General features: G+C 41.9%; 3 protein-coding genes across 4 annotated transcripts; 1 reads left to right on the forward strand and 2 right to left on the reverse strand.

Annotated features, from left to right (window-relative positions):
• Nucleotides 1–337: 337 nt before the first annotated feature.
• ndufb5 (NADH:ubiquinone oxidoreductase subunit B5) lies at nucleotides 338–13137 on the reverse strand. The gene is given in 7 exon segments (XM_078207983.1): nucleotides 338–584; nucleotides 1391–1497; nucleotides 2643–2704; nucleotides 5044–5110; nucleotides 7562–7647; nucleotides 12961–13111; nucleotides 13114–13137. Coding segments are annotated over 7 exon segments (618 nt in total). The 3' UTR covers nucleotides 338–463.
• Nucleotides 13138–13445: 308 nt separating this feature from the next.
• On the forward strand, nucleotides 13446–23272 carry mrpl47 (mitochondrial ribosomal protein L47). Its single transcript, XM_078207972.1, has 7 exons — nucleotides 13446–13559; nucleotides 15320–15465; nucleotides 16503–16563; nucleotides 16819–16915; nucleotides 17205–17335; nucleotides 18261–18356; nucleotides 23095–23272. The coding sequence occupies exons 1-7, from the start codon at nucleotides 13495–13497 to the stop codon at nucleotides 23207–23209; spliced, it is 711 nt and encodes a 236-aa protein (XP_078064098.1). The 5' UTR covers nucleotides 13446–13494; the 3' UTR covers nucleotides 23210–23272.
• actl6a (actin-like 6A) lies at nucleotides 23259–50880 on the reverse strand. Of its 2 annotated transcripts, none has more exons than XM_078207952.1 (14): nucleotides 50712–50880; nucleotides 45761–45837; nucleotides 44344–44518; nucleotides 41362–41462; nucleotides 39920–40017; nucleotides 37206–37300; nucleotides 36745–36851; nucleotides 31896–31985; nucleotides 31326–31387; nucleotides 31115–31229; nucleotides 29438–29518; nucleotides 28067–28162; nucleotides 25440–25526; nucleotides 23259–23887 (listed from the first exon to the last, which is right to left on the reverse strand). In XM_078207952.1, the coding sequence occupies exons 1-14, from the start codon at nucleotides 50734–50736 to the stop codon at nucleotides 23807–23809; spliced, it is 1290 nt and encodes a 429-aa protein (XP_078064078.1). In that variant the 5' UTR covers nucleotides 50737–50880; the 3' UTR covers nucleotides 23259–23806. The 2 variants fall into 2 exon arrangements, with proteins under 2 accessions (XP_078064078.1, XP_078064087.1); XM_078207961.1 differs by lacking the exon at nucleotides 23259–23887 and adding an exon at nucleotides 24762–24889.
• Nucleotides 50881–72089: the final 21209 nt, after the last annotated feature.

Consider the following 72089-nt stretch of genomic DNA (forward strand, 5'->3'; position numbering starts at 1 on the left):
CTTTTTGCATCTTCTCCAGTGCCTCTATATTCTTTTTATACTGTGGAGACCAGTATTCTATGTGTATTGTGACCACACTTCTTGCCCAGAAAGACGGCAGGAAACTCTTAGCTCACCACTAAGAGGACCATCAAATGGATGTGGATTTGTAAGGCATTAGATTCTTCCTCACATCACTCCACAGAAACGTTTTCATCACTAAATTTATCACCTGGATGTCCTAGCTAAAATCAGGAACTCACTATATGGACATCTGTAGGAGGGAACATCAATAAATAAATGGTCTACAATTGTACAACTTGTACTAGGTTAAAACTTATTTTAAAAAAAGGCATACTTCAAATAGAATGAGTCTTTATTTGTCAAAAGAATATTGATGCAAACATTGACATGATATAATTTAAACAACTTTTTCACACATCCTTCGAATGGCAATTAGCATTTGCCAGCAATCTTTGTCCACCTAATAATCTGGGTTTGCCTTCTGTGAGTTATCAATCAAATTTTTATCCAGCGTTTCGTATTGATACCAAGCTCCATCACCCCTCTCTCTCATCAGACGGCGAACCTCAAGTTGTTTCAGCCTATAATTAAAGAAAGCAAAACACAAATTAATCCAAACAGTTTAGTTCCAAAACTGTTTTAAAATGTATTTTAAAAGGTAACCAACTTCCAATCTGTTGAACAGCTTTGTTCCGATCTCCAGAATCATGCATTAACCAAGACATACGAGCAGAAAGCTTGTTCCGGGGCCTCTCCAAACATTTATCTTAATAAACTGGTAACTGATGCGCAGGCATAGTTCTGGTAAAAGGCAAAGTCGCCATTGTTCCAGATGACCATAGGCTGCTCTCCCCTGTGAGGGGGAGGGCTAACTGGTGGTGATTTAACCTGAGGATCACGAACCAGCCATCCAGCCAACTGAGCTAAACCGACTCCCCTTCTGCTACAATTCCTACCAATTACCTTAGGTTTCAAAACACCAACTTCTGACAAGTTTCTGATTTCATATTCCTAATGTAAATCTGCCTCTCGATAAGAGCACTTCTTTGCACTCAATCCTCCTTCACCAAAATTAGTGGATGGAATATGCAGATTGAGAGGCAATGAGCTACGTCAAAGAATTGACAAACATAGATGTAAATGAGGCACTTTAGCTGCGTCAGTTGCTTTAAATTCTGTAAACCATCAGCATTAATTTTTTTTTGAAAGTTACATTTGTCTCGTCTTTAAATGACCTGTTACATGAATGTGGATGCTTGGCAAACTAATACCACCAGTTTTTTTATACCTGACAATTGCAGTTGTAGTATACATTTTAAAATATTCAGCTTTAAAAGTAATCAGGGCAATGCTGTTTTCATAAATACATAAATTTGCTCTAACTTACCTCATATCTGCCTTCTCTGTTTCAATAGAAATGAGGGCCATCATTTTCTCATAACCCTTCTCAGGTGGATCATAGACATTTTTTGAAATCCACCTGGTTATGGGATGCTGCAAATAGAGAATGGTGTAACAAGACATAGAATTATTTATAAAGTGGTACCTCAACACCTTATTTGAAATATTAAGTTCAATCCTTCACCAGAATTCACAGCAGGAGGAGAAAACAATTATTCTCAATTTTCTCCATAGCTGCATCTTTGCTTCTCCTTGGTCAATCCCAACATACAAGCCTTAGTCACATTTAGAGACGGCTCAATAGCAGCACTCACACCTCTTAAGTTAGGATTCAAGACCCACTCCAGAGACTTCAGGACATAATCTGGACAAACATCAGTGCAATACTGAGGGATCTCAGTTTAATGTCCCATCTAAAAGATGGCACTTCCAACATTGCAGCACTCCCTCAACACTGCTCCATCTGGGATATTCACACACACACACAAGTCCTTGATGGGGTTTGAGCTCTTAAACCTTGACATAGGAGACAGAAGTGTGACCAAAAACATACTACAGCTTAAACCAAAACATCCCTCAGCATGACTCCCTCCATAGCTATTGTTTCTAATTGTCCAATTTTATTTTCAAATCACGGATATGCCACTCAATTGTGATTATTTATGAAAATGTTCCTCTCATTTAACTTTCTAATACCTTTTGTCCTTTCCACATCAGTGTTTTTGGCTCTCACTACCTCAAGGTCTATTTATTTGCCTTGTCTTTTGGTAATATTTTCTCAAGACCATTTTTCCCTACCCCAACAGCTTTATCAATTCTATTCTCCTTCAATAAGCTGTAAGCTGCAGAGCTATGGCCCAGGTTTAGGAAGGTGGGACTAGAACCTAGGTATCCTCGGGCTGGTATGGATGAAATGGGCCTAATGGCCTCCTTCTGTGCTGTAACCTTTCTATGGTGCTTTGGTACCAAGTCCAGCCTTCCCACACCCTCATCATACAGGTTTAAACAGTCTCCCACCACTCTAACCCCTCACATAGGTATTTTATTTTAGATGCAATTAGTCTCTTGCCCTCCATAGATGTGTCAACCAAAAGTGGGATGAAATACCTCCAAAGCCGAAGTTTAACTGCTAATTAATGTGTATCCAAAATGGTGCTGAGCTCAGTTAAGAAATATTGCAATTCATGGTTGACAGCAAGTGCATTAGCTTTCATGTATTAATAAGAAATATATTGTACCTTGTAGTACTCCCAGTGCTCTGGAACATAATCTTCAGGAATCTCTGCAAGTTCGGCCTCACCTGTGAAATGCAACACCATAGACACGTTCCTTTTAAAAAGCCATTTATTCTCTTCCCAAGAAGAATTGACCGTTGTCATGGCACTTAAGAATTTAATTTGTATTTGCTAGTGAAATAAATCTGATTTTACACAGCTATGCATTGTATGCCCTGCATTATTAAACAGTGTTATATCTTGCTGGTTCAAACCATTTATACTTTAATTGAATGTAATTTTTCAGTAGCCAACTTCAGTAAAAATAAATTCAATTTATCGAATGATCATAACTACAAACTTGAAAACTGAGTTATATCTTACACACCATGTTTCTTTATTTGTTCATGGGATTTATCATCCATCCCTAATTCTCCTCAAAGTTGGTGGTGATTCACCTTCTTGAATCACATCTTGTGTGGTTTAGGAGCATCCACAAGGAGTTCCAGGATTTTGACCTAGCAGCAGTGAAGAAGTGGCGACAGTGTGACTTCGGGAGGAACTTGAAAGTTGTAATGTTCCCATTGCTCTGCTACCCCTGTTCCTTCTATATGGTAGAAATCATGGGTTGGGAGGTGCTGTTGAAATTTTAGCAAGTTGCTGCGTGCATCTTATAGACACGTCAGCCATGAAGCATAGTGGTAAAATGTTTCAAGTGGTGGATGGGGTGCTGATGAAGCAAACTGCTTTGTCCTGGATATCCTAAGCTTTTTCAGCTTTGTTGCAGCTGCACTTATTCAGACAAGTACAGGGCACTCCATCACAGTCCCTATCTTGTGCCTAGAAATGTAGCAAAATCTTTGGACAATCAGGGGCTGAGTTACTTGCCATGGAAGACTGAGCTTTTGACCTGCTACAACAGTTCTGTGGCTGGTTTAGTGAAGTTTGTGGGGACCCCCAGGATGTTGATACTGGGAGAATGCAAACATTGAATATCAAGGGGAGGCAATTAGATTCTATCTTGTTGGAGATGGTCAATGATATAATCAAGTCTGAATGCTGTCCAGTTCTTGATGTATGTAGGTGTGGAGTGCTTCATTATGGAATGGAACTAGACACTAAGCAATCATCAGCAAATATTCCCTCCAGAAGCTCTGAAGTGGGCAAGTCATGAATGTAACAGTTGAAGATGATTAGGCCTAGAACACTGCACTGAGGAAATTCTGCAGCGAGACCCTAGAGCTGACATAATTGCCCTCTAACAGTCACAACCTTTTTTTGCGCTAGATGTGACTCCAACCAGTGGGTTGCTTTCCTCCTGATTCCCATTGACTATATTCCCAAAGTATGTAGGTACAGAAAGTGATGAGGAAAGCAAGTGAAATGTTGGTGTTTATTGAAAGGGCAACAGGATATAAAAGTAGACAGCTTTTACGGCAGCTGTAGTGGTTTGGTGAGAGCACATCCTGTGTACAGTTTTGGTCTCTTTATTTGAAAAATATATAATTGCATTGGAAACAGTTCAGAGAAGCTTCACTTAGCTCATTCCCAGGATGAAGAGTTTACCTTATAAAGAAAGGTTAAACAGGTTGTGCCTATACTCAATGGAATTTAGATGAATGAGAAGTGATCTTTTTGAAACATACAAGATCCTGGACTTGACACGTTAGATATCAGGGGGGATGTTTCCCCCTGTGGAGGAGACAAGAAGCAGACTATTAATGAGTAGGTACCACTTGAAAGCACTGTGCTACCATGTGATTACTGTTAGGAGCCACTCCCACAAATGACTCCATACCTTTATCATTTCTCATCCCTACCCAGACCGCTTCTGTATCGTGATTTCATGAAATTAGGTCATCCCTCTCTATTGTGCTAATTAACAGAATCACCCTCTACCCATTCCTACCTTCCTAAAAGTACAATATGGGAAAATGGGAGGTTGGCTATTGAGGAGGGTGAATAAAAAAAATTTACCCAAATAGTGTGAAATTGCTGAGTTCTGAGATGCAGAGGAATCTGGGTGTCATGAAATCGAAGAAAGTAATTAGTAAAGCTAATAGAATGTTATTGTTTATTGCAAGGGGAATTGAGTACAAGAGTAGGGAGGTTATGCTTCAGTTATACAGGACATTGGTGAGACCACATCTGGAATATGGTATGCAGTATTAGTCTCCTTATTTAAGGAAAGATGTAAATGTGTAGGAAAAAATTCAGAGGTTTACTCGGTTAAGTGTATTTAAACTCCTCAGCTACCAGACTAGAATTTGTATTCATGCCTCCGGAACATTGGTCCAGGACTCTGGATTATTAGTTCAGTAACCGTACTACTGTTCCATTTCAATTTGTTTTCAATGTCAATGTGCTTATTCCATGCATTTATAAATAATCTTCACCTCATTTATAATTATTATAAAATACTTACCAATAAAAATATTTGTAAAAGTGATTAATGCAGCCATTGGTAATCCAGTCAATAAAATATAGAATCTCTGCAGAAAGATAAATTGAGAATTTGTAATCAAATTTATGAATGCAACTTTCACTTGTTTAAAGCTGTATGCAATAATTTAATGTAACAGGTTAGAATAATAAATATTTCCATTACTACTAATAAGCTGCCAAATAACTACTTATGTTCAGTTGAGCTTGCAACATGGCTTACTTATGCAGTGACCTCCTCTCCAAGCAAATGAACATGCCCAGCTATTGCACCTTTTTTGAATTAAACAAAAGCATAGGGGGGAACAATAGCTCCCTGGTTCATTCGCCATAGCAACACCTCAACCAGAGCCGACAACACACTTTTCTCAAATTGTTGCTCCCTTTGAAAATTTGGTATTCTTGGGTCTGGCCTGATGAGTACAAGATGAAAAGTTTCAACAGCATGTCTCTTTTTTTTCAAACAATACTCTCAAGTTCTATACTACCAAGTGACTAAATAACATCATAACTTGCAGTGAAGTGGGACTCCTACAAGGAGCACTGTTACTGTAAAAATACAGTAAGAAGTCTAACAACACCAGGTTAAAGTCCAACAGGTTTATTTGGTAGCAAAAGCCACTAGCTTTCGGAACAGGCTGTCCCTTCGTCAGGTGGGTGGGAGTTCTTCGTCAGGTGGGTGGGAACTCCCACCCACCTGACGAAGGGATAGCCTGTTCCGAAAGCTAGTGGCTTTTGCTACCAAATAAATCTGTTGGACTTTAACCTGGTGTTGTTAGACTTCTTACTGTGTTTACCCCAGTCCAACGCCGGCATCTTCACATTGTAAAAATAGACAGGATAAGTACCAAGACACCTATATAGTTTGCCTCAATCACCAGATATTATATCACAAGTCATTAACACAAACAACTTGCACTTTATATAGAGTCTTTAATGTAACAAAACATTACGAGACACTTCACAGAAGAATTATCAAACAAAATTTGACACCAGGCCCACAAAGAAAGAATTAGGTGTCCAAAAATTTGATCATAGTAAGTTAAAAGGAATGTCTCAAAAAGAGTGTTAGAAAAGTGGGGCAGGTTAAGAGGAGAATTCCAGAACTCAGGACCAACATAAGGCAACGGAAATTTACAAGGCCAGAAATGGAGTAGACAGATCTTGGTGGGTTCCACAACACTAATTTCATTAGTATTTGCATAATTCAGAATTCCAATCCATGAAGTAAAGAAATTATTAAAAATATGAATGTTTGTTGTACCAAGGAACGGAATGCAAATCATGTGAATTTAATACACTTAAGCTTAGATCTTTACATGGAAAGTCTTAAAAGAAGTCTGTGGGAGACTAAGACCTCACTTTTTTTTATATACTTGATGCTACTTCAGTTAATCTGTGACCCCAGAACAAAAGAAGCCCCATTGCAGTTTCAGAAAAAGCCCTTCCAACCTTCTTCTCAACTCACAATGACTGAGACATTTAGCAGTCTTTGAGACCCAGTTGAATTTCAGACAATGGATACATATTTGTGTTGAAGACCTGATGGAGAGGTGGGGATCATATGGTATAGGCCTCTGGCTTGTTGAACAAATAATATTGTCTTGCTGAGCTGAAGAGCTCAGTCTGCTCTTTAATATCTGACAAGTGGCCACAGAAAAGAGTTCTGCCCAAGTTGAATACCTGGCCTCATCTACACTGCTTCTGTTGAAAGTTCTGTGCCATCACATTCAAGACTGATTCAACTTTGCGTGCCTAAGTCACCTTGTGAAGTCAATGTCACTGGAAAAGTAAATTATATAACATCAGTTTTCAGCCCGCCGATCTCCATGAAGGAATACCTCATTGGACTTTGATTCTGGACTCTGGAACTCACGTGAACCAATATTCATTTTCACTCTAATCTCTGTACTGTAAAAACTTCTTCTCTCTATCCCTCTTTGTACTATGAGTGTGGAGGTGATGTTGTGACTGTCCTTTCCTGTTCGGAATGCGTACAAATAAACTAACCCTTTTCAGTTCATCATGTGCAATTATTAATGGAAAACCACATCACACAAAAACACAGGGTTTGGGAAATACGCCACTGTTTGTATAGAGGGAAACAAGTTGAAACACCTTTCTGTTTAGGGACAGCTGGTGAAAGGAGAAATTAGTGCTGTTTAAATTAACCCCCTTCCTGTCCGTAACAAGTCCATAATGCTTTTTTGATAAATGTTTCAAAAGCTTTATAGCAAAGACAAAAAGATCTTCAAGATGTTCTAATTTATACAAGAATACTTGAACCTATAGTATTTTTGCAGCAATCCAATTATTTTTGTACCCATAGAAAGTAGATTGATAGACAATTAACATTTAGAATTTTTTTAATCAAGCTTGATTGTTATCCCATGGCTCCATAACCAAATTATATACTTCAACATATTCAATATCAGACAGAATAGCTTTTCCATGCTTATGGAACAATTGACACTAATTTCAGGTGCAACTTTGATACGTACCAAGAGACGCAGAAAGCGACGGTCATAATATTGACTGGACTTGATTACAAACATCTGTTTTCCGTGACTGCCATGACGAACTGCAACTAGAATATAACAGAAGCAACACAGTTTCAAGCAATAGAAAAATAATAAATGCACCTTTGATACAGCGTTAGTTTTCACCTGTACACTGATGACTCTACAGCTCTACTTCCACCTCTTGACTCCTCCACTGTTGCTAAATAATCAAACTGCTTACCTGATATCCAGTACTGGATGAAGAGAAATTTTCTCCAATTAAATATTGGGAAGAATAAAGCCTTCCCACTCCAAACACCATTCCCTGGCTATTGACTCCATCTCTCTCCCTGGCAATAGTCTGAGATTAAGCCGGTCTGCTCACACCTTGGTGTGCATTTGATTCCCAGATGAGCTTCTCACATTCATGCTATCACTTAATCACTTGTTCACACTTCCATAACATCGCCTACCTATGCCCTGTCTTAGCTCATCTGCTACTGAAACTCTCATTCATGCTTTTGTTACTTCTAGACCCAATTATACCAATGCATCCTGGTTGGTCTCCATTCTATCCTCCATAAACTTGAGGTTATTCAAAATTCTGCCGTCTGTGTTAACTTGCAGGAGGTCCCATTCCCCCATCTCCCCTGTCCTGTTTGTCCTACGTTGGTTCCTAGTCAGTGAACATCTCTAATTTAAAATTTTTAATCTTTGTTTTCAAATCTCTCCATGATCTCTTCCTTTCAAATCTCTGTAATCTAATCCAGCCCCACAACCCTTTTGAGATTTCTGCACTTCTCGAATTCTGGCTTCTTAAGAACCCAAAATTTTAATCCTGGAAAACTTGTAGGAGTTCCTCAGGGTATTGTCCTAGGCCCAGTGATATTCAGCTGCTTCATTATTGACCTTCCCTCCATCATAGGATCAGAGTTGGGAGATGTTGACTGCACAATGTCCAGCACCATTTCAACTCCTCAGATACTGAAGCAATCGGTGTGCATATGCAGCAAGATCTGGACCATACTCAGGTTTAGGCCGATAGGTGGCAGGTAACATTTCCAACACACAAGCGCCAGGCAATGTCCATCTTCAAAAGGACAGAATCTAACCATCTCCCCTTGACATTCAATGGCATTACCATCACTGAATCCCCAACTATCAACATTCTGAGGGTTATCATTGACCAGAAACTGAACTAGACCCACCATATACATAGTGTGGCTACAGGAGGTCAGAGGTTGGGAATTTAGAAGAGAGTGACTGACCCCCTGACTCCCCAAAGCCTGTCTATCATCTATAAGACACAAGCCAAAAGTGTGACGGAATATTCTAAGATGCTCTTTGAGAGTCGGTATAGACTCAATGGGCCGGACGGCCTCCCATTGTACAGTAGGGATTTTATGGTTCTATGCTAATTTACACTCAATTTTCCACTGTTAACCTATCATAATTATGCATATTTTCAATTTATATGCTGTACTGAGTGTAAACTGGTGAGGAATAAAAACAACCCACAGGGCCACATCAGGCAAACTGGATTTTGAACCAGCATAAAAGAATGTAGAAAACACAAACATGTTGTTTTGGACATAACTCATGTTTGAAATTCTCCAATCTATGTTGGTTGGGCCAATTCCGCCAAGATACTTCTAACATAAGCAAACAGAAACTCAATATTTTACATAACATGCATATAGTTCACTTGCTGTTAAACGCCATCCTCTGAGCTGTACTACATAGCAAACTTTATTCCTTACACTGACACATTGGTAATTACTGTTTTCATGCAATACTTAAAATACTTCTGCTAAATTCCTGAACTATATTAAACATGGGTTAAGCATTCACACACGAGTAACGCCAAACAAATTTCTACCCAATAGTTGTATTTTTCCTTTCAAGTGGCCCAGCAGGAACTATATAGCTGATAATCTCGTGGCAATTTTTCACAATTAATTTTAAACAGATGTGATTTAAAGTTTTCCATTAACTTTTTTCATTTTGCTTTTTTCCCACTTTTTTTCCCCATCTTAAATAGGCTTAAATTTTTTGCTATTCCAGGGTTTTTGTTCAATGCTCTCCCAGTAAATGAATCAGATTTCTGATACAAGTCTGCAGAGCTATTTCATATAAACCAGTCACCATTTCCAGAACTCTCATTTTACAGGCATGTAAATCCCAGTATTTTAATATGTTGAATACAAAGGCAGATTTCTTCCAGGCCTTTCTTCTCCTAAACCAATTTCCCTTTCCTCTCCTCTCCAAAGTCCTTGAATATGTTGTTGCTTCCAAAATCCATGTCCATTTTTCCCAACGACCAGGTTTCCACCACATCCACAGTAGGGGCAGAACAGTAGCACAGTGGTTAGTACTGCTGCTTCACAACGCCAAGGACCCAGGTTCGATTCCCAGCTTGGGTCACTGGCTGTGTGGAGTTTGTACGTTCTCCCTGTCTGCATGGGTTTCCTTTGGATGCTCCAGCTTCCTCCCACAATCCAAAGATGTGCAGTTTCAGTGAATTGGCCATGCTAAATTCTCCCTCAGTGTACCTGAACAGGCGCCGGAGTGCAGCGACTAGGGGATTTTCACAGTGACTTCACTGCAGTGTGAATGTAAGCCTACCTGTGAATAATAAATAAACTTTTCTTTACCAAACTGTCTTTTATTAAAGTCACAAATTATATCCTATGTGACGGGGTTAAAAGTAAGCTATCCCTCTCTGTCATTCTTGATCTGTCCGTTGCCTTTGATGTAATTGATCACACCATCCTCTTCCAACACCTCTCCACCAGAAACCAGCTAGGTGGGACTATTATAGCCCATTTCCATTCTTATCTATCTAATCATATCCAGAGATTGACCTCTTCCCACTCGTAAGAACTAGGAAGAGGAGTGGGTAATTTAGCACCTCGAGTTTGGTCTGCCATTTAACACAATCTTGGCTGATCTCATCTCGGCCTCAACCCTACTTTCTGTCCCATTCACCATAGCCCTTAAAACCCTCACTAACTAAAAATCTGCCCATCTCTTCCTTAAATTTACTCAAAGTCCTGGCATCCACCATCTGAATTCCACAGACTCATGACCCTTTGAGAGAAGTAATTTCTCATCTGTTTTAAATTTGCCACCCTTATCCTAAAATTATGACCTCTTGTTCTAGATTGCCCTGCAACAGGAGACATCCCCTCCATGTCTACTTTGTCAATTTCCCTCATCACCTTGTACACCTCAATTAGATCTCTCATTCTTATAAACGCCACGGAGTATAGACCTGAAATGCCCAATTTCTCTTCCAAGACAGATCCCTCATCTCTGAAATCAATCTAGTGAACCTCCTCTGAACCACCTCCAATGCAACTGCATGCCTCTTCAATCAAGCAAGGGGACCAAACTGTGCACAATATTCAAAGTGCGGTCTCACTAATGCTTTGTACAGTAGCAGCAACACTTCACTACTTTTATATTCTATTCCTTTAGCTACAAATGCCAAGATTCCATTTGCCTTTCTTATTACCTGCTGTACCTGCAAAGAAGCTTTTTGCAATTCATGCACAAGGTCACTCAGATCCCTCTGCTCCAAAGTTTCTCTCAATTTAGATAAGAATTTGCCTTTATTTTTCCTACCAAAATGGATAACCTCACACTTATCCATGTTAAACGCCATCTGCTAAATTTTGCCCCATTCACATAACCTATCCACTCACTATCGCAACCGCAACTTACTCTCCCACCTTTTCTATTTTTAAAATCTTGCACATTCACCTCTGGTCTCCTCCAAGAATCTATCATTGGCCAGCTCTTATTTCTCATCTACATACTGCCCCTCAGTGACATCATTCAAAAGTAATGTCAGTTTCCACATGTTTGCTCTCTTGACACCTCCACGATCTTTCTCAGACTGTAAGTCCAATGGGCAGCACGGGGCACTGTGGTTAACACTGCTGTCTCACAATGCCAGGGACCCAGGTTCAATTCTGGCCTCGGGTCACTGTGTGTGGAGTTCGCACATTTCCCCGTGTCTCCCCGGTTTTCTCCCACAGTCCAAAGATGTGCACGTTAGGTTGACTGGCCATGGTAAATTGACTCTTAGTGTCAAGGGGATTAGCAAGGTAAATACGTGGGATTACAGGGATAGGGCCTGGGTGGGATTGTTATCGGTGCAGGCCCAATGGGCCAAACGGCCTCCTCCTGCACTGTAGAGATTCTACAATTCTATGATTTAGAATCCTTACAGTGCAGGGGGCCATTCGGCCCATCAAGTCTGAACTCACTCTGCGAAAGAACATGTTACCCAAGCCCACCCCTCCACCCTATCCCCATAATCCTCCCATCTTGCACATCTTTGGACACTCAGGGGCAATTTAGCATGACTAATCTACTTAACCTGCACATCGTTGGACTGTGGGAGGAAACTCACACAGACACGGGGAAGATATGCAAACTCCACACAGTCGCCCAATGCCAGAATCTAACCCAGGTCCCTGGTGCTGTGAGGCAGCAGTGTTCACCACTGTGCCACTGACCATTGGGAAATCTTTCATTCCTAACCACAGACTCCATCCTTCTGCACTGTCTTGAGGTTGAACCAGACTGTTTGTAGCCTTAGTGTGACCCTGAGATATACTTCCAACCACATACTGGTGCCATCATTAAAACTGTCTAATACATTTCTGTTACATCACCAGACTCCTGCCCTGCCTCCGAAACCCTCATCCAAACTACTATTACAAAACACACTAGCCAGCCTCCCACATCCTACCCTCTCTGGATTTGAGGTAATTTCAATGCCTACCACCTATGCGTTAACTCACTCCAAGTCTTGTTCGCCCATCACTCTTGCATTTGCTGACTTAGTCCCCAATTAAGCAGCAACTCAATTTCAAATCAATCCATGGCATCTAACTCTGCAATTTCTTTCATCCCCATAATTTTCTGAGACCTGTGCTCCCCTGATTCCAGTCTAACTCCATTTCGAGCATCCCAAATTCTAATCATTCCACCATTTAAGGCAATGCCTTCAGCTTCCTAGGTCCTAAGCTCTGAAATATCCTAATTAAATCTTTCCACTTCCCTCCTTTAAAACACTCATTTAAAAGCTGACCCTCTTTGACCGAGCCTTGGGTCACCTGCCCCAATACAATATCACCTGATATTGTATCAGTGTCAAATTATACATAGAACCAGCACAGGAACAGACCCTTCGGGCCCACGATGTTGTGCCGAACATAACGCCTTATAACTCTCCTGTGAAGCAATTTATGACACAAAGCCGCCATGTAAAGAGAGGTTGTTGTTGTAGCAGCTTTGTTGCTCGCACTTTGACAAGGTCAATCGGTTCCCCCGGAGCAGTCAGGCAAACTGAACAAAGGGTGAGTCGGTAAAAGGGTAGCCCATACCTTTAGCAGCTGGTGGCAGGGCCCGGAGCAGGTGGTTTCCAGCCAGCTGCTGGAGTTTGTGAACAGGGCGCCGGGCCACCAGAGAAGCAGCGGCCCGCAGCACACTCAGCACCGCCATCTTTGTTACTCCCAGGTCATCGGGACGGTCACAGCGGGGCGGAAAACAGCCGGCGCCATCTTTGATGCGGGCAGGAGGATCAGCCACCACAAGCCGTTTAGTAAATACTCAGGAAACCTCGAGATCCGTATCCTTCCTCACTTTGTGAAAGGGTGAACGAAGTGAGTTGAGCGCGGACAAAAAAAAAGAGCATTTTCTGTTTTTTAAATTTAAGATTATCGCAGTATTTTATTTCGATATTTGACACATAGACCGGGCAGTCCTGGCTGTCTTAAACGGGGGTGTAATGATGAGATATTTATTTTAAGGTCTGTAAATAACTTCTGGCCTGCTTTTGGGGGTTGACTTGACCAATGAGCAGCTCGGGAGGACGGTTGCCAGGTAACCGGTGTGGCGCTGTGCATTGTGGGTCCAAGATGGCGGCGCGCGTCGCGAGCTGGTGCCGGCTGTTTAACGGAATCTTCAGAAGCGGGGTCAGCGCGTGAGTACAGGGGGGTCACACCTGACACAAAGGAAGGTGGATGTGGTGCTTGGAGGTCAATGAGCTCAGCTCCAGGACATCGCTGCAGGGGATCCTCAGAGTGGCGTCCAAGGCCACAACCATCTTCAGCTGCTTCATCAATGACCTTCCTTCCATCATAAAGTGGGGATGTTCTCTGACGACTGCACAATGTTCAGCACCGTTCCCGACTCCTCAGACACTGAAGCAGTTCCAGCTCAGATTCAGCAAGACCGAGACAAGTGCCCAGACAATGACCATCTCAGATAAGTGGCCCCAGTGGTTAGCACTGCAGCCTCACAGTGCCAGGGACCCGGGTTCAATTCACGTCCTGGGTCACTGCCTGTGCAGCGTCTGCACGTTCTCCCCGTGTCTGCGTGGGTTTCCTCTGGGTGCTCCGGTTTCCTCCCACAGTCTGAAAGTCGTGCTGGTTAGGTCCATTGACCATTCTAAATTCTCCCTCCGTGTACCCGAACAGACGGCGGAGTGTGGTGACTTGGTGATTTTCACAGTAACTTCATTGTGGTATTAATGTCACCTGACTTGTGACACTAATAAAAATAAATAAATATTCAGCACTATTCACAACACCTCAGATACTGAAGGAGTCTATGCTTGGCTTCAGCAAGGCCTGGTCAAGTGCCAGACAATGGCCACCTCCAACATGAGAGAATCTAATCATTGCCCCATGACATTCAATGGCATTACCGTCACTGATTCCCCTCCCTCCCCCCACCTCTACTATCAACATCCTGAGAGTTACCATTGACCACAAACTGAACTGGACTAGCCATAAAAATACAATAGCCATCAAGTCAGAGGCTAGGAATGCTGTGGTGAGTAACTCAACACCATCCGGGATCCCCACTTGATTGGCACCTCAGCAACAAACATTCTTTTCCTCCGCCACCAATGCACAGTGACAGCAGTGTGTACCATCTACAAGATCCATTGCAGGAACTCATTAAGATTCCTTAGAAAGAATCTTTCAAACCCACTGCTGCTACCACCTAGAAAGACAAGGGCAGCAGACACATAGAAAGTTCCCCTCCAGGCCACACACCATCTTAGTTTGGAAATATATTACCGTTCCTTCACTGTTGCTGGATCAAAATTCTGGAACTTCGTAACAGTGCTGTGGGTGTACCTACACCACCTGGACTGCAGCAGTTCCAAAGGCAGCTCACCATCACCATCTCAAGGGTAATGAGGGATGGGCAATAAATGTTGCCAGCGACGTTCACATCCCATGAACAAATATTTTAAAAATTGTAGAATTATGCTTTAATGTACACACATCCCAGGACTTGACTCAGCTGTAAATTCTAGATGGGAGCAGACGGCAGCCTATGTTCTTTAAGCTCTTAAGAGGAGTTTAAATAATTACATAGGCAGTGATACCTAACCCGTGAGACCGGGAAAAAGGAAAATGAAGATGTACTCAAAGAAGCAGTGTGACAGAAGTTAATAACCTCCAAAATTTAATAAGGAACATTTTTTGTTAACTGATCACACAAATAACAGCATCCAATATGCTTTATTAAGCAAAGTAAGCATTTATGATTTATAATGGAAAGGAATGAAAATGTTTATAAAGGAACATGTCCATTGAGAACTGCTGCATGCTGGAATGATGGGTATTGAAGCAAAGTGGAACATTTCAATAAATTACTGTTTATAAAGTTGAGTTGTAAAGTGAAGGTGGCATTCCATAACTTGTCAACATGTTCCTATTATTAAAGGGACAACTTGATCAAGTTTCAGAAAATTGAGCAGGGATCAAACCTGACTCTACAGTGTAGATCTCTGCATACTTCTAATTTCTGTCAAGGGCTGGAGCAATTCTTTGATGTCCCTAAGAACTGGGGAGAACAAACTGTAAAATCTGGTAAGTTGCTTTTTGCAAAATCTTAAATTGATACTTTCTAAACATGTTGTAATGAAATAATTTTGAACTATTTATCTAATGTAGATCATCTTTATCTAAACTTTTAATTTGAAATAAATTAGCTCTATGCACTTCCAAAGTACAATATGTCTTTTTTTCTCAAATCAGTTGTCATAATTGATAAATGTGGCCCATCTCTTCTTGATATCAATATTGTCAGTTACCTATAATTTATTGGCATCAGCCACGTTGTCAGTCTAAATTCATCTACTTTTTAAACTGTATTCTCTCACATCACAGTGCAATAGTTGAGTCATTAGAGCTGTTCTCCATGCCCTTTGAGACAGTAAACATATTATTTGAATTGTGCAGTTTCTCCATGTCTCTCAGTAATCTAATTAACAGCTATCACTGTTAAGGCCTTAGTTTTCATGTCAGTATTTTTGGCCTTTCTATCTTCTCTGTCCGTGCATGGAGTTCCATCACAGCTATTTCTAAAGCTGCTTTCTTTATTATATCAAAACAATTGTTTTCCACACAATTCTTTACTTATAAAGACCAAATCTGTGCGACTTCAATAATGATCCCATTTATAGGTACATTTTTTCCAAAAGTTCAAACAAAATATTGGATATTTAGATATCTGGTTGACGGATTGTTAGATAATCCGTCAATTCAGACCTGCAACCTTCTATGTTCCAGCACTGTTGTTTCTATTCTAATAGTGCTATATTCATTCCACATTCCTGGTTGTTCCTAATCTGTAAACATACCACCCACCCTATTTGCTCTACTTCCTCTTTATGTTGAATTAGAAATTTGTTAATTTCCTCAGTTTTTCTAGGACCGAAGTTGTAAAACTCGCTACACACTTTTCCTTCCTACAGTTGTCAGGATATTACAACCCAAGCTGGACATATTTAATCACTATCTAATATAACTCTTTTTTTTCAACCCTTTTAATTTGTACTTGTATAGGTATTCATCTTTCATCTTAATTGTGGTATCTAAATCGTGCCTTTGGATTTGCTTTCTAGGTGCACCTTGGACAGCAAAACAACTGCGAATAAAAAGCAATGAAGATTTACACAAGCTCTGGTACATTTTGTGGTATTTTAGTTATAAACTCTAGTCTCTGATGTTCAAAATGATTTCTCATTGTGGAAAATGTTCTTTAGTGACAATTTTCATTTGGCATTGACTTGATGGGCCAAATAGCCTCCTATGTTGTAATCATTCTAGGCTGCTGATGTTGTGCTGTATGTTTGTTAGGAAAAGTCAATATTCTTGACCGTGAGCTTTCATTCACTTTATTTGTATTTCATGGTAACATTAACTCTATTCTTGCTGCAGGTATGTCCTTCTCAAAGAAAAGAATATGCTTTTGACTTTAGAGCAAGAAGCAAAGCGACAACGATTACAAATGCCAAGTCCAGAGCGCTTAAAGAAAGTAAGGAATAAACTGCCACTGTTCTGGACCTAATACTTATTGATTTTAATTTATATTGTAAAAATACAATACTTTCCAAAGAAAACTTACAAAAGATTTGGCACAATTTATTTTAGCTGTGGTTCTGTGTGACTTAGGTTTGACTCAGCAGCTCATCTTAAACTATGACTAATGGCATTTTCAATAAGGATCCTAGTTCACCAATATTGCACACTAATTGTAACACTGAGGTGTATTCTCTGGTTTCCATATTTAAAAGATATACTCAGCAATGTCCTATTATTAATAGGTAGAACGGTCTATGGTTAGAATTGACTCAATTGTTCGAGAACGTGAAGAAGCTCTGAGATTGCTGCAGACTGGGCAGGAAAAAGGCCGTCCTGGTGCTTGGAGGAGGGACATTTTTGGGCAAAACCGCTGGTGAGAAACAAGTTTGTTTATTACAGTGAAATGTATTTTGATAAATGCATACATCTTTCATAAAAGACACTCGTATTACAACTTTGGTTTTGAGTTCTCATTGTTTCAATCTGTGTTAGAATTGAATTATTTTTATCTGTAGTGCTAACATTTCACTCTATCCAGTGTGTCTCAAATTATCAATATGAAAATGTCGATTCTCTAAATAGTTTAGAGGTAAAAGCTTTAGAAGCTCTGGTGCATGTGCAACAGTATGTAAATATAAAAATGCGGTATGGCAAATCTACACATAAAGACAATTATAAACACCTGATAGATTTACTATGGCATTGTCCATGTGGGGTGAAAACCCACAACTTTCTGGTCCAGAGTATTTCCAATCAGCAAGAAGATGAATAGCATAGTATTAAAGTACTATTGCTTTCAGTCAAAGTTACATAAATGTCAAAGGTGCAATCTCAAATAGTATAATACAGGACATTGGGCCAGAACTTTCAAGAAGTGGCAATCAGTTTGATTTTCTTTTACTGGAATGGAGATGCTCTCAGTCTGCATGTGCTTTTAATGGCTGATAGAAGTGGAAGAATCAACATTTAAAGTTAGAGAATCAATGCAAACAGGAATATTATGGAGCTTAATTTGAAATTTTGATGGTTATTATGAACTTGATGTGATGCAACTTCTCAATCCAAAACTAGAGCCAAGAAACTAATATTCTGCCACGCAAACTTTCCAGTAAAGTTATTGAAGTGTAAGGGAATCCACCAGTGCAATTCCTAGGTTTATCTAATTCAATGCGAGTATTAGTTTATTCAAGGTAATTTGTATTCTAATACTGTCTGCTGTTATACTAAATTTCCATATATGTTACTGTTGATAATGTACATGACCACTGCTTTCTATTTCACCAATTTCTTCTTTCTAGGTACAAATTTAGGGAATGGCCCATTCCTTGGTACCTAAACAAGATATACAGAAGAAAACGATTTTACACACCACCTTTCGTGGATATTTTTGTGAGGTAATAAATCAGATTTTTATCTATATAGCATCCAGCTGAATTTACAGCAATGTTGCCCATTAATTTTTTTAAACCATACATTTAATTTTTCAGAGCAATAGCATATGAATGTACAAAATAGGAGCAGTAGGCTATTCAGTCCCTTGATCCTACCATTCATTAAGTTCATGGCTTATCTGTTTGTTTCCCATTCCCATCTAGCCCTGAAAACCTTTGATTCCTTGCCTAACAAAAATCTATCTACCTCCACCTTAAAATATTGAATGATGCTGCCTTCACCACCTTCTGTGGCAGAGAGTTCCAAAGTCACAATTCTCAGGAAAAAACATTTTTTCACCCCTCTCCTAAAACTGCAATCCCTAATTTTAGGGCCCCTACTTCTTGAATTACCCACAAGAGGAAAGATCTTTTCCATGGCCATGTAATAAAAAAAAAGCTTTCCATTGGCCTCCTTAGTTATTTGTTGTACTTACATACTAACTTTGTGACTCATGCACAAGAACACCCAAATCGCTTTGCACCTCGGAATTCTGCAGTCATTCTGTTTAATACTTTTTTCATTCTTCCTGCCAAAGTGAACGTCACATTTTTTCATATATTCCATCTGCTAGATTTTTGCCCACTCAATCTATCTATATCCATCTGCAACCTCCTTATGTTCTCTTCACATCTTTTCCTACCAATCCTTATGTCATCTGCAGATTTAGCTGCTGTGCTCCCTCGTCTAAGTCATTAATGTAAATTGCAGGATGTTGAAGCCCCAGCAGACCTCTACGGGACTCCATTTGTGACATCCTGATAATCCATATCCCATTTCCTGCCAGCCAATCTACTAGGCATGCTAATATGGATACACTATGAGCTTTTATTTTCCATCACTCTCGATGTGGCACCTTATCTAATGCCGCCTTGAAATCCAAGTACAACATGTCTACAGGCTCCTCTTTATCCACAGCTCATGTTACTCCTTCAAAGAGCACTGATAAATTGGTGAAACATTATTTCCTTTTCACAAAACCATGCTCTCTTCTCCATTACCGTGTGTTTTTCTAAATGCAGTAAGAAGTCTCACAACACCAGGTTAAAGTCCAACAGGTTTATTTGGTAGCAAAAGCCACTAGCTTTCAGAGCGCTGCTCCTTCGTCAGGTAAGTGAGAGTTCTGTTCACAAACAGGGCATATAAAGACACAAACTCAATTTACAAAATAATGGTTGGAATGCGAGTCTTTACAGGTAATCAAGTATTAAAGGTACAGACAATGTGAGTGGAGAGAGGGTTAAGCACAGGTTAAAGAGATGTGTATTGTCTCCAGCCAGGAGAGTTAGTGAGATTTTGCAAGCCCAGGCAAGTCGTGGGGGTTATAGATAGTGTGACATGAACCCAAGATCCCGGTTGAGGCCGTCCTCGTGTGCGAAACACGGCTATCAGTCTCTGCTCAGTGACTCTGCGTTGTCGTGTGTCGTGAAGGCTGCCTTGGAGAACGCTTATCCGAAGATCAGAGGCCGAATGCCTGTGACCGCTGAAGTGTTCCCCAACAGGAAGAGGACACTGTTGCCTGGTGATTGTCGAGCGGTGTTCATTTATCTGTTGTCGTAGTGTCAGCATGGTCTCTCCAATGTACCATGCCTCGGGACATCCTTTCCTGCAGCGTATCAGGTAGACAACGTTGGCTGAGTTGCAAGAGTATGTACCGTGTACCTGGTGGATGGTTTTCTCACGTGAGATGATGGCATCCATTTCGATGACCCGGCACGTCTTGGAGGTTGCTGTGGCAGGGTTGTGTGGTGTTGTGTTCACTGTTCTCCTGAAGGCTGGGTAGTTTGCTGTGGACAATGGTCTGTTTGAGGTTGTGCGGTTGTTTGAAGGCAAGAAGTGGTGGTGTGGGGATGGCCTTGGCGAGATGTTCGTCTTCATCAATGACATGTTGAAGGCTCCGGAGATGTCGTAGCTTCTTCGCTCCAGGAAAGTACTGGACGACAAAGGGTACTCTGTCCGCCGTGTTTGTCTTCTGAGGAGGTCGGTGTGGTTTTTCGCTGTGGTGCGTCGGAACTGTCGATCGATGAGTCGAGCGCCATATCCTGTTCTTATGAGGGCATCTTTCAGCATCTGGAGGTGTCTGTTGCGATCCTCCTCATCTGAGCAGATCCTGTGTATATGGAGGGCTTGTCCACAGGGGATGGCTTCTTTAACGTGTTTAGGGTGGAAGCTGGAGAAGTGGAGCATCGTGAGGTTATCCGTGGGCTTGCGGTACAGTGAAGTGCTGAGCTAACCGTCCTTGCTGGAGATGCGCGTGTCCAAGAATGCAACCGATTCCGGAGAGTAGTCCATGGCGAGTCTGATGGTAGGATGGAACTTGTTGATGTCATCATATAGTTGTTTCAGTGATTGTTCACCATGAGTGTAAAAGACTCACCATGGACTACTCTCCGGAATCGGTTGCATTCTTGGACACACGCATCTCGTCAAAGATGGTCACCTCAGCACTTCACTGTACCGCAAGCCCACAGATAACCTCGTGATGCTCCACTTCTCCAGCTTCCACCCTAAAGAAGCCATCCCCTACGGACAAGCCCTCCATATACACAGGATCTGCTCAGATGAGGAGGATCACAACAGACACCTCCAGACGCTGAAAGATGCCATCATAAGAACAGGATATGGCGCTCGACTCATCGATTGACAGTTCCGACGTGCCACAGCGAAAAACCGCACCGACCTCCTCAGAAGACAAACACGGGACACGGCGGACAGAGGACCCTTCATCATCCAGTACTTCCCCGGAGCGGAGAAGCTACGACATCATCTCCAGAGCCTTCAACATGTCATTGAAGATGACGAACATCTCGCCAAGGCCATCCCTACACCACCACTTCTTGCCTTCAAACAACCTCAAACAGACCATTGTCCGCAGCAAACTACCCAGCCTTCAGGAGAACAGTGAACACACCACACAACCCTGCCACAGCAACCTCTGCAAGACGTGTCGGATCTTCGACATGGATGCCATCATCTCATGTGAGAACATCATCTACCAGGTACACGGTATATACTCTTGCAACTCAGCCAACGCTGCAGGAAAGGATGTCCCGAGGCATGGTACATTGGGGAGACCATGCAGACGCTACGACAATGGATGAATGAACACCGCTTGACAATCACCAGGCAAGAGTGTTCTCTTCCTGTTGGGGAACACTTCAGCGGTCACGGGCATTCGGCCTCTAATCTTCGGGTAAGCATTCTCCAAGGCAGCCTTCACGACACACAGCGCAGAGACTGATAGCCAAGTTCCGCACACATGAGGACAGCCTCAATCAGGATCTTGGGTTCATGTCACACTATCTATAACCCCCACGACTTGCCTGGGCTTGCAAAATCTCTAACTCTCCTGGCTGGAGACAATACACATCTCTTTAACCTGTGCTTAACCCTCTCTCCACTCACATTGTCTGTACCTTTAATACTTGATTACCTGTAAAGACTCGCATTCCAACCATTATTTTGTAAATTGAGTTTGTGTCTTTATATGCCCTGTTTGTGAACAGAACTCCCACTTACCTGACGAAGGAGCAGCGCTCTGAAAGCTAGTGGCTTTTGCTACCAAATAAACCTGTTGGACTTTAACCTGGTGTTGTGAGACTTCTTACTGTGTTTACCCCAGTCCAACGCCAGCATCTCCACATCGTTTTTCTAAGTGCCCAGCTATAACATCAGTGATTGATTCTAACACCTTCCCCACGACAGACATCAGGCTAACTGGCCTAGAACAAAGAAAATTACAGCACAGGAACAGGTCCTTCGGCCCTCCAAACCTGCACCAACCATGCTGCCGACTTCAATATAACCTCCTATCCTTCTGAGTTCTATATCCCTCCATTCCCATCCTATTCATGTGTTTGTCCAGATACCCCTTAAAAGTCACTATCGTATCTGCTTCCACTACGTCCCCCAACAGCGAGTTCCAGGCACCCACCACCCTCTGTGTAAAAAAAACTTGCCCCTCGCACCTTAAACCTATGCTCCCTAGTAATTGACTCTTCCACCCTGGGAAGAAGTATCTGACTATCCACTCTGTCCATGCCCCTCATAATCTTGTAGACTTCTATTAGATCGCCCCGCAACCTCCAGTGAGAACAAACCAAGTTTCTCCAACCTCTTCTCATAGCTAATGCCCTCCATACCAGGCAATATCCTGGTAAATCTTCTGTACCCTTTCCAAAGCCTCCATTTTTCTGACAGTGCGGTGACCAGAATTGAACACTATATTCCAAGTGCCACTCCACAAACATGGCTGATCAGGAGTCTCTCCTGCTTTTAACACGAGTCATTGGTATGCTGGAAGGATTTGCAGGTTGACCACATTATGAACACATCTTCCTTGCCCATCAAGTCCTGGGGTGGGGACACAAACCCGAGCTTCTGGCGCCAAGGCGGGGACACTACCCACTGAACCATAAGACTTTGCTAGTTTCTTGAATAGAGGAGTTATATTTGCTACTTTCCAGTCTGAAGGAACCTTTCCATAATCTAGCAAAATTTGAAAAATTAACACCAGCACATCTACTATCTCATTTAAGAGCCTAGGATTAAGTCCACCAGGACCCAGAGGCCTATCAGCCTGCAGCTCCATCAGTTTGCTCAATAGCACTTCCCTATTGATTGTAATTTCACCCACCTCCCGATTTACAGCTATTACTAGCAAAATGTTATGCAAAAAACTAACTATTTTATTTGTACTAGGCGACGTATTGAGAAACACCTACGTAAAAAGAACAAAGCAGAGAAAGCAAAAAAGGAGGAAGAAAAAGTACTGCGTGAAAAATTCCCTCAGCGATCTGTATCAGCACAAAGTTAATATTACAATGTAAAGAAATTACACAAATGTGAAAATAAACTTGTAAATAAAAAGGGTAAAAGATGTTTTATTGTCTGTTTAGAACGGAGTTGCATAATTTTAAACAGTCCATGCAAGTTTGTTCTGAAATGCATAGTACAAATTGTAAATTTAAAACAGTAGTTGCAGGTGAGTTTAGCCCACTGTTCCTTCTGGATTAACCCTTCAGCTGACATGTAAACAACTGATTCAATAAAAGGCACAAGATAAACTGTTAATCTATACAGTGTACAAAACATAACCAGCGTTTACAAAAATATCACTAGTGTGACATATTTGGTGTTATCTGAACATGGCATGATTTATATCTAATACAAATAGTAAATTGAAACAGTTTGCAAATGTATTATGTCTTTGGGGATCCAGTTGATCAATAAAATTGGCTGAACAGTTTTTAAAAAAACCTTTATAAAATATACATTAGTATCTAACCACTATACAAAGAAGCCCATGGGAAAAAAGTGTACACAAGAGGTTGAGCACTGTTCCTGAGAACCCTACTTGGGACAAAAGAAAATGAGACCAGTTATAAAACCTTTAAAGGTAATATAACCGTAACTAAGGGCATTTTCTTTCAACACATTGCTTTCCTCCTTCTTCATATTCCTGCTTGGAGATCCACATCTGCTGGAATGTGCCCTTTAAAATACAAAAACTTAGCTGAGCATTGGTAGAATATTGATGCCACTCATTCACTTTTTTTTTAAACACATTGCAGCAAAATAAATGACCAGGTTACAGGCAGCAGACAGGAGTGCAAAATACATTGCTTTCACATCCAACAGCACTGGAACCTCTTATTTTTCATTTATACAAATGACCCAGACATGGAGACAAGTTAAATAATAGAAGTTTGTTACAAACAAGAGCATTGTTTAGGTTATGAACAAGTTATGAATAGCAGACAAATACAGATCATATTCTGACCCCTATGCACTGAATTAAGGGGTTTTGATCTTTCCCCCTGAAAATCGGCAAATTCTGAAATCCAGCAGACTTATGCCCTCCCCCAGAGTTGACGTACTCAATCTGTAGAGGTATTCCAAAAGGCAAGCTATGAAACGGGAGACCTGGGACCAAATGATAGCACTGAATTTTATGCTCACAGCAAAAAGTCTGGAAAGCCAAGGCAACCCTGTCTCTTCTTTGCGGGACCCCTAGCTGTATTTTATTGCGGTGGGGAGGGGGTTGGGGATCAGGTATCTTAATTATCATGAGAACTATTGTCCTTTTAAAGGAAAACAGCCCATCCCAGGTAGCTGCCACTGCTTGAACAGCACCTGAAAGTCAACCCATGGAAGGATGATACCCTCCTGACCATCTAAGTGGGCTGAATGGGGCCAGTCAAGCATCATATGCTGTACTTCTTGAAATTTGGACTCCCACTTTCTACTTCTATGTAATTACAAATGCAATCATGGACAAGTTATAGTGCGTTCAAAAAGGAGACTTATTTTGGGCCTGAACTTGTCAGTGCCGATCAGCGTCAGAATGCAAATCCAATTCTAATTACCTGAAATTCTGTCTCATTTTGACTCATTTTGGGCAAAATCCAGGTAGTGCAGCACATCGCAGGGGGCCCAGCATCGAGTGCAACTCCATCGAAAGGAAGGAAGCCACACCCCATTTTTATGGCACTAGCTGGTATAAAGCAGGTAAGTTTAAGGATCCAATGAAGTTTAAAGGTCCCTGACAGGCCAGGGAGAAGATAAGCATGTAAGGTTAGTAAGTAGGGGAGGAAAATAAAAATTGGGTTGTGGGGAGAGGTGAATATCAGGCCTGGTAGGTAGATGCAGGAAAGAGGCCCTGGAGAAGTGTCCCCTGGGACTTCGTGGGTGTAGGGACAGTCCTTTGGGAAGGGGGAAGATTGGCGTGGATTTGTGCAATAGTTACGCAGAGGTTAGAAGAGATTTTAATTATTCTAACTTTCTGGACAACTATTGGTGTAAGTAATCCAGTTGGAACCATTTAAAATTTGTGATTTAACTTGCATTTTTCAAAGCTTATGTAGGAACTTCCAAAGGAGATTCCCTAGCGCATATTTGGGATACCCAACCAATACCTATGTCGTGGAGCTTGCAAGTTATGGCCCATTACTTAATTTTAATAATATTGCACAATAAAATAATAGACACTAAAATGACTTACATAAAATACTTTAAAAAATAAAAAGCTCAAAATTACTACTCACCAAAGAAGCTAGAATAGAGCCACCAATCCAGGAGCTAAATCTCCGTTCCACTGTGGTGTTATTGGCCATTAACTTCAATCGCATGCTCTGAAAACAATATTACCAACTTTTTTAGTGTATTTTTTGTACATGCCTTACTATTGAAGTTTAGTAAACAACATAGCTTACTTTTTTGGTCTGCAAGGGGAAAAAGTGACTAAATTTGTCAAATTTTCAAAATCTGATTTGATGTACAAGGGTATAAAATTACAAAATCAGACCCTAGTACTAGAATTAGTTATCATACAACTGCAAGAGGTTGTGCACTTAATAAGGAAAATAGCACCTTATAAGGAAAATAACCCATGAGAGCCTGAGGGTTAGTTGAAAATTGAACTATTGGAATAGAATTGATGACTCCAATTCCCCCCCCCCCCCCAATCCCCCCCACAAACTATCAATCCCCAAACACCCCAGCTTCCCCCCAGAGTGGCTGTAATTCTTGATGAACCAAGATGGAGGTAATGAGTATATTTGAGCATGAGATTATGGGGATAGGGAGGGAAAGTAGACAGGAATTGGACAATCAGTCACGATCTCACTTAATGGCTGAGCTGGCTTGAGGGGTCATTCGGCTCCTAATCCTCATGTTCCTGCCCCTTGAATTTGGTGAGTATATCAGCATTTTCTGTCACATGTCACAGAATCCCATCCAATGCACAATAAGTACACCTCAGTTGACTGAAATGGTTCTCTTCAAAATCTTTCAACCTTCTTCAAATTCAATTATTCACTGCTCATAAGGTTAATACACATTTTAAAAAATAAATGCATGTTCTGCTTCTTAAAAACGTTTTAGTGCATTTATTTTATCTGGGTCTTGCCCCACAATATTAATGTCAACCAGTGAGTGCTCAACTACAACTGTTTCTACAATTATTCTATAGCAGAATCTGAGCATGTACAATGCCAAGATCAGTAGACATGCTGGTCTTAACAATTAGGTCCAAACCTCAAGGCAATCAGAAAAGGAAAATTAATGGCCCAAATTTAGGATAAAAATGACCATTTTATACATAGAATCCCTACAGTGCAGAAGGCGGCCATCCGGCCCATCGAGCCTACACTGACAACAATCCCACGCAGACCCTATCCTCATAACCCCACATATTTATCTGCTAATCTCCCTGACACTAACGGGCAATTTAGCATAGCCAATGCACCTAACCCACACATGGAGTGGAGGAAACCCACGCACACATGGAGAACATGCAAACCCATACAAGGGGCCCTATTTTACCATTGCATCGGGCGCGAAAACGTGGTAAAGTCGGGCGCAGATAGCCACTTTCCAAAACCCGGGAATGGCGGCGATCCGATTCCTGCCCAAGATGGGCGCAACGGCGATTTAAATGCATTTGCATGCATTTCAATTGAATTAATGAACTGCCCGTCCAAATTTATCAGCATTTCCCCCGTGTTCGCCGATCCGGAATCGCGCCAAAATGAACCTGCTGAATAAAAGTCTGAATCGGGCGCTCCAGCAGCTGACGAGCAAGTTCAGAGCTTCCAACGGCTCTCTGACTCAGATCGGTGGTGGGGGGAAGAGGAGGGAGGCGGGTCAAATCATTCTCTGGTTGTGGGGGGGGGGGGGGGGGAAGGGGGTGAAGAAGCCAGATCATTGTCTGGTTGGGGGGGTGGGGGGAGGAGGATGATCAGATGTATCTCTGGTGGGAAGCGGGGGGGAGGGATGCCCGATCGTTGTCTGGTGGTGGGGACGGGAGGGCTGATCATTGTCTGGTGGGGAGGGAGGAGGAGACGGGTCAGATGTTCCTTTGGGGGGGGGGGGGGGGAGAGAAAGAGTGTGGTGAGGCCAGACCATTCTTGGGGGGGGGGGGGGGGGAATGTGAGGTCACATCGTTGTTTGAATAGGGGGAGGGAGGGAGGCCTCATCGTTTTTGGGGGGGGAGGAGAAGGGAGGCGGGTAAGATGTATCCCTGGTGTGGGGGGTGAAGCCTGATCGCTCACTGGTGGGGGTGGGGGGGCAGATGGATCTCTGGTAAATTAAATTAATTTTTTTTGATGGTGTTGTTTAAATCTTAGTTACTACCAAATAATTTCTCTGTCACTGAAAATTGTCCAAGTGTGGAGTTCATTCTCTCAGATGTAACCATTGTTGGAATTTTTTAACAAATTTAAAAACATTTTTCTCTTAATCCCATCCTTCATTGCCTATTTCACTTTCTGCAGATGATTTGACATTGAATTTACTTTCCCAACACTTCCTAGTTCAAGCTGCAAAGATAAAAATACGCTTGCCTTGTTCACACAATATCAGGTGTTGAGGGTGCTGCTTTGAAATAGTTTTCTAATCACAGCGAGTTCCAGTACAAAAAGCCCACAGAAAGTCTGTGGGAAAGTGCAAGTGTAATGAATGATCAGCATCTTTGCTTATTGCTGACCACCAAATTCAGGTCAAATCTGCAAAGTGGAATACAACTAGTTTGTACCCCACAGTGCAGAATCTCTCTCCTTAGGAGTTTCTTCAGCAAGCAAAACATATGCTAGATCAAAATAAAAATTATTCATTCATTAAGTGATAAACTAATGGGTTCACTTCAGAGGAATTATATGTAACTGATACTCACAGGTGGAGTTTTCTGGGAAAGCTCCCTGTTCAAACGGTCTGTAAAGCTCTGTATCAATGTGTTTCCGCCTGCTGCAATCACACTGCCATATAAACCCTGAGAAAAGTACCCAAACCAGCAGTTAATAATAGTCATTTGTTAGGCATAAATTCATCATAAATCGTTCGTTGCTGAAGAGAGTTCTACCACCCTTTCATTTAGAATCGTTTCTCAATTTCAACCTTGGGTCTTTTTTGATCCATAATCTCCTAGTCCTCTTAACCAGTGGAAATAGGTTCTCTCTCTGTCCATACCATCTGTTTCTTGAAAACTTCAATAAAATTTCCCCTTAACCTTCTAAATTCCGGAGAATACCATCCCAGTTTAAGCAATCTTCCAATATAACCTTTGGAATCCAGGTATCATGTGGGTAAATCTACACCGCGCACTCGCCAAGGCCAATACATGTTTGGCTTCCTTACCCAGGCTATGTATGACTTTCATCTGTTGAATTTTATTAGTCCTCTAGATATAAAAATAAACATTTCATTTGTCTTTCTGGATTATTTTCTGTACCTATTCACAACAATTTAATGATCTCCGTACCCAAGTCTCTTTAAGACTTCTGCTGTTTCTTTTAATTGAAAGAGATATTCACTATTGTCATTGCTTTAATAGTGATTTTTTTTTCTTTATTCCTTCATGGGATATGGGCATCACTGGCAAGGTCAGCATTCATTGCCCATCTCTAATTGTCCTTGAACTGAGTGGTTTGCTAGGCCATTTCAGAGAGCAGTTAAGAGTCAATCACATCGCTGTGGATCTGGAGTCACATATAAAAACCAGACCGGTAAGGTTGGCACATTTCCTTCCCTAAAGTACACTGAGAAGCATAAATGTTTTCTAAAGATTTTTTGTTAAGAGCCTTGGGTTTAAATCCAAAGATGTGCAGGTTAGGTGGATTGGCCATGTTAAATTGCCCCTTAGTATCAGGCCGTCTAGCAAGGTAGATATGTGAGGTTATGGGAATAGGGCATGGGTGGGACTGTGGTCGGTACAGACCTTTTGGGCTGACTGGCCTCCTTCTGCACTGTAAGGATTTCTATGATTATTCAAACTCAATTGATCTACAATCAGTGTATTAGTCTGATAACTATAATTAATGATAAATATAAGTAAGCATCCCTGAAAATCAGGGATCAGAGAGACAAGTTTATGTTTGGGTGAAAACTTAAACGTCTTCCTTTTTCTTTCCAAATGGCAGTAGACTTCTTGTATTTTTCCAGATTGGTGTATGTTACATATTTCAAGCATTCAGATTAAAAACTTCCTTATAAAGCAATTGCATTTAGATAGGTTTTACTGTATTGTCACTGCAGGTACAACACTCACCGGTCTAATATCAATGTCACACATTCCAACACTCGTGGTCACAACGTGGCTGACACCCAGCATTGTGTTTCCAGATAAACCCTGAATGTACAGAAGTAAAATCTGAGTATTGAAATGAAGAAAAACAGCTGCTCATAATTCAGCTGGACAGTTACAAACAATGCATTTTACATGATCCAAAAAAGTATTTAGCGAAAACTTGGAAGTTATATTTTGTAGTTCAACAAGTATACAGGAGAGAAATTAAAAAAGAGACTGCATAGAAAAGTACTAGCAATGAACTCCATCAATAGCTCAAAATGTATTTTGATTAATTACCTAGCACCTAGACATTCTGGGAGTAAGTTTAACCTAACTGGTCCAAAATAAAAAAAAATGGGGGTTACATGGACGACCAGATCTGATCATTTTCCAACTAGGTAGATTAGGTTAAAATTACTCCAACAGAATTATCAACCAGAATAAAGGTGAAGCAAATGTTGTCCAATAAACATGCAAGTGAATTTTCTAATAGGATTATCAACAGCAACTGGGACCGATAAACCTTGATCATTCTTTATCTAGCCCCAGGCGTGGGGATAATGTAGCAACTGTTATGAATGCTAGACTTTATATGTTTATAAACTGCCTCATTTAATTCAAGGTAAAACGGAGAAGTTTGTCGAGGTGGGAGGAGGCATGTAAACTACTAAATCTGGGTCATATTAAATCTGGTGGAGACAAACCCATGTAACTTGCTTTGCTATGGAGAAAGAAACTCAAGTCAAACAAAGAACAAAAGGAGGAGGCAGCTGGCCTTGCTGCTTGTAAACTCAGACTCACAGACAGAATTTTGAGGGAGACAGCCCACAACAGCTGCTACTATTCCAAGCAGGAAAAAAAGGACAACCACCGGGCAGAGGGCTGGTGAGGACAGATCCCCTATTCAAAGAAACAAAGCTTGTGGAGAGTACAAGACTAATCAGTTGCCAGAGGGTGTTTTGCTACTGGAAGTCCATTCAATTATGTTCAGAAGATTGAATGAATGGAAATTTTGTTTAAAAGTACACGAGAAGATTCACTCTAGTGGAGCAGAGAAGAAATCCTGTTAAAGCCAGGAGGAGTTGAGGACCTTGAGCGCAAGACTATATTCCTACTGAGAGTTCAGTGTAATGCTTAAATGTGACAAGCAGTTTTTAGGTTATGCCAAGAAGTTAGTAGGAAATATCTTTTCAGTAGTTATAGGTGCCTACCAAGTAATATTTAGTTAATGTGGATTTTAGTTTGTTACAGTAAAATTCTTAAAACTTAAAATCCTATCATCCGATTCCTTCACGGTCACTGGGAAATTTGTATCTCAAAGTTATTGATCTGTATGACAATTGTAATATAATGCAGTACAGGTCAGAGATTTAACATGGTGTATGATTCAGTTCCCTACGAACAGCACATTTAAAATTGATAAGAGAGTTTTTATACTGGAGTTTTTTTTTTCCATCAATAATTATTGGCTAAAGCCAGCTCCTGGCTGATTTTTTAAAAGACTAATACTAGAACGAATCCAATCCAATGTGCCAGTAGGTGGCTTTTCTGTTAATTGTTCATTTCTATTAATTCTTTTGGTTGTGTGTGATTACATTGAATCCACTGTGAAGTTCTTTACAAATGTTGCCACTCCTTCCACTCTCAGTCCATTACCTTGACATTGGATGGATCAAACAAGCCTTCTGGAATTCTCAGTCGTTCAGCCCCAAAATCACAGTTATAGCCATTAGGAAATTCATAATGAACGCTGGGCATCTGTGCCGCCACTCTGCAGAGATATAGGGAGGAGAGAGAGCCATACTTTCAATTCGCACAAATAAAAACAGCCCCACCTTTACTAAATGTTAAGATTTCTGTCACTTACTGTTCATCATATGAAGAATCAGACACCTGGAGTACTGACGCTTGGAAATCCTGAATCACTTCCTGTAAATTTATAGGTCCCATAAATCAATACGCAATTACTGACACTTAATTCCTGTAACACTTTACAATCACACATTTACTGTCATGATAAAACTTAAATTAGTCTTATCTGATTCCACTACTTAACTGTAGATGATACAATTGGTCACTGACCTCAGGTCCCCCAACTCATCTCCAAGATTGGAGAATAACACCTCAGCTCCACCCTAGAAGCAGCTAAAAATTGGGCATCTGGACCACTGCAGACTGCTTCTTCCATTATCACAGCTGCCATTACCTGCTATATTGTATATTGACCCAATGCAGCCTGCAGAAGCAACAACCACCACAGCAATACTCCAATCCCATTCCCAAAAGCCTTATAATGCAGCTCTGGGAGGATGCATTGAAACGGTTTTTCTAGCCTGGGCCAAATGGCCTCATTCTGCACTGTAGAGATTCTATGGTAAACCAATCACTAAAAATGTTTCTTATTTGCTACATCTCATCAACAAACAAAATTACTTACATTACACATGTAATTGTGCCAGGACCGTGTGACCGGAGGTAGTTTCTCTTTCTTCTTCCAATTAGGTGGCAATCCCTCACGCACCGATTCCTGCGAGAACAGCAGTAGGAATGAAACATTACTTATTTTTATTTTACATTACAGCTTCATTTCTAGAGGTGGGATTAAAAACATAAGCAAATTTTAATCCATGAGGAGATTACTTCAATGACATTACTTCCACAAATCACACTGTATACATTCTTCCCTCATTGGTCACTGAAGCATCACTCATTGCAGAATTGAAAACACCAAGCAGTAGATCTCCTAATGGAGTTGGGAAAAGCACTTGCTGGTTTAATAGTAGGATGTATGAATGAGGAAACCCAGCATTTGATTTCCAACCTGTACTGAGTTATCTAATTTCAATTGTAAAGTACTACTTATTATCCTTTTTCATCAGCCTTGCTATTTCAGGCTCATCGGTAATGATAGGTCATTGAGCTCAGTCAATTTATCAACAGGCAGCATACCATTATAAAGTAGGAATTTGTGTTATCCAAATAGTACCAGGGCAGCATGGTGGCACAGCGCTGCCTCACAGCGCTAGGGATCCAGCTTCAATTCCCGGCTTGGGTGACTGTCTGTGTGGAGTTTGCACATTCTCCTCGTGTCTGCGTGGGTTTCTTCCAGGTGCTCAGGTTTCCTCCCACAGTCCAAAGATGTGCGGGTTAGGTGGATTGGTCATGCTAAAATTGTCCCTTAATGTCAGGGGGACTAGCTAGAGTAAATGCATGGGGTTTAGTGCCCATGGCTTGGGTGGGATTGTGGTCAGTGCAGACTCGATGGGCCTCCTTCTGCACTGTAGGATTCTAGGAGTACTCTGTTTTGTGAAGCAGTGAATGAAGGTTCTAATGTTTCAAAAAGTGGATTAGATTTTATAAATGCATGCTTCGGATATGGAGCTTCTTGAGCTAGGAATGAGCACTGGAGTGGAGATAGTCCAGTCTTTGGGACTTTGTGTTTTAATGCACAAAAAATCCTATTGGTCATAAATTCCCAAAATTTACCCTTTCAGTATTCTATTTTCTACCATCTTACAGGAATCTAGTGTACTGAAAAATGTAATTTCCATGAAATAACAAATTTATTTTTTATTTCATGAAGGTGTGGGTTTTGTCCATATGCTCTAATTTGCTTATTGTGGGACTGCTATCTTTAAAGTACTTAAACATGAACCATACTAAAGTTGAATAATTACAGCGCAAAGATGATAATTTACCTCATGAATTCAGTTGGATACACCATAAATAGCCAAATAATTTAATTCTATGTTGTACGTTTCCATAGTTTGAGAACTAGTGATAATTCTTGGAAGGCAGGAGGAGACCTCATTTTACATGTGCCAAGTAAAGCAAATCACCAATGACATGTCTATTTTGAGAAGATGATCAAGTGAGTAATACCTAGCATTGGTATGTGTAGTATTCCACATTGCTGTTATGGACTGCAAAATTCTGTGTACTGTAGTGGAATATCAGTTTTGTTTTCAAAAGGGGACACATAGCTAGTAGATCCAAGACACTTTTAAAATCCTGTTACCTAAGGCTAGGCCCCTTATGTAAAACCTGCCCTCAAATTTCTGAACTGCTAGCTTAAAGAAATAAAGAAATGTCACATGGAGTAAAGAACAATCAAGGAAGCAAGGAAGACTATCCAAGAGAGATTGCACACAAGTGCAATGATTGCCCATGGACAGACACTGTGACCTCAAGATATCACTGATTAGAATAGATGGAAGCTTTTAAAGGGTTACTTTGCAGAAAAATAAAAGTTTCAAGGAAGTCCCTTCAGGCATGTGAAATGCAGAATTCGGTGCATTAAATATCAGCAAGTCAGGAGACTTGCTGATAATTACCACACAAGGCTGGAGATACGTTATGAAGTCACAGGTCACATCTGTAACATACCAAACTTCTCGAGGCCATGGATGTAAACAACAGCTTTGATGTTGCCCGTTACATCACATAGTGCTTGTAGTTTGTGGGATCAGCTGAATATGTGGATAAGCAGCCACAAGAAAAGCTCTTGATAAAGCTTTAAAAGCTGTACAAAGTCTTCCATCTATTCAAGTCAGTGGTATCTTATGGTCACAAGTGTGATTTTATGGACAATTATTGTGAGTAAAGAAATTAGTGTCTTGGTAGGTCACTATAGATCAATAAACTAATTAACAAGTCCTCAATTAGTTCAGTTTGCATAAAAAATTCTCAATTGCAAAGCTGCTGGGATCTAACCTCAAGCAACTAAATGAAAAAGACAGTTTTTAATAAAAGTGACAGAAGCAACTTGGACGAGGTAATGAGGTGAGATATTATTGTAGTTAGCTAAACTGTACTGAGCCACTTCCCTCAGAAGAATTTAAGTAAATTTAAGCTTGGGCCATTTTTGAAAGGCAAAGGAAGAGTTCTTGATCTTATGTTCAACAGAGGTCTCATATTCAATTTGCAGAAGCAGCTCCCCAAGGTAGTAAATGGTAAAGCAATCGGGCGGCTCATTGGTGGAGCTAACTAATTCACCCATTTAAGACAAAGATGAGGATGAATTTCTTCTCTGAGGATAATGTATCTGTGGAGTTCTTTACCTCAGAGGGCTGTTGAGGCTGGGTATTAAGTACATTCAAAGCTGAGATGGACAGAGTTTTAATCAATAACGGAATCAAGGGTCATGGGGAGGAGGTGAGAAAGTGGAGTTATCATATCAGATCGATCATGATCTCATTGAATGGCACAGCATACTCAATGGGCCGAATGAGGCTCTTACATCTTATGGTCTTACAAGCCAAATAAGTAACTGTAGCACCTAAAACCACCAATACTGAATGTCGTCCATGGGAAAGGATTTATTTGGCTTCTTTCCCCGTTGTTGAGAAACTGAGCTGAAAAGACAGATCCACGGTCTTGTAGATCAAAATGATCAGGAAAATACAAGATAAATAAACAATTATAGTTAGATGATCTCAAGATAGTGTTTTAATATTCCATAGGAAGGGAAGACAAGAAATACTACTATTGATCAAAGTTGTTACTTAAGCCAAGAGGAAGAATATGACATAGAAAAATGATGGAGATATCATTCCAGCCATCTAATCCAAATGTGTGCATCCCAAAGCAGCCAAAACTAAGTGCCAGCAGCAGACCCAGTTATGCAACTTTTGAAGGCAGTAATTCTGCTAAAAGCACAAAATACCTCAAGTGAGACAATAATGCCTTCTTACTGACTGATAGGTTTATCTTTTTACTCCATGAATGCCTACCGAACAGTAGGGTTTGCCTTTACAGTCCTTATTGGCATTAAAATCTGTTCAGGTAAGGTATGCATCTCAATGGGCTTCGAAGCAGCTGTTTGGTAGCTTTGACCTGAAGATTATAGAGAATGAAGCAGCAACTACCACTAAACTTAATGATTGGTGTTTCTTGCCTCACATCTGGCATTGGTCTGTCTTGCACTGACATGTTTGGCGCATACCAGATGTTACACATTCAATTAGGAACTGGAGTAGAGCATTTAGCCCCTCAAGACTGTTACACCGTTCAATGAGACCATAGAGTAATAGAAATGCCCCTTCAACCCATCAAGTCTGCACCGACAATAACTACCACTAAAGTCGCACTAATCCCATTTTCCAGCACTTGTCCCATATCCTTGAATGTTAAGATGCTTCAAGTTTTCGATTTTGCTTTGATTTATCATTGTCACATGTATTTGTATACAGTGAAAAGTATTGTTTCTTGCACACTATGTAGACAAAGCGTACCTTTCAGAGTACATAGGTTGGTGCGTGCTCTCAGACTGCTCATCCAAATACTTTTAAAGGTTGTAAAGTTTCCAGCCTCTACAGCCTTCCCAGGCACCACATTCCGGATTCCACCACCGAGTGAATTTTCTTTTTCTCAAATGTCCTCTGAACCTCCTGCCCTTATCCTAAATCTATTCCCCCTCGTGACTGACCCCTCAACCAAGGGGAACAGCTGCTTCCTATTCACTCTGTCCATACCCCTCGTATCCTATCGCTAACTTGTGACACAACTCCATATACCTACCTTTGCCTCATATCCCTTAATACTTTTGGCTAATAGAAGATATTTCCTTCTGCTCAGCCCATTTCCTAATCAGGCCAATAATCTTTATTGTGTGAAAAAAATAAGTGCCCTCTAATGGTTATTATCTATTTATAAGTACTTACAATTAAAAAGGTATAGACCATATTAGCAACAACAAATCATAAACCTGCTTCAGATCCATAAATAAGCATGAGCAATACCACAGGAGATCAGCAAATATTAAAAAACATTCCATATTGATTATACGCTCTCAACACAAAAATCCATAAATCTCACTTGTTTCAGAAAGTTTCATGCAATGCTTCAACATCCATGAAAGAAAATCTAAGTTGGTCTCTGTTACTCACATTCACCTGGTGCTAAAAAAGTTGCTATGGGCTCAAAAATCACATCAGTTAACTTTGCATAAGGTTGTTGCATGTAGGGAGAAGTATTAAACTCAGGTGCATGTACTAGCTGTGGACGGCAGCAGGAACTTGGACAAGTCAAGTCAAGGGCATAAACAGTGCAATTCCCCGTCAGGATGTTTATGCTAAAATGTAATTTTAAAATGGATGCACAAGATTTTCATAAACAGGAAAGTGAAGCACATGCATGTCCAAAGATAATTATTTATCTGGTGCTTCAAATATACAATGCATAATCTTTCCAAACATCTTTGTGTTCCAACTACAAGCTCCATTGGTTACAGTATAAATAATTGCCATTTACCATTTATGGAATTATAAGCTTTGGTTTTCCCTCACCTTTGAAGCAATCAAGTATGGTGGGATTATTTCCACATTCAGTTCCTGAAACAGCTCCCTGCATTGCATGGAAATAAAGTCTCCTGCAAGCGGAGATTTAACAATGCCTGAAATGTCAGAAAAAGGAAATATTTTGATTATATTACACAGGTGAAAGTCAGCATTTGGTTTCTGAAGGATTGTGCTCACGTAGAAAAATGAGCATGCATTTAAAGGGGTATTTGCATTAAGGTTTCTGATAAAGCAGCATGGGGAACAAAAATTAAGGAATACGTGATCTGATATGACAACTCAAGAGAATACAAAAGAACACATGGGAGCAAGAGAGAACAACTTGGGAGGGGAAAGACTGGGATGGGTGGAGAATTTTTTTTAAAAAGTTACTTATAAACTTGTGAGCTGTAGTAAAGTGAATTAACAATAGTTCAATTGCACATGTCAAAGTTTACATTTATTCTTACTTTGCTGAAGAACATATCCATCATGTACTGGAATAGCTGTGGTGTGTGTGGCTCCGCTATCTAACACTAAGCCTGTAGAGCGACCATTTGCAAATCTGACACAAAAAGTGAAGGAAAAGCAAACTGTTTAAAGTGGACCCATTCCACAATGCAAATTTATACCAGCTTGCATTTTCTTTAATAATCTGTGCTATACGTCCACATGAGCACTAAGTAGGCACGCTGCTTTCCTCATTGATTAATTACACAAGGGTGTGATACTGACTCGTTCAACCCCAAGAAACCTCATGTTCGATCACAGATAGAGTATAAATCAACCTATCACAATTAAAGCAATAGTGAACTTCTACAACTGGTTTGGGTTTCCTGAGGAGGAGGCAGGGAACATCCACCATTGACCAGGTTCAACTGTAATTTGCCACCACTCTTCAATCATCAAATTGCTTGCTGAAGTTTCCTTCTGTGCTCAACAAAATATAGACATTTGCATGAGACGTCAGGCAAGTCACTTGAGAAATGGTACGCCAGCAGAACAAGATGTGTGGGAGAAGAGGTGTACTGAGTGATGTTCACTTTTTACAATGTTTAATTCCAGGATAATATATCTATTTTAACAGTTTGAAAGGATATTAACAGGAAATAAAATAACCAGTCCCCTCTGTCATATAACCTATTATACATAAAAATGCATTCCTCCAAAGAAAGAACAAAGAAAAGTACAGCACAGGAACAGGCCCTTCGGCCCTCCAAGCCTGTGCCGATCATGATGCCCTAACTAAACTAAAAAAAACTTTCAGCCCTTCCTCGGTCCGTATCCCCCTATTCATGTGCCCATCCAGATTCCTCTTAAATGTGCCTGCTTCTACCACCTGGCAGCACATTCCAGGCACCCACCACTCTCTGCGTGAAGAACGTCCCCCGCACATCTTCCTTAAACTTTCCCCCTCACCTTCAACCTGTGCCCCCTTCTAATTGACACATCCACCCTTGGAAAAAGCCTCTGAATATCCACCCTGTTTATGCCTCTCAGGTCTCCTTTCAGCTTCTGTCTTTCCATTGAAAACAATTCCAGTTTATTCAACCTCTCCTCATAGCCAACACCCGAGACCAGACAACATCCTGGTGAACCATCTTTGCACTCTCTCCAAAGCTTCCGCGTCCTTCTAGTAGTGTGGTGACCAGAATTGCATGCAATATTCCAAATTTGCCCTAACCAAGATTTTATATAGCTGCAATAGGATTTCCCAACTCTTGTACTCAATGCCCCAGCTGATGAAGGCAAGCAAGCCATATATCTTCTTTTTCACCTTGACCACTTGTATTGCCACTTTTAGGGATCTGTGGACCTGCACGCCCAGATTCCTCTGTATGTTAATGTCCCCAAGGGTTCTGCCATTTACAGTATAATTCACACCTAAATTTGATCCTACAAAATGCATCATCTTGCACCTGTCCGGATTAAACTCCATCTGCCATTTCTGTGCCCAAATCTCCAATCTATCTATATCCTGTTGTATCCTCTGACAATCCCCAGCACTATCAGCAACTCCACCAATCTTCGTGACATAAGCAAACTTACTAATCAGATCACCCACATTTTCCTCCAGATCATTTATATATACTACAAACAGCAGAGGACCCAGCACTGATACCTGTGGAACACCACTAGCTACAGATCTCCATTCTGAAAATATCTTTCCACTGCTACTCGGTATCTTCTATAACCAAGCCAGTTCTGTATCCACCTAGCCAGTCCACCCTGAATCCCATGTGATTTTAATTTTTATACCAGTCTGCTATGTGGGACCTTGTCAAATGCCTTACGAAAGTCCATATAAACTATATCTACAGCCCTTACCTCATCAATTATCTTTGTCACCTTCTCAGAAAACTCAAATCAAGTTGGTGAGACATGAACTTCCCCATTCAAAACCATGCTGCCTGTCACTAACTAGTCCATTTTCTTCTAAATGTGCATATATCCTGTCCCTCAGTATCTTCTCCAAAAGCCTCCCCACCACTGACATCAGGCTCACTGGCCTATAATTTCCTGGATTATCCCTGCTTCCTTTCTTAAACAAGGGAACAACATTGGTTATTCTCCAGTCCTCTGGAACCTCGCCTGTGGTCAAAGAGGATTCTTTGCAGGTTTTAAGTTTGGGCGATTTGCTTTCTCCAAGACTGTAGGACTCTATAGTTTTTGCTTCACGTATATTTAATAACATTAATTTGGTTGCTCCATTAACTGGCCTAGAAAAGAAAGGGACTAACTAATTCAGCATTAAACTGTATGGAGCAAAACGACACAAGGTAGAGTCCTTGCAATACAAGGAAAATGATCCTAATAGTCCCAAATGAAAGAAAATCTAATTTCACACTGGTATGCAGATACAAAGACATACCGAAGAAGAAAATGCCAATGTGGCCATCACAACTCTCAACAATCAACTCCAGGAGTTCTGTTGTAAAGACTAGCTTTCTTTCAATGATCCATTAGAGGAAAAACAAAATTGGGATGTACCCTCAAGTGTGATGTCAGACAGGGCTTTGTTATTTAAAACACCATTATAAATGCACTTTATTTACTTTGTATAATCAGTTTATGTTGAAACATTGTTCCTTCTCTCCCCCCGCTGCTTGGAATTCTGCAACTTAATGAACCATCAATTTCTGTACCACATATATAATTGAAAAATTGATTCAACAAAGGATACGCTGTGAGCACAGCTGTTTTACATAGGAAAAAGGCTGGGATATTATAATGTTCAAACATCAGCTCAGTAAGCCTTTCCCTCTTTGCTCGTGTATTCCACTGCAAATACAAGAAAATAGTGTTAAATTCAGGTTGGTTAAAATGAACCTCACAAAATATAATTACTGCACAGGTAACAAAGAAATACAAGATTTTACAAAATAAATCATTTGCTTAAAATAATGTAATTCCACAGATTCTCAGTGAAAACACAGTACAGCAAAATATGAAACAGTGTGGATAAAGTTAATTTTTGAAATAAAGATCATTAGTTCCCCCACTGGCATCCACCGAGTGGATAAAGTCAATAAATGAATTCAATACTAAGAAATATCAGGCTCAAAAACCTGAAGGTAGCTGATGTTTTTAAGGAACAGCGACAGTGGTCTATGTTTGTCAGTTAACAAGTCTTCCCAATCTCTCAGGATCATCTGCAACCAGGAACACAATCTGAGCCAATGCTACCTGAGTCAATTTGCTCAGATGTAAACAAAATAAGTAATCCATCACTTTCTCTCTCTCCAAGTGTAAACTCTGCCTTGGTCTTGTACACTTGCATGTTAGACACATTGAACACATGGGGGGAGATGGGGGGGGATTCTCCCAAAAAAATTTGAAGTGTCGAATTCACATAACTAGAGTAAATCACGCTGTTTTTTTCAGTGGGAGTTTCAAAATGAGTCTCCCACACTCTGCACTGCAGAGTGCATTAACGAAATCAGTCCAAAAAGTTGGGGGCAGGTTTCCTGCTGGAGAGGCCAGCAGCATAGCACTGAGCGGGCCACTGCGCACGCGCCGATCTGTCATAGGGGAGACTACGGCAACTCCGACCCCTCCCCAATCTGCTGGCATCCCTCCCTCTGTCACTCAGCCCGAATACACAGTGGCAGCGGGACCCCCCCACCGATCGCCCCCGAAGCTTCACCCCCTTGGAACTTTACCCCTTGGGCAGTGCCAGGATGCCCAGGGGGCATTGCTCCTCTCTCGTCACCCAACCCTCTGGGGGGCCTCGAATGCCCCCCCTTCACTCCAGCTAGGTTGGGCCGCCAACTCCCCACAAAGTAGGGAGCTATACTAAACCCCACTGGAGCTCCGCGCGGATTTCTAGAGTGGAGCTGACAGCGCTGGAAATCCAGCACCCGGAGAATCGCAGAGGGCATGGTCCCCAGCGGGGAGCCTGCAAAACGGCCTCCGCTCGAGTCTCCTGGCCCGCGAAATGGGAGAATCGCCCCCATGAACTTTCATCCTACCAGAGCATATTACCATACCAAACTACAAGATTACACTGCCTTCAAAGTGATTCTTTTTTTACCCAAACTAATTTATTTCAACTGTTCAATATTACACTTTGCAACCCAAAACACAGAAGTCTAACAGTATTTCATACAGTAATTAAATACTAACCGGAGCCTCCGACATCAAAACAGGATGCAGACCAGCTTCAGATTTTATGTGATTCTTATATGTGTGATCTAGTATTGCTTGAAAACTGTCCCAGTCTTCAACTGCAAATAAAAAAGAAACATTCAGAAATTTTAATCAGAAGACCATACTTTTCCATTGAATTATCACTTTTCTAACAATTTATTTTCAAATAATTTTATAGTTGTGACCCAAAACTGAAGTACATAATTTGTTTTAATAATCTATTAATGTTTCACAAATTAAATATTGATATAGGATGTGCAGTAATAAAATTCCTATAAAACTACATACCAGTACCTCAAGATTTAGTTTTAATACCTACATTAAGGTGCAATGTGCATAGGATCTTAGGGCAATTTTAAAAGTTGTATTCAAAGGAAAAATAAGTTTGCATTTTGCCTTTCATGAACTCAGAACATTTTAAAGTGCTTTACAACCAGTGGAATAAGGTTCCACAAATAGCAATGTGATAATGTCCAGTTATGCTATTTTTATATCGATTGGGAGATAAATATTGGCCAGAACACCATGCATGACCACCCTGCTCCTCAAAATATTACCATAGGACCTATATGTCCACCTGAGGGGCCAGACATAGCCTCAGTTTAATGCCTCATTTGAAAGAGCAGCATTCCCTCAGTACTACACAAAGGTGTCAGCCTAGATTTTGTGCCCAAACCTATAGAGTGGGATTTGAAACTACAACCTTGTGACTCAGAAACAAACATTTTACCAACTAAGTCACATTGTGTGGAGCAAAATAAAGGAGGGGAAGGGGGGAAAAGTAGGCCAGTTGGTTAATTGTTATCCTTAAAACAATCTAGAAAAGAATGTGATACTTAAAAAAAAAACAGCAAATGTACTTAGCTGGTCAACATCTGTGGTTAGAGAAGCAAAGTTAACATTTCAGGTTGGTGACCTTTCAACCGAATCGGGAAAAGTTAGAGAAGAACATAAGAACATAAGAAATAGGAGCAAGAGTAGGCCATCTAGCCCCTCGAGCCTGCCCCGCCATTCAATAAGATCATGGCTGATCTGACGTGGATCAGTAAGTAAATCGGTTTTAAACAAGTGAAAGGTGGAGAGAAGAAACAAAAAATGGAAAGTCTGTGATAGGGTAGAAAGCAGGCTAGTTTAAATGTCAAAAGGCAATGGGAATGGGAATGGGACAAGTAAAGAAACAGAACTTACGTTAGAGGTTGTGTGAATGGGAGACGAATGAAAAGCTGCCATCCAAAAGCAGAAGAAACAGGAGAGAAAAGCCAAAGCCAGCAAAGAGAAAGGAAATCAAAAAGATACAGGGGCAGAGGTTGCAACGTAAAATTGTTGGACTCCACTGAGCTGATGTTCATTTAGCAACAAAATGTTTTTATTTTAAATCACTGTCAGCTTGGTAAAATGGATATTATATGAAAGGATTCATGCACTGTGGTCAAGCCAAAAGCAGCAGAGCTGAGGTTACAACTAAACACCAACATGATTTGGAAGTTACAGTTAGCACATATTAGTCACAGCAGACTTACTGTTGGTGACAGGGCTTAGCAACAGGATTGTTAAGAAGCATCAACCCAGAAGGTGCCCGGGAATTTGGAGATTACTGGACAAAGCAAGGGCGAACATAAAATTAGTGGGTGGAAATCATCAGCATAACATGCAGAACAGGCAGAAATATTTTGCTCTAGGAACATACTTCATATGAAAGCTTTTCTCTGAAACATTTGCTCATTGGAAAACAAAACATTAAACTCACGCTTGATCAGATAAATGCCACAACAAAGTCTTGACGTTGACCAAAGCTCTGCAGAATGTCACTTTCCATAACATTGTTTATTCGATGTACTACACAATTTTCTTTTATTCTTTCATGGGATGTGGGCGTTGCTGGCAAGGCCACATTAGTCACCCTTCCCTTATTGCCCTTACACAGAGTAGCTTGCTAGGCCATTCCAGAAGGCAGCAGTCAACCACATTGCTTTGGATCTGGAGTCACGAGGAGGTCAAATCAGGTAAGGAGGGCAGATTTCCATCCAGATGGGTTTTTGCAACAATCAATGATAGTTTCATGGTCACTGTTTATTTATTTATTAGTCACAAGTAGGCTTACATTAACACTGTAATGAAGTTACTGTGAAAATCCCCTAGTCGTCACATTCCAGCACCTGTTCGGGTACACTGAGGGAGAATTTAGCATAGCCAATGCACCTAACCAGCACGACTTTCGGACTGTGGGAGGAAACCCTTGCAGACACAGGGAGAAGGTGCAAACTCCACATAGACAGTGACCCAAACTGGGAATCGAACCCAGGTCCCTGGTGCTGTGAGGCAACTGTGCTAACCACTGTTTGAGAGTAGCTTTATATTCCAGATTTATTATTAAATTTAAATCCCAATAGTTGTTGAGTTAGTATTTGAACCTGTGCTCCCAGAGCATTAGCCTGGGCCTCTGGATTATTAGTACAGTGACATTACCACTGTGCCACCATCTCCCCAAATGTAAAACATTAATATATTTCATAATCTGCAAAACAGTCAATTGAGTTTTATTGGATTTAATGGAATACATATCACGCACCTCTGTCCTCACTCACTGCATTGGTAAATTTAATTAAAGCCAATGTACTAGGATACAGTGTGTGCCAGAATTGAATTAGTTTAAAATTTAGAATTTAAAAGTGAATTCAAGAAACCTTCAACCTGAAGAATTTTAACTCAATTCTTTATTTGGTATATTATTAAAATTATTTGATAAGAAGTAATGGATAGAGAGAAATTGGAATGGAACCCTTTCAACACCACTATAGAAATAGTGATCAGAAGCTCCAACCCCAAGCTGCACTAATTTAGATGAATTTGGTCAGAATGATCACATAAAAACTAGCGTCCGTCAGAACGTGATCTACAGCAGAGGCCTTCAGGATAGAAAAGAAAACTGACAAAAGAGAAAACAAACTGCTGACATACTCATTCCATTTTTCAAAGGAGAGATAACTTCCATATTTTCTCTGGGAACGCGCAAAGAATTTGTATCAATGAAATAAGTTGTGCCACTTGACTTTCCTTTGTCTCCTTCTATTTCCATAGGCGTGCTCCCATCATCTCTCTCCAACAGCATCCCAATCGCTGTTGGAAAGTCTGCCTTTAAAAGAGATTATAGTTTAGCTCACAATACATTTCCAACTACAAAGGATTTTACTTGATATTTGAAAAATATACAAAAGGTACAAAATATACATTTGTTCACTATACAAGAACACCTTCAGATTAAATGATTTAAAAAAACATTTTAACAAAATGAGAACTTGTTAGAATAGTGCATTATCATTTAATATTAGAATCATAATAAATGCAAAAACACCACAGAACTATTGGCGTCACCTTAATAAAGATACATGCAGTCTGTACCACTATTTGCAATGAAGAAAATTAAGGAAACATGTAAAGTTTTTGCAAATCAGAAGCTAGTTTTCATGATGGTGCAGCAAATTTATCCACAGACCAAGAAATTAATTGATTTATCCACAGCATTTAGATTTTGCCTTGACACCCGTTTATTAATGGAAAAAAATTAGCCATCATTCCTGTTTCCATGTAATTTCCTATTGATTAATTTGCTTGGGATAATGTTGCTCAAGTAGAAAGAGGGAGCCCTTATGTTGTCCCACAATAGCAGTGGTGTTGTAATAGCTTGAGGGTCAAAGGTAGGAGAATCAAGAAAGCTATATTCACAACAGGTGATGAGAATAGTGGAATTAGGGGGAAGTGAGGGACATGTGGGTGGCAAGGAACCCAGGCCATGGCCAGAGATTGCATTCAAGTTCTTAGTCACTGATGAGTCAGAGCGACTACAGAGATGCTCCAGGATATAGATGAAGAGCGAGGATGAAAGAGGCATGAGGGCAGTGAAGTCAGAACTGAAATGGGATGGAATCTAGGGGAATTAAGTTGTAGGGGAAATATATAAAAATGAGCCATTACTAGGTGCAGAGGATGTAAAGACAAGTGTATCTGGGGCTTGGTGTAGGCTGTTAAACAAAGGTGATTTATGAGACAGAGGCTGCTGTCCACTATTAGGCAAGTACTTGAGCACATGAGAATCAACTGAGGTAGAAAAGCTCAGGTGCCTTACCAAACATGGTGTAAATTTGTAAATGTAAGCCTAAAAACACAGACTATTCTACAAGACCTATGACAGTGTAAAAATTCAATATTTTGAGGGCATGATCAAATAAATCGTTAACCACAAGTTTTCCCAATGCCTTTCAATGAAAATAGATCGGGAGCATGATCAAAATCTATCATTTCATATGTCAGCTATTCTTCCCTTAACTTATTTAACTTCCATGAAATCTCACATGGGGGTGGTACAATGTCAAGCTACCTTTGGACAATCTTCTCCGGCATAGCCAGCTCTCACTGTGTATGACCCAATGTCAAACACAAGGGCACCGACCTCATCTGTGAAAAATTGAAGCAATATATGAGTCAAAACATTGTCTTGGAAACAATGAAACCAACAATGTTCAAAGGGAAGAAACACATTCTGTTGCAGTAAAATAATACTTTCTATGTATGTATGTAGAAATCGTGATTTGTTGACATAGTATTAAATTTTACATAAAGAGGTTTCACCTACCTGCAATTCAAACTTTACATTCAGTCACTATGAAATACTAAGAAAATGTATAACTCAAGTAATAACAATTACAATACTCATAAAGACTGAGAACTTTTAAAAATTTGAATGCCCAGTGACCAACTTAAACACGATATAAAGGTTTTAAGACTTTTACCACAACGTACAATTGATTAAACACTGCTTCGGTAGGAAATTTACACTCTAAACTACAGAAAGATTCTCTTGTTGATGCTTCTTTGTGACTTAGTCCTGGGGGCTTCCCTTCTCTGCCTTTTCCAGGTTGGATAACTCCTAATCCTCAACTTTTTTTTTTAAACGGTGAGGGTTACCCTGGAGATTCCTCCCTCTGGCCAAAGTTAGACATATCTTCCAATCTTGTGTATATCCTCAAGAACTTAGTCTTTTCAATCCAAGTGCGAGTTTCCCCATTGTTAATCTTTCAGTTATCTCTCTCCGATTCTGGCAGACTAACACCGTCTGAGAGGTTCAGGAATATTTTAAGAGAACACCCTAAAAGCCGATCCTACAATGGATTACTCTAAAGACAGTACCAAAGCATAACAACCTAATAAAACCTCGCATTTACAACAAATGACTTGCAGTAAAAGATAGAATATGGTTGTTACAACAAGCCAAAAGCTGGAATAATAAAACTCAGTGGTATGGAACAGGAGTTGCAAATTCAATCGCCAGTTCTGCTCAGTTCTTGCCTGGAATCACGCTCATCTGGGATGGAGGTGAGCATTAATAGAGGAAGACAAAAGATTTCACAAAAAGGGTTTAACCTGGACAACAACTTACTCCTTCCAGCAACTGGTCAAATGGGTGCTGCCAGGTTTCTGGAAGTAAAGTGCCAACTCATCTGGAAGCAAAGATGTTGAGTTCGACTAGAAAATTTACTCAATTTTTTTTTACATTAAAATTTGCTAAAACCAGGATAATAAATGCAATTCTATTAATTTGAACATGTCTGTAATGCTTTTTGTTTCCCAACCATCTGGGGGGAATCTTATCATTCTGTGTGCTAATTTACAATATTATAGCACAGAATTGAAGAACATGGATTATCATCTGTGGTTCTCTGAAGGGTGGGCACCAGCAAGGCATTGAAGTTTTCCAGATGCAGAAATAAGAGGAAATAACGATTCCTGGGACATTCTTGTCTGCTTCCATGTGACTGAAAAGCAACATTAGAAAAGGAGGGAATGGAAGTCCACTTGCTCATTCTTGTGGTAATAAATAATGACCGAGAAAATTAATAAAAATATTTTTATTAATATAACTGTTCAATATAAAGGTTAGTCATGGCATTAATCAATTCTGGTCTCCCAGATTGTCTGGATCCACTACAGTTCGCCTACCACCACAACAGGTCCACAGCAGATGCCATCTCCCTACAATCAACTCTGGAACACCTAGACAACAAAGGCACCTATGTCAGACGATTTATTGACTACAGGTCAGCCTTCAACACCATTATTCCTACAAAACGCATCTCCAAACTCCATGACCTGGGACTCGGCTCCTCCCTCTGTGACTGGATCCTAAACTTCCTAACCCATAGACCGTAATCAGCAAGGATAGGCAACAACACCTCCTCCACGATCATCCTCAACACCAGTGCCCCACAGGCTGTGTCCTCAGCCACTTACTATACTCCTTATACACCTATGATTGTGTGGCCAAATTCCCCTCCAACTCGATTTTCAAGTTTGCAGATGACACCACCATAGTGGGTTGGATCTCAAACAATGATGCGGCGGAGTACAGGAAAGAGACAGATAATCTGGTGAACTGGTGTGGCGACAATAATCTCTCCCTCAATGTCAACAAAATGAAGAAGATAGTCACCGACTTCAGGAGGTGTAGTGGAGGATGTGCCCCTGTCTACATCAGAGACAAAGTGGAAATGGCCAAGAACTTCAAGTTTCTAGGTGTTCAGAACCTGTCCTGGTCCCTCCATGCTGACGTTATAGTTAAGAAAGCCCACCAAAGCCTCTACGTTCTCAGAAGGCTAAGGAAATTTGGCATGTCCACTACAAGTTTCACCAACTTTTACAGATGAATCATAGAACGCATTCTTTCTGGTTGTATCACATCTTGGTATGGCTTCTTATCTGTCCAAGACTGCAAAAAACTATAAAGGGTAGTGAATGAAGCTCAATCCATCACGCAAACCAACCTCCCATCCATTGACTCTGCCTACACTTCCCACTGCCTCAGAAAAGCAGCCAGCATAATCAAGGACTCCATGCACCCCGGACATTCTCTCTTCCACCTTCTTCCATTGGGAAAAAGATACAAAAGTCCGAGGACACGAGAACGGCTTCTTCCCTGCTGCCATCAGACTTTTGAATGGACCTACCTCGTATTAAGTTGATCTTTTTCTACACCCTAGCTGAAGTTTTAAAGTTTATTTATTAGTCACAAGTAAGGCTTACATTAACACTGCAATGAAGTTACTGTGAAATTCCCCTAGTCGCCACACTCCGGCACCTGTTCAGGTCAATGTGCCTAACCAGCACGTCTTTTGGACTGTGGGAGGAAACCAGAGCACCCAGAGAAAACCCACGCAGACATGGGGAGAATGTGCAAACTCCACACAGACAGTGACCCAAGCCAGGAATCAAACCCAGGTCCCTGGCACTGAGGCAGCAGTGCTAACCACTGTGCCAGCATAAACACTACATTTTGCACTCTCTCCTTCTCTATGTATGGTATGCTTTGTCTGTATAGCGCACAAGAAACAATACCTTTCACTATATACTAATACATATGACAATAATAAATAAAATGGAAAGGATGAAACTCACAATTGACTAAACTAAAAAAGAGCAGACATTTTAATAAACCGAAGGAAACAAAATCGAATCAGACCCGTCCTAACCAGCATAACGGCAATGTGGCGGCAGTGGTTAGCATGGCTGCCTCACAGCGCCAGGAACCTGGGTTCGATTCCTGGCTTGGGTCACTGTCTGCGCGGAGTCTGCATGTTCACCTCGTGTCTGTGCGGGTTTCCTCTGGGCGCTCCAGTTTCCTCCCAGTCTGAAAGATGAGCTAGTTAGGTGCATTGGCCATGCTAAATTCTCCCTTAGTGTACCCGAAGAGATGCCGGAGTGTGGCGACAAGGGGATTTTCACAGTAACTTAATTGCAGTGTTAATGCAAGCCTATTCGTGACACTAATAAATAAAAAAACTAACTTCCACAGCAATGTGCTTAGTATCAATAGTTCTACAATTTTTAATATGTTTACACACCCTAAAACATGCATACAATTTCCTTATCGCAATTTAAAATCCACAAGATTCTTCAAAGAAAATTCACTCAGCACCCTAAACATTAATTTTCTTTACTTATACATGCATCAAGATGAGAACAGGGAATCTGCAGTTGTGATTTGTCAGATGTTCCAGGTTCAACACCAGGTCCATGCTAAATCACCTCTTCTCAGCCAATGTGAACAGATGCTGCTATAACCTCAACCAGCACCTGTTGGGCTTAAGAACACAAAAATCAACCAAGTACCTACTCCTAATTAATATCAAGTGACACCAATTGTAAAATAAGCATTTGCATCCATATTTATTGAAAAAGGACAAATCAGGCACCACTCTGATGTGCCCCTAATCTATAAAATTCACTATCCAGGATCCCATGAACTGCAACCCATTAGATCAGGAGCTATAGAGGGGAGCACGAGATTTTTTTCTGAAATGTGCACTTGGAAACCAACCTTATTAGATCTTAAATTTGTTAAGGCAATTTTAAAATCTTTCATTCCTTCTGCATCTGAGAAGTCTCCAACTCTTGAACATAAACCTTTTATTATTGTTTTATTAGAAATAAAAAGTAATGAAAATAATCAGCAGGTCAATCAACATCAGTGAAAAGAGAAACAGTTTCAGGTCTGTGACCTTTCAACAGTTGTGTGAGTCAGTTGTATGCTCTGGGTCTGTTTACATCATGTAGAGAAGAGATCAGTTTCTTTATTTCATTGAGAAGTTTGTTTGACAAAGCAACACGAGTGGAGGAGATGAATGAAAGTATCCCTTTCGGATGTATCACAGCTTGGTATGGCTCCTGCTCTGAGCAAGACTACAAGAAACCACAAACTATGTGAACATAGCCTAGTCCATCACACAAACCAGCCTCTGTCTACACTTCCCACTGCCTCGGAAAAGCAGCCAGCACAATCAAGGACCCCAGGCACCCGGACATACTCTCTTCCAGCTTCTTCCGTCGGGATAAAGATACAAAAGTCTGAGATCACATACCAACCAACTCAAGAACAGTTTCTTCTCTGCTGCCATCAGACGTTTGAGTGGACATATCTTATGTTAGCCTGATCTTTCTCTACACACTATCTGTGACAGTAACACTACATTCTGCACTCTCTCCTTTCCTTCACCCTGATGTACTCGATGAAGGGTATGTTTTGTCTGTGTAAGGTGCAAGAAACAATACTTTTCACTATATTCCAATACATGTGACAATAATAAATCAAATCAAAGTCTGAGTGACTCTGATGGGAACAGTGTATGAGATGGAGTTGCTTGTCTCTGAGCTGAGCTCATGCAGCCTGTCTGTCCCTCCTTCTCTGACATGCCCCGGGCTGGGCCTACGGCCGCCAGGACTGGCCCAGCCTCCTGCCGCGCTATGCCCACCGGGCTCTCGATCTCTCTCTCGCTCACCTCCTCCGTACACACCGCCGCTCATCCCCACTCCGCTCGGGGAAAGTCACTCCCGGATGATCGGTAAAGGCCGCTGGTCTCTCACTCCAACAAAACGCCGGCTCCAGACCCAAAACCCGCTCCTCGCCAACAAAGAGCAGCTAATGGCCGACCCCAACCAATCGCCAGCGGCGGTGGGCGGGAACAATCCTGACTGACAGTCACTCTAACCAATAGAAACCGACCGACCGCCCACCTCCCCGCATCACTCAAACCTCGGCCACCAATCATCGGGAGGCGGTTTGAGAGGGGCAGTCGGGCAGGCGGGCAGGGGAGGAAAATTTAGTGGTTCTCAGATGAAACACTTCAAGGTGGGTCGGAAGGGAGGGTGCATAGAAAAGAAAAATTAAGTGGCTGCTCTGGGCATCAAGGCTCCATTCAACCCTGAGGTTTGAGCAAAATCGAGTCTTAACTGAGGAGAAGGAAGTTGATTGTTGCAGGACAGTCATTGCACATCCAGGAAACAGTGGCACAGTGGTTAGCACTGCTGCCTCACAGCGCCAGCGATCCGGGTTCAATTCCGGCCTTGGGTCATTGTCTGTGTGGAGCTTGCACATCCTCCCTGTGTCTGCGTGTGTTTCCTCCGGGTGTCCCGGTTTCCTCCCACAGTCCAAAGATAGGTGCATTGGCCATGCTACATTGTCCCTTAGTGGCAGGGGGATTAGCAGGATAAATATGTGGGGTTAAGGAAATAGACCAACTGGCCTCCTTCTGCACTGTAGGATTCTATGATTCTAAAACACTGCAGATACCTCTCAGTCAAGTGTTCTCAACTTAACTGTATTTGTCAAGTGAATAAGGGTAGGCCATTCACCCCACTGAGCCTGCTCCAGCATTAAATTAGATCATAGCTGATCTGTATTTCAACTCCATTTGCCCACCCTAGCACCATATTGCGTAACAAAACCAGCATCTGGAGTATTTTGCTTTTATCTAACAATTTCAAGTCTTGTAAGCTCTGATTGTAAACTCCCAATCTCCACAGTCTCTTAGTGAGTGAAATCCAGATATCTGCCATCCATTTGTGTAAAAAAAATGCTTCCTAATACCCCTTCTAAATGCGTGGCCCAAATGTGAAGATATTAAAGATAGATGACAGGAAGAAATGGAATGCTATGCTGTCAACACAAAAAAATTATGACAGTCGGTCCTGGTACAGAACTTGAATATTGCTAAAAAGAAGACATGTTGCCGAAGCTTTTTAAAGCTTTTCATCTTGCACTGATTAGGGCAATCACAAAAATTTCAGGATCACTCTGCAAGGATGCAGTAAGATAAGCACAACTAATTTCTTACCTGTAATTATGTTGTATTACATTTGCAAAAACAATATACAATTTGTGACAGGCACGCTGATGGTAAAGCAACTAATAAACTTGTTAGGCAGTTTTTTCCTGCAAGCTTCTGAATCCCATCGTCGGGCTCAAATGTGGTTCAGAAGCCTGTACAGTGTGTAAAGGAGTCACTCAATTGGGATTATCATAATCCTTGGCTGACTCTCAAAGCTGGGGTGCTTGGAAACAGCAGTAGAATGACATGGCAGGTAAGTGAGGGAGTGGGTGCCCTTAAAATGGAAGTGTCCTCTCCAACTTTATTAAATTAGAAATAAAAAAAAGTCTTTGCAGCAGCCGGACCACCACTGTGTTGGGGGAAGGGTGGCCAGTGGCTGCGACTGAAGTCATACAGGCAAGAAGGGCACATAAGCCCTCCCACCTCAAACTGTCACTGGGAGGCCACCTTCAGACAGCTAAACTGCCCCCCACCCACCTCTTCCAACAAGCCTTTCATTACTTCAGTTGGCTACAGGTCCAGGAAAGCGGATGAACAGTGGTTAGCACTGCTGCCTCACAGCACCGGGGACCCGGGTTCAATTCTGGCCTTGGGTCACTGTCTGTGTGGAGTTTGCACGTTGTGTGGTGGAATGGAATTGGGGAACTGGCACACTGGCCAGCAGCGCAATTTTTAGTGCCTGTCTTACTTGCTTTCCAGTCCCAGCAACTAAACATCCTTCCAGTTATGTTATGAAGTATAGTTTCTGTTGGGAAAAGGAAGTTGTAATGGATTTTTCAATACACCAGATGGCATGCTAGCTCTTTTAGTCTGAATGGACGTAATTTCACCCTCCAAGACCTGGTGGTTTGGGATTGGGTGGAATGTAAGCATTTTTAAAAATCTCAAGCCTAATGCTAATATGCGTCCATTCTGCACATTGTGGGGTTAACAGATGCGGCAAAGGAGGCACAAATGAAAGCAAAAAACTGCAGATGCTGAAGGTCTGAAATAAAAATGCAGAGGCAAGCTGTCAACCCCCTTCCAGATGTTGGGTTGCCCATTTAAATTTTGTGAGCCTAGTAAACTCACATTTAACCTGTCTCGCAGGTTTAATTTTGTCATCTGGGTTTCACAGGCCTCTGGAAAGGGAAAGCACGAACAGCTTTGGGTAAAGGTAAGTGCCTTTAACAATGCTGCTGGTGGATCGGGGGGAGCAGCTTTCTCACAAGCTACCTTCTTCCTTGCCATCAGACAACCACCCCTATCATTCAATGATCCTTGGTATCAGTCCTCACCATCCAAAGACCGTCTCTCAGTCTGAATTGGGATCTGAATACCCTCCCCTCCACCAAGATCCGGACACTCCTATGATCCTACTTTGTTGGAACAAAGAACTTTCAAAATTAATTACAATTTGGTTAAATCAGAAATAGCCGTAATAATTAAAAAGTCAACACAATCTGCCTCATACAACAGTATTATAACCACTGGAATATGATAATATCTCATGATATTACTCTCCACCTCAAAAAGCAGGAAGAAGCATTAGCAGTTGAGGAGTTTCCTTTTCTTCCAGCATCTGCATTAAGCAAAGTTTCTAAATTCTGGCTCCTAAATTCATAACTGTTTGTTCACTTGTTATTGTCACCTCTGCTTGGGGGTGGGATGATGTGCCTAAAACAAAGAAAGGGAGACACATTGTTACAACTCAGTGAGGAGGAATGAACTGGTTCCCCTTTTATTTAGCCCACTCAGTTGGTCACAACAAAGATCTTCAAATTTAATTTTCCTGTAAATGCCTTTTCCAATCCAAATGTATTTATTTTTTAATAAGGAGACAATCAACCAGGTTTTCTTGTGTCAAAGAAAGCGGAAGTTTATTGGTTACTAAATCCTAGAAAAAAATAAAGAAATGATGAAGCACACATACACATACATCAGAAGTAAGAAAGTTAGAGCCCAATAAAAGTTAAAAGAATGTATAATTAATACTTTTGCTTGTCTTTGATGCATAGATTGTTGAATGGTGTAGCCGTTTGAAGTTAGGTGGTTTCCTGTAGAGGAGTTGACTTTCTTCAGGTCCGCACTTTGTTGCACTTCCTTCCCTTCCAGTGAGAACAAGAGAGATCTTTCCTCTTCTTTCCCAGCAATGTTTTAGATGACCATCAAGTTTATTTCTCCTTTTGTTTGTTCTTTGTTTCTGTGGTTAGCAGAACCAACTTTTAAAACTTCTCTGTATATTCCCAGAATTCAATTAGCATTTCTTGCATCCATTGTTGTAGACCAAATATTTCCATTTCCAATCCTTTCACCTCCAAAACCTTTGACACATTTCAAGATATAAATCCACAGGTAATGAGAGTTATTTTGTCCTCCACAAGGATTTTGAATATCCGATGAATATCTGATCAAATTCCGGCACTGCATCTTTAATGCTTTCCTTTCAAAAGTGTCCTTCTTTGGAGTGGACCTTGATACTCTGCGAGAGTGAAATTCCATGTAACATGTGCAATTCATGTAGACTTTCCAGAGAGGTAGTCAACCTTAGAGTATCTGAACAGGTGATTCATGGCAGCCATTTTTGATTAGTGTCTTCTCTTGTTTTTTTTCGAAAAGGTCTTCTTCAAAATGTTCAGTATGTCTGTGGTTAGCCGGCGAAGTCATCAGTAGCTCTCTCTCAGTCACAGCTTCCTGTTATGACAATGTGTGCCACTTGAAGTGAAGCATGGTTTCTCCAGCTCCAGAATAGCCTAGTCCATTGTTTCCATAAGATGTTTGTTTGGGGGTTGGTCCATTGTCTCTATGGTGGTGTTTTGTGGTGAATTGACTTTTAAGGAAGAAAGCTAATAGAAGTTATGTTTGTAACCATTTAGATATTAAAGACTGTTGAATAAACAAAGTGATATATAAAGAACAATAAACAAGAGTGATGGGGTGACTTCTTGGGGTATCTCACATTATTTTTAAACCCTTGACTATTGTGAAAAATGTGCTTGAATCAATTTTTGTCAATTTTCTATATTTAATCTTGAAGTTTATTTAAATTACTTCCACTTCTCAGCCTTTCCCAAGTAAACAAGTTCCTTAACCTTTCTTCATTTTTGTTACAAGCAGTAGTCTTTATTGCTTAGTTCTGTATCATTCCCAAAGCCAGCATAAATATTCACTCCTATTGCCACCACACAGTGGCAGCAATGTGTACTATCCACAAGATGCACTGCATCAACTCACCAATACTTTTTAACATCAAAACCCAGGATTTCTGCCACCTAGAAAGACAATGACAGCAGGCGCAATGGGGCCTTGACACTTGGAGCTTGAGGCTGGAAAACCTGAAACTTCCCAATTCCACTTCAAGTCGCACACCATCCTTTATCATTGCTGAGTCAGAATTCTGGAACTCCCAACGCAACTGCACATTGGGAGCACCTTCACCATAAGAATTGCAGCAGTTCCAGAAGATAGTTCCTGCCAACTTCTCATGGAGATGGGCAATAAACTTACTGACTTTTCAAGTGTTGCCCACATCCATTGAATGAATTTTGAAAATATAACATACATGCCAGCCTTTGATGTTTTATAATAGCAGTCAAACTTTTCCCATCCATGTCAACATTTGCTGACTAAATCAGTGTGGTTTACAACCTAAAGTACTTTGTGGTGCCCCAAACATTTCTTCAATGAATGCACAGATAAGATCCTATTGTCTTGGGTGGGTAGTCTCAAGGTCCCACTGAGAAACAAATCTTAATGTTGTCAGCGGGCGGCACGGTAGCACAGTGGTTAGCACTGCTGCTTCACAGCTCCAGGGTCCTGGGTTCGATTCCCGGCTCAGGTCACTGTCTGTGTGGAGTTTGCACATTCTCCTCGTGTCTACGTGGGTTTCCTCCGGGTGCTCCGGTTTCCTCCCACAGTCCAAAGATGTGCGGGTTAGGTTGATTGGCCAGGTTAAAAATTGCCCCTTGGAGTCCTGAGATGCGTAGGTTAGTGGGATTAGCAGGTAAATATGTGGGGGTAGGGCCTGGGTGGGATTGTGGTCGGTGCAGACTCGATGGGCCGAATGGCCTCCTTCTGCACTGTCGGGTTTCTATGATTTCTATGATTTCATTTCCATTCATTAATTCCTAGATCTATCCCTTTGAAAAATGCATTTTATGCACTTGAGTTGCTCCCTGCCATGTAAGTGAAGGATATACTGGTATATCTGCAAATTAAGTTACAACAAGCACATGTGCCACTCAGCTTAATCACTTGTCTATATTTAGGGCCATTTCTCAATTGCTGGTTGCTATTTATCAGTTACTTTGAGATTGTCAGCTTTTGGGATTTGTTTGTGAATATCCTTCCTGCAGTTAGATATATTTAAACAACACAATTTTTTGAATGGTATGCTATGTCTCTAATAGTGTAACTCAAAATCCTTTTATTAATTTATTTTCACACTAAAAAGGGGTTTACATTTTGATTCCACAATAAACTGCTTTAGAAGAAATGGTAGTCACCAGATGAGACGCTACACATTGTTTCTTGGTTAGGTTGGTGAAGAAACGAGATGAATTTCTTTTCTCTATCTGCAACATCAGCAGGGCTTCCAGAGACACAGTACAAAAAGCTTAAGAACAATCATTTGCAGCATTTCCTCAGGTTTGTTTAGCCAATCAGCTGCCCAAGTTACATCAATAGATTAGGAGAACTGCAAAGGGATATTGCTAGGTTAAACAAATGAGCAAAAATTTGGCACACAGAATATAATTTGAAAAAAGTTGAGGTTGTCCAATTTCTTAAGGAGAAAAGAAAAGCAAAATATTATTTAAGTGGTGAGAGAATACAAAATGCTGGAGTACAGGCAGATCTGGGTGTCCTCATACAGGAGACACAAAAAGTTAGCTCGCAGATACAAGTACTTAGGAAGGCAAATTAAATGCTGGCCTTTATGGCAAGGAGAATGGAGTACAAGAGTAGGGAAGCCTGGTTTTAGTCCCCTTATTTAAGGGGGAAAGCAGTTCAGAGAAGGCTCCACAGGCTGATTCCTGGGATGAAGGGGTTGCCTCATGGGGAAAGGTTGAGCAAGTTATGTCTATACCCATTGGAGTTTACTAGAACTCTTATTGAAGATTATTGGTGATCTTATTGAAACATATAAGATTCTGAGGGAGTTTGAGAGGGTGTTTCCCCTGTGAGGAATCCAGAACTAAGGGGCAAAGTTTCAAAATAAGGTGATGGCGGTATTTAAGATGGTGGTGACAAAGTATTTCTTCTCTCAACGGAATTTTCTTTCCCAGAGGCTGTGGAGGCTGAATTAAATATATTCAAGTCTGAGATAGACAAATTCTTGAACTATAGGAAAGTCAAGGGTTATGGGCCAGGATTTTCATCCTCAAGGCAGGTAGTGAGCGTTGGGAAGATTCCCTGCTCGGTCTGCCCACCTCAGGAGAAAGTGCCTGCAAAGTCAAGATCTTCATTGCCTGAAGGCAACTGCGGGCTGGAGTCAGTCCAGTGACCCGAGAAAATGTTTGGAGACAGCCACAGGGGGCTGAAAAGGCCTGCTGCCTTGGTGCTGTGGGATCTTGTCCCAGTTAAATAAAAAACGCAAGAGTCCTTTCTCTCCACACTCTCTCCTTCTCCAACACTCCCCATTTCCCATCCTTGCCGCCTCATACCCCCACCCACCCCCGACGTTGTCTCATGCCTCCCTCTGCAAAGCAATGTTACTTCCATGCCCATTGACCTAGAACTAATGAACCCTATAGTAAGTAGGATGTGTAAAAAAGAAAAGCTTTAAAAAGTCTGAGAGCCCAGACAACCATTACAGTTGTTGACACAGGAGCACCCCAGAGAAAACATTGTTTAATTGACAGCTCAGAATCTCTGGTCTCTGCTGTCATTTTCACAGTGTCTATTTACACATTACAAAGTCGTTTTAAGGGTTTATGCATTTTATTATTGATTCTATACAGGATCTGAACGATTGACATTTTTATGGCCTTCTGAGTGAAATGACTTTTTTCAACATAGTAGAAAGTTAAGAATGGATTTCTTTCTTTAAAGCTTATTTTTACACATTCTACTGTCACTATATGGTTAATTTGCTCTATACAGTGTACAGAGAGTTAATGAGCATGAAAATGTAATAGTTTAGCAATATGGGACATGAGGCGCCTAAGGTGGTGGGTGCAAAGGCAGAGCTTGGCATTAGGGGTTTGAGATGGATCTTTTGAACATAGCCTTTAACAGGTCTCCTCATATAGACTAGGGTTCATGACTCTGAGGGGCTGTGAACCATGCCTCTTTAAAAACTTGGCCTGATTCCTTGAACATTGCGGAGGTGAAGTACATGCCCATCCCTGCAATTAAGCCAGCAAGGCTGGGAGTGCTGCTTGCATGCTTTTTATAGGAACCAGCCCACACCATTTAAAGGCACTCCTAAAAATTAGACAGCCCAGAAGGGATCAGGAATTTGGAATTGAGATCAGAATTCAGAGTGAGGCTAGAAGTCTGATCATTTTCTCCTCAGCACTTTCATTGCAGCTTAATGGCTGGATGACTTTCCCGTTGATCCATTTTAGGAACCCTATTTGCGTTCACTAATGTATCATGAATGTTCATTAAAAACGCAACTCGCTGGAATCACGTTCTCCCTCAATAAGTACCATGCCAGTGGGAAATTAGACTGGTCTGATTTACAACCGGATGTTAGTGTTGTGCATCTTTCCACCTTCACTTCACTCATGACTTGGAGGTCCCAACAACTTGGGGACTGTGTTTGGGATGGGGGGTTGGGGGAGGTGGGGAGGCGGCATAGTGAATAGGAAGAGACATGAGGGTGAAGGGAACAAGGTGGGGAACGCCGAGGGATGACTGGGGGTGAGTGGGGATATTAAGAACACATTGGGGCGGTGGGGATGGCAGGCAGGGGGATATTTAGGATTGGAGTAGCTGGAGTCTGACATCAAGGATGCACGCAGATTCGGGAGGGGATGGTGGAGTTTAGTGTTGCACAAGAGGGAAGGGGTGGACACAGACTCATGACTGGATGTGGAGGAGTTCTGAAGGAAGTGGGCGGGGGGGAATGAATGTCAGTCATTCATAGTCCTGGGACTGAGGCCAAATCGTCATGGTGACAGATTAAAAGCAGTTCTGAGGCTCCATGGACCACATCATCATGGAGTATTAAAGGCAATTCTGAGGGCTTCGCAGGCCTTGCTACCAGGCTATGCTTGGCATGGATATCCTGGTCCCAGTAAGAGGGAGGGACAAGGTCTGCTGAATGGGGTCATGCACAGTATGGTGTGCAGAGTGTGGTCAGTGTCTTGGTGGGTCAATACTTGGGTGCAGATGGAACAGAGATTATCAGGTGAGGTATCGGCACAGGTATATGCAAGAAGCTCCAACAAACCCTACAAACTCTCCTGGTCTCTCCCATGCCGACACTATAGTTAAGAAAGCCCACCAATGCCTCGACTTTCTCAGGAGACAAAGGAAATTTGGCATGTTCACTACAACTCTCACCAACTTCTGCAGATGCACCATTCTTTCTGGTTGTAGCTTGGTATGGCTCCTGCTCTGTCCAAGACCGCAAGAAACTACAAAGGGTCGTGAATGAAGCCCAGTCCATCACTCAAACCAGCCTCCCATCCATTGACACTTCCTGCTGCCTTGGAAAAGCAGCCAGCATAATCAACATAATCAAGGACCCCACGCACCCCGGACATACTCTCTTCCACCTTCTGCTGTCGGGAAAAAGATACAAATGTCTGAGATCACATACCAATCGACTCAAAAACAGCTTCTTTCCTTCTGTCATCAGACTTTTGAATGGACCTACCTCACATTACGTTGATCTGCCTCTACACCCTAGCTATGTCTGTAACACTACATTCTGCATTCTCTCCTTTCCTTCCCTTTGGACGGTATGCTTTGTCTGTATAGCGCTCAAGAAACAATACTTTTCACTGTACACTAATATATGTGACAATAATAAATCAAATCAAATCAAACTCTCAGGGATGATGAAGGCCTCATTATTAGAAAGGTCAGCACATACATCTCTACATCTAGTCAAACGCAAGGTGAAGGCAGCACACCAGTGCAGACCCTGCATATTGTACAGTTGTTGCCACCTGAAGGAGATACTTCGAGAGCCGCAGAGGTTTACATATGTTTGAAGAGACAATAATGGCTCCAGAATAGGTGCTTTCACACTCACAATGACCACAGCTCAGTGTTGATGACACAGCATTAGATTTAACCCTCCAAGACACATGAGCATACTTAATCCTAAAGTGTGTTGCAAAATTTAAAAGGTCAAATCCCAATCTACATTCACTTTTAGGATATGGCCTGACACATCTCCCTTACGTGCCACAAGGAGCAAGTGACGAACATGAGTCCGCTAAACATCATATGAATCCAAGTGGCACAAAGCAATGCAATTATGGAGTGGGAACTCACAGTAAGAGGACACATAGATTCATGTGCAGAGGCATTCACATGTTGAGACCATTATCATGAAATTAAACTGTATTTACAAAGGTGCAAGGTATGTACAGTGAGTGAACACTCATGCAACAATTGTGCTGCCAATACTTCTTAACTTTTCTAACTCAATCATCATGTCATAGTGCAGCCCCGACCCCCACAGCAGAGGTGGAGGCGGTCTGCTGACTTGTTTCCTGAGATGACAGGGCAGACATCCTGTGGAGGCAGAGACCTGGAGGGCCCTGGCCTGCTTTGTGTCTCCTGCTCTAGGGCAGGTGTACACTGCTCAGCCTATGTAGCTGGAGCTGATGGGGATCACAGACAGGGGTGATTGGAAATGGCTGGGCCCTCTTGGAGTCTCCTGGGTAGGTGGTCCAGGGTGCCCAGCTGATCGTCCTCCTCCCATTGGGTGCCTGAGAGTCCCTGCCTGATTCCTTAGAAGAAGGGCACCTGGAGGGAGGCCAAAGACCCCCTCTCATCTGAACACTGATGGATCCCACCTATGCCTAGACTGACAGTACGCCGGTTCGAGTGCAAATCCAGCCCAATCTGCTGGACCAGTGTCTCTAAGGCAACAACTTCCCTTCCCATGGTGACCTTGAGGTGCTCGCATGCCAGAGCCAAGACATCTGAAAGAACAAAGAGAACAAACAACAGTACAGCACAGGAACAGGCCCTTCGACCCACCAAGTCTGTGCCGACACACATGCCTCTCTAATCTAATATTTTCTTGCTTCCATGTGGTCCATATCTCTCTATTCCCTGCCTATTCATGTATCTATCCAAATGTCTCTTGAACTTCGTTATTGAATCTGCTTCCACCACCTCCTCTGGCAGTGCATTCCAGGCATTCACCACCCTCTGCGTGAAAGTTTTGCCCTTTACATCTCTTTTAAACTTTCCCCCTCTCACTTTCAGCGTATGCCTCTGAGTAATTGACCCTTCAACCCTGGGAAAAATTCTCTGACTATCCACTCTATCCAAGCCTGTGATAATATTGTAAACCTCTATCAGGCTCCCATCTCATCCTCCAATGCTCCAATGAAAACAATCCAAGTTTGTTCAACATTTCTTCATAGTACATATCCTCCAAACCAGGTAACATCCTGGTAAATCTCTTCTGCACCCTTTCCAATGCGTCAACATCCTTCCGGTAGCGTGGTGACCAGAGTTGTACACAATGCTCCAAATGCGGCTTAACCAAAGTCTTATACAGCTGCAACATGATTTTCCAATTCCCATACTCAATGCTTTGACCAATGAAGGCCAGCACACCATATGCCTTATTGACTACCTTGTCCAGCTGAGTTGCCACCTTCAGGGAACTGTGGATCTGTACGCCTAGATCCCTCTGTATGCTAATACTTCAGAGGGCTCTACCTTTTACTGTATACTTTGCTTCTGCAGTAGACCTTCCAAATCACATCACCTCACATTTGTCTGGGTTAAATTTCATCTGCCATCTTTCGGTCCCGGTCTCTAGCCAATTTATATCCCGCTGTGTCCTCTGACAATCCGCCTCACTGTCCACTACTTCCCAATTTTTGTATTTACTAATCAGACCACCTACATTTTCCTCTAAGTCATTTATATATATTACAAACAACAGAGGCCAGCGCTGATCCTTGTGGAACACCACTTATCACAGACCTCCAGTTAGAAAAGTACCCTTCCACTGCTACTCTCTGCTTCCTATGCCCAAGCCGGTTTTGCATCCATCTTACCAGCTCACCTCAGATCCCATATGACTTTACTTTCTGTATCAGCGTGCCATGAGGAACTTTACTGAAGGCTTTACTAAGGTCCATGTATACAACATCCACTGCTCTGCCCTGGTCAATTTTTATTGTCACTTCCTCAAAGAATTCAATCAAGTTTGTGAGACACAACCTCCCCTTCACAAAACCATGCTGCCTACCACCAATAAGCCTATTCTCTTCCAGATATGAGTACATCCTGTCCCTAAGAATCTTCTCCAATAATTTCTCCACCACTGATGTAAGGCTCACAGGCCTGTAATTTCCTGGATTGTCTCTTCTACCCTTCTTAAACAGAGGAACAATGTTAGCTACTCTCCAATCCTCTGGAACCTCCCCTGTGGCTAAAGAGATACAAAGGTGTTGGCCAAAGCCTCAGCAATTTCTTCCCTCGCCTTTTTCAGTATTCTGGGATAGACCCTATCTGGCACTGGGGACTTGTCCACCTTAATGTTTTTCAAACCTCCAATACCGTCTCCCTTTTTATCCTAACACATTCTAGAATGTCAACATCCTCCTTTCTACACTCACTATCCATCACATCCTTCTCCTTTGTGAATACTGATGCAAAGTACTCGTTAAGGACCTCACCCATCTCATCTGGCTCCACATACAAATTCCCTTCACTGTCCTTGAGTGGACCTAACCTTTCCTTAGCTACTCTCTTCCTCCTTATATATGCAAAAAATCTTGGTATTCTCCTTAATCCTGCCCTGCCAAGGACATTTCATGGCCCCTTTTTGCCCCCCTAAGACCCTGTTTGGGCTCTTTCCTGCTATCTTTGTATTCTTCAAGAGCCTTATCCATTTTCAACTTCCTGAAATTTATGTATGCCTCCTTCTTCTTTTTCACTAAGCTGACAATCTCTGTTGTCATCCAGGATTCCCGAACCTTGCCATCTTTATCCTTCATTTTTACAGGGACATGCTTGTCCTGAATTGTTAACAACTGACTTTTAAAAGACTTCCAGGTATCGGGTGTGAATTTACCCTCAAACAGCCATCCCCAGTCTACATTCCCTAGCTCCTGCTTAATACTGTTGTAGTTAGCCTTCCCCCAGTTTAGTACTTTCACTCTGGAACTACTTCTATCCTTTTCTACAAGTATCTTGGAACTTATAGAATTGTGATCACTAACATGGACGGACTCCTCCATCCTTCACTCTAGTTTGTTGACTGCCTCCTACGACCCTGCCTGATGTTACATTTGCTGCCTGACTTTGCATCTCCAGCATATATGCAATGGCTGTTTCTAGAGGCTCATCACCTGACTCAGACTCAGTCTGTTCTCTAGCTGTCCTTCCAAGTGTGAAAGATCTGTCTCCTACTGCTGTGGAGACATGTTAGTGAGGTGCTTTCCAGATGGTGATCCTAACCTAATCTACATCTAGGACCACCAAGGTGTGTACCTCTGTGCTTCTGGAGGGTGCAGGTGACGACCGTGATGGATCTTCTTCAAATTGATCCTCTTCTGATGTTGACTGGGACTGATGGGCTGGCTGGACATGTGTCTTAGCCTGTTGGTGCCTGTACAAGAGAAATTATAGATTTCGATCATGAGCAGGCAGAATGAAACATAACACATCATTCACTGTGAATGTCAGGATGTGGTCAACTAATGGCAAATGCATGGGGTTACGGGGACAGGGCAGAGGGGAGGGCCTGGGTTGGATGCTTTTTCGGAGAATCGATGCAGACTCAATGGCCGGATGGTCTTTATCTGTACTGTAGGGATTCTATGGTAATGGAGGGCTCAGCTGTACTGGGTTGCTGTGCGAGAATCATAGAATCCTACAGTGCAGAAGGAGGTCATTTGGCCCATCGAGTCTGCACCAACCACAATCCCACCCAACCTCTATCCCCATAGCCCCACATATTTACCCTGCCAGTCCCCCTGACACCCAAGTAGCAATTTAGCATGGCCAATCAACCTGACCCGCATATCTTTGGACTATGGGAGGAAACCAGAGCACCCGGAGGAAACCCACACAGACACAGAGAGAATGTGCAGACTGTATACAGACAGTGACCCAAGCCGGGAATCGAACCCGGGTCCTTGGCGCTGTGAGGCAGCAGTGCTAACCATTGTGCCACGGTACCGCCTATGGCGATCTTGCCTTCACCACGTGTGTGTGTGTGTCCATCCAGATGTTGTGCCTCCTGACTGCAGTACGTATATTGTCTCATAGTACAGTACAAGTAGACAAGTAGATTAGTTGTGATAGCGTGCCAAATGTCCCTTTAGGATTTGGTTTGTATGACCTTTACCAACTGCCAGATCATAACAGCGGAAAGTTGCATTTCCTTCTTTACAAGATATCCATGATCATGTGTCATTTTGGAAAAGTAACAACGGCAAAAAAGCAAACATTTTAACATTTTTAATTATTTTCCCTCGACCGTGTGCAACCTAGCATGCTGGACACATGTGCTGCTGAATTATTTTTACGTAAAGATTCAGATTTTATTTGGCCTACCAAGAAAAAATCCTTGCCTAATTTTCAGTGCCGAGTTAATATTTCAAAACACCGAAAGGTGTTCAATTTGCTTTCTTAGACTATAAGTAAATGTTAAACACATGTTTGCGGCATCAGCAATAGCCAAGCTAGGAAGAAAATAATCCACCGGGTTTCCAATTTCTGATCAATGTCTGGTGATCCGTGCTAGAAATGGAAATTATACAATGTCAGAATGAGGTTTGATTGTGACCCCACCCTGGTCAAATAGCTTTCCAACAATCCTGATGCGTTTACATATACTTTGCCTACCTGGGCAAATTACTAGAGGTTCACTTTCATGTAAAGAAAGAAGAAAGCTTGTATGCCTCTTAAGCTGGGGTGAAAGCACAGTTGATTTTTTAAAATGTTCAGCTCTCACGTTGGCAATATCGCCATCAGTTCTCTTTATACGCAGTACCATTTTACCTTTTTGTTGTGAGATTTAAGTAATGTTTTAGCAATTTTTTCATGATGATTATGAAAGTAATTTATAAATAACTCATCTATGAAATGGCAGGAATGAATGTGAAGTTGTAATGGTAATCATATATAGTCACATAGACTTAAACATTGCCAAGTGGAAATTGTGAAGATGTGAATTGGGGTATTTGTTTCAGATGAATCGCTTAACTTTTGCCAGGAGGGGGCATGTCTATGACAGAGACTGAATACTGAGAGACAGACCCCCTGTGTCCTTTGAATTCAGACACAGTGATATAATGTTTTTGTAACAGTGCTTTGATTTCATATATTTTTCTACTGTGCTCGGGGAAGAATTTGTTTTTGAAAATGTTGGCTTCCTGTGGTGCACGGCTTCTGCTGCGCTAGATGCAAATTGTATGTTAATCCAGCTGCTGCTGGGAACAAACATCAAAGCTGCTATTGTTTGCTGTGCAAAGGCCAATGATTTAAGAGGAAATGTAAAAGGCTAGTGCGTTCATTCTAACAATAAACATTCCATACTTTACAAAGGGTTTTGCCTTAGTAGAGGTAAAAGCCCTTTATATAATGTTCACAAACTCTTCTGATTTTATGGTTAAACTTGATATTCACCATTTTAGCTGAAATGGTAAAATGCAAATCTGTTCACCTTTAAGTAATGAAATCAGTGAAAATGATCCCCAGGAAAAGGTAATATTTAGCCAAGATTAAACTTCATTAAAAATTAAGAATGCAAATTTAGTTTCACGCCAGTAGTGTTTTATTTTAGGCAATCCCTCGGGATCAAGGATGACATGCTTCCAATCTGGTTTGATGGTTTCTGAGAAGGCTAATGAGCAAGACCTGCAGACTTTACCACATGGTGGTGCTTGAAGGGTTGGACAGATGAGTTGTTTGGAGATTTTCATGCTCTCTCAGACACCTGACTTCACCCTCTGCATGTTCTCAATGAAGACTCTTGATGTCTTTGGTGCCTTCCCAAATGAACCCTGTTGTGTTTTGTATAGAGAAAGATTAACATGCTCAGCTGCAGGCATTGTTGCATTAACTTTTTTTAACACCTCCCTTTAGGGCAGCAGAGAAAGCTATATAACAAAATGTTCAGACCTTGCAATATACAACTATCCCACCCCAGTTAAAAAAAAACTTATGCACTAAAGTGTAAAATGGCACATGTACATGGTTTTCCAGAAGGGGTGGCTAATTGATGAAGATGTTATAGACAAAATGACAAAGGGAATGTAAATGCTGGTGATCGTGGTTGAGAAGGGTGCAGATAGCGGCACATTAAGAGATCAGAATGTGTAAATGGCAAAACAAAGGTAAGCAGAGTGTTAAAGGACAACCTGAGACATGTAACAGATGACCGTAGTGTGGAAGGGGGTGGGGAGGAGGCGGGGGGGGGGGGAAGGGGGGAAGAGGAGGCAAGAGGGGGAAACAAGATGGAAAGCGGGATCTTTCATAACCGCTGGCAACAGATGATCTCCCAATCCTCATGGCGCCAAATTGCGAAGAATGTAGCATATGTGATTCGCTAGATTCCTGGACATGCAGAGATGTCAGCAATACTGTCTCTTGCACATCTGAAGGGAAGACAGGTAAGACCCAGGACATGCGAGCTTCTATGAATGATGTGTGGATGGGGCCATACTGCCCCTTGCTCCTGTAGGTGAATCCCCTGTCTTATGCATGCCTGGTACCGCATCATCCATCGTCTTCTTCTCCTTCTCTTCTGACTGCATGCACTAATAGCAGAAACAATCAATGCAGCATCCATTTGTTGATGGCCTTCTCTCTGCAGCATACATCAGAGAAAGACATGTCAGCATGAGGCTCCAAAGGTCCTATTTCTTCCCATGATGAATAATGACTCACTGGTGGACAAAGGGCTTGGTAATAGTGCAGGCAGATAATCTCAGGTCTAGGCTAAGGTGTGCTTCAATGTTTACTCTTCCCCCTACCCTTTAGATGAGGACACTAGACTCTTTGGCATTAGATGTTTTGTCAAGATATGAGATTATTTTGGGGTGCGGGGAGCCGGTGCTGTCACTTCTCAAGTGTGTACCTGTGAGTGGAACGATTGTAATAAGCATGTGAGGCAGATCAAGTCGTACAATAGCTCTTGGCTCCCTTCTTGCTCTGGGGAATTTCAAGACTGTGACCAAAGAGTTAATGCAAGGTGATTGATTAGTGCCACTTACTGGTACTATTAATCTCACACGAGTGCCCTTCATTGATAGCTTTCTTGATTTCCTTCATTGTGAATAAAGGGCTTATAAACTGTCTCTGCTCTGCATCTCTCTTCATCTGAGAATACCGATAGCTGTTGGCTGGTCCTTTACTCGCCATCCCCCACCCTGCCCTCCTCCTCACCCAAAGTCCTTGAACTTTTTTAAAGGCTGAGATTTTTAGGTTATTAATCAGCACAGGAATTAAGGGTGATGGAGATAGGGCAACAAAGTGGACTTCGTGAGTGTTAGATCAGCCATGATCTTATTAAATGGCAGAGCAAGCTCGAAGGGCTGAATGGCCTACTCATGTTCCTATTTCTTATGGCCTCATTGTCAATCATTTCATGTTGCAAGATGGTGGTGCTGAGGTCTCAGTGCCAGACCTGTTTGACCTCTCCCTGTGTGAGCGTGAAAATCCCTCCCAGTGTTCTGGTGGAGCAGGATACTGAGGTTTACCTCACACCATGACCTCTTAATCCTTACACTCAAAACCTCAACCCCATTACGAGCACAAATGTGCTTATGACCTGAGTGGACCTCCCCATCTTGAGACCTCAGGCATAGTGTGATGTTGAAACCCTCTCCGCTGCACAGATCTTCTACAGCACTCAGTCATGTGTAAGTACCCCACCCTCTGCCCTGCCCCCCCAAGTGTCGGCCTTGCTCAGATGCCCCTTGTCATGCAGCAACCCGAATGCCCATTCCCTGAGTGGGGGCCTCACCCTGCAGCCCCTTGTGCTGCTGCAGCCCGAATCCCGAATGTCCATTCCCCAAGTTTGGGTCTTGTCCTGCAGCTGACGTAAAGCCACCCTGCCTTACCACTGCTTCAATGCCCCACCACTACCCTGAGAGTGAAGTGTTGTTGGTAACTGAGCCTGACGAAGAATCCTTGATGCTAGGAGCGCTGTGCGCGGGATAGGCGAGCAAACCTCGAGTCCTGAGGGATGTGTGGATCGCCAGGTTCACGATACTTATGTAGCATTGTGAAAGACTTCGGTGTTGATGGCCTATTGATACAGTGTGGAGGGAGGATTCCAGTGAGCGCTATTTTTAATGACTATGCATGAGATTTAAGTTTACGTTAAAGATGTTCCTGACTTTGTGCGGTGGGAAACACGACCCACCATTCGAGGCTTGACAGCACTATCACAAACTGGTTTTATGACAATGGAAGACACATTTTTGTGCTCTTGTGATATTTTCTGCCCACCATGGTGCAGGAAGGAGAGGAAAATTCCACCTCATGACTCACTTTGCTCCACTGGTGGATTCTGTGATATTGGAAACTTTCTGTTTCTTTGTGACTTTTACTTTCTTTCTGACTTGTACAGGGGGAATTTGGACTACAGGAGGTTTATTCCCTTCTTTCATCAGATTTCCTCTTTCAAGCAAATAGAACATAGAACATAGAACATAGAACATTACAGCGCAGAACAGGCCCTTCGGCCCACGATGTTGCACCGACCAGTTAAAAAAAAAAACTGTGACCCTCCAACCTAAACCAATTTCTTTTCGTCCATGAACCTATCTACGGATCTCTTAAACGCCCCCAAACTAGGCGCATTTACAACTGATGCTGGCAGGGCATTCCAATCCCTCACCACCCTCTGGGTAAAGAACCTACCCCTGACATCGGTTCTATAACTACCCCCCCTCAATTTAAAGCCATGCCCCCTCGTGCTGGATTTCTCCATCAGAGGAAAAAGGCTATCACTATCCACCCTATCTAAACCTCTAATCATCTTATATGTTTCAATAAGATCCCCTCTTAGCCGCCGCCTTTCCAGCGAGAACAATCCCAAATCCCTCAGCCTCTCCTCATAGGATCTCCCCTCCATACCAGGCAACATCCTGGTAAACCTCCTCTGCACCCTCTCCAAAGCCTCCACATCCTTCCTGTAATGTGGGGACCAGAACTGCACACAGTACTCCAAGTGCGGCCGCACCAGAGTTGTGTACAGTTGCAACATAACGCTACGACTCCTAAATTCAATCCCCCTACCAATAAACGCCAAGACACCATATGCCTTCTTAACAACCTTATCTACTTGATTCCCAACTTTCAGGGATCTATGCACACATACACCTAGATCCCTCTGCTCCTCCACACTATTCAAAGTCCTCCCGTTAGCCCTATACTCAACACATCTGTTATTCCTACCAAAGTGAATTACCTCACACTTCTCCGCATTAAACTCCATCCGCCACCTCTCGGCCCAACTTTGCAACCTGTCTAAGTCTTCCTGCAAACTACGACACCCTTCCTCACTGTCTACCACACCACCGACTTTGGTGTCATCAGCAAATTTGCTAATCCACCCAACTATACCCTCATCCAGATCATTAATAAATATTACAAACAGCAGTGGCCCCAAAACAGATCCCTGAGGTACACCACTTGTAACCGCACTCCATGATGAATATTTACTATCAACCACCACCCTCTGTTTCCTATCCGCTAGCCAATTCCTGATCCAATTTCCTAGATCACCCCCAATCCCATACATCTGCATTTTCTGCAGAAGCCTACCATGGTGAACCTTATCAAACGCCTTACTAAAATCCATATATACCACGTCCACTGCCTTGCCCCCATCCACCTCCTTGGTCACTTTCTCAAAAAACTCAATAAGGTTAGTAAGGCACGACCTACCTGCCACAAAACCATGCTGACTATCACCTATCAATTCATTACTCTCCAAATAACTATAAATCCTATCCCTTATAATTTTTTCCAACATCTTGCCGACAACAGAAGTGAGACTCACCGGTCTATAATTCCCGGGGAAGTCTCTGTTCCCCTTCTTAAACAATGGGACAACATTCGCTAACCTCCAATCTTCTGGTACTATACCAGAGGCCAACGACGACCTGAAGATCAGAGCCAGAGGCTCTGCAATCACTTCTCTTGCCTCCCAGAGAATCCTTGGATAAATCCCATCCGGACCAGGGGATTTATCTATTTTCAGACCCTCCAGAATATCCTGCACATCCTCCTTATCAACTGTAATACTGTCTATTCTACTCCCCTGCAACCCAGTGTCCTCCTCAGCTATATTCATGTCCCCTTGCGTGAACACCGAAGAGAAATATTGGTTCAATGCTTCACCAATCTCCTCCGGTTCCACACATAACTTCCCTCTGCCATCTATAACTGGCCCTAAACTTGCCCTAACCAACCTTCTGTTCTTGACATACCTATAGAACGCCTTAGGATTCTCTTTAACCCTATCCGCCAAAGTCTTCTCATGTCCCCTTTTAGCCCTTCTAAGCTCGCTCTTCAACTCCCTCTTAGCCAATCTAAAGCTTTCTAGTGCACTACCCGAGTGCTCACGTCTCATCCGAACATAAGCCTCCTTTTTCTTTTTAACCAACAAAGAAACTTTTTTGGTGCACCACGGTTCTCTAGCCCTACCAATTCCTCCTTGCCTGACAGGGACATACCTATCACAGACTCGCAGTAGCTGCTCCTTGAAAAAACTCCACATGTCGGACGTTCCCAGTCCCTGTAAACTCCTAGTCCAACCTATGTTTCCTAATTCTCTCCTAATAGCCTCATAATTACCCTTCCCCCAGCTAAAACCACTGGCCCGAGGTTCATGCCTATCCCTTTCCATCACTAAGGTGAACGTAACCGAATTGTGGTCACTATCACCAAAATGCACACCAACTTCCAAGTCTAGCACCTGGTCTGGCTCATTTCCCAGCACCAGATCCAATATAGCCTCACCTCTAGTTGGCCTGTCTACATACTGAGTCAAAAAACCTTCCTGCACGCTTTGAACAAAAACTGACCCCTCTAACGAGCTAGAGCTATAACAATTCCAGTCAATATTAGTCAAGTTAAAATCCCCCATAACAATTGCCCTATTACTTTCACTCCTAAGCAGGATTGACTCCGCAATCCTTTCCTCAACCTCTCTAGAACTTTTAGGAGGTCTATAAAAGACTCCCAACAGGGTGACCTCTCCTCTCCTATTTCTAATCTCCGCCCATACTACCTCAACAGATAAGTCCTCATCAAACCTCCTCTCTGACACTGTGATACAATCTCTGACCAATAATGCTACCCCTCCCCCTCTTCTACCTCCTTCCCTACTTCGACTAAAACATTTGAACCCCGGGACCTGCAGCATCCATTCCTGCCCCTGCTCTATCCATGTCTCTGAAATAGCCACAACATCGAAGTCCCAGGTACTGATCCACGCTGCAAGTTCACCCACTTTATTGCGAATACTCCTGGCATTGAAGTATACACATTTCAAACCCTGCTCCACCCCACCTCTGCAATGCCGTGCATTGCAGTCCCCATCCATGCATCCCTCACTTTCAGCCCCACTACTCAGGATCCCTCCCCCCCCCCGAATCAGTTTAAACCTCCCTGCATGGCCTTAGCAAATTTACCCCCCAGGATATTGGTCCCCTTCTGATTAAGGTGTAGACCATCCTTCTCATAGAGGTCACACCTTCCCCAGTACGAGCCCCAATTGCTTAAGTACCTGAACCCCTCCCTCCTGCACCATCCCCTCAGCCATGAATTCAAACCTTCCCTCTCCCTATTCCTCTCTAAACTATCCCGTGGTACAGGCAAGAGTCCAGAGATAACCACTCTGTCAGTCTTGGCCTTTAGTTTCCACCCCAACTCCATAAATCCCTGCCTAAT

Source organism: Mustelus asterias, chromosome 3 (assembly GCF_964213995.1).
Source record: "Mustelus asterias chromosome 3, sMusAst1.hap1.1, whole genome shotgun sequence".
Classification (NCBI taxonomy): domain Eukaryota; kingdom Metazoa; phylum Chordata; class Chondrichthyes; order Carcharhiniformes; family Triakidae; genus Mustelus; species Mustelus asterias.

Coding starts and splice junctions, on each gene's coding strand:
- mrpl47 (XM_078207972.1), top strand. CDS start 13,495: ATGGCGGCGCGCGTCGCGAGCTGGTGCCGGCTGTTTAACGGAATCTTC. Junction 16,564..16,818: donor GAAGATTTACACAAGCTCTG/GTACATTTTGTG, acceptor TTCTTGCTGCAG/GTATGTCCTTCTCAAAGAAA. Junction 18,357..23,094: donor TTCGTGGATATTTTTGTGAG/GTAATAAATCAG, acceptor TATTTGTACTAG/GCGACGTATTGAGAAACACC.
- actl6a (XM_078207952.1), bottom strand. CDS start 50,736: ATGAGCGGCGGTGTGTACGGAGGAG. Junction 44,519..45,760: donor CCGGAGAAGATTGTCCAAAG/GTAGCTTGACAT, acceptor TCTCTTTTAAAG/GCAGACTTTCCAACAGCGAT. Junction 41,463..44,343: donor TCCTTTGAAAAATGGAATGA/GTATGTCAGCAG, acceptor TTTTATTTGCAG/TTGAAGACTGGGACAGTTTT.